The 72,089-nt window shown below is 39.3% G+C and overlaps 1 pseudogene; it reads right to left on the bottom strand.

Annotated features, from left to right (window-relative positions):
* Positions 1-62,792: 62,792 nt before the first annotated feature.
* LOC129073976 (cysteine protease ATG4C-like) lies at positions 62,793-68,883 on the bottom strand (annotated as a pseudogene).
* Between the last annotated feature and the right edge of the window lie 3,206 nt (positions 68,884-72,089).

The raw sequence follows: 72,089 nt of genomic DNA, 5'->3' as shown, positions 1-72,089 counted from the left end.
CGAAGCATTATTATATATTATATATATTCTATAGAACATTCAAATAAACTATTGGAAATATTTTTGCTTCCCATCTTGTGATCTTGAGCTTGGTGTGTTTGTAAGTCCTGTAGTCCAATAGGAAGATGTTTTCATTAGAGAGTGTGTAATGGCTCTGGGAGAGCTGGAAGCAGAAACTTCCCCTTGAATACTTTGAATTGCTCCAAACTCTAAACTACCAGGCAGAGAAAGAAGATTAGTTTTCTGGGAAGAGAGATTGATAGCAACTACATGGGGAAAACGGAGTAACTGGTACATAACAGAGATAAACAAGATTTTCTGGAACCCAGGGAATTTTCTGAGGCATCTCTTAATATTTTCATGTGACTTAGGCTTAATGACTGCCCACACGGGCAGGAAAATGCAGTGATGTTTTACATAACCCTTTTTTTCCTCTCCTCTCTCTATTACATTATCCTGAGAAATCAACAGTGGATAATCTAAGTTTCAATGGCAGTGTGACTGCATTAATATTATCCCACCATGACACAATAGCTCTTAAAAATTTATTTGTCCTCCTGTGTTGGAAATTCTGCTTACCACCTACATAATAAGAAGAAAAAAAAAGTGAATGCCTAAGGGATGAACTACACCAGAATCCTCAACTTTTCCATCTCCGCCCATCTCGGCCCCAAGGAGATGATCTCTATCAAGACTCCCATGCTTGTACCCTCCAGTTGGCTTCTACCAATGGAAATCCCTGGGGGAAGAGTACATGGAGGCAAAAGAGTGAATCTTGTGTATTTATTCCTCTAAGTCTGTCTTTGCAAGGTAACCTCAAGCTGGCTATACCCCATTCATGGTGACACTATACACAACTTTTCCTTCCAAGTTCTAGGAACCATTCATTTTCCTTGTTGCTCTAGACCTAGGGGTAGGTGACATCTCGGTTGCTACTAAGCTCCAAGTCAATGCACCATCCCTTATGGGTCCCCTTTCTTCGCCTTTGTAAATAGTCACTTTAAAATCAAACCCTCCCTGAATTTCTAATTTTGAACGTACTGTTCTTATTGAGACTGGGCTGATAACAAGAATCATATTTTATTTCTACAATATTCCTAAATTAAAATAAATGAAGCAAAAGGCTAGATGAATGTAAATATTATGCACAATTACTAGAAGAAGCTAAAAGGAATTTCAGCTCTAAGCAATTCATCAAAAGAGCTTTCTAAGTAAACACAGATTCCTCTCTGAGATGAATTACAGTAAGATCTATTAATATAATTCTTTCACCTTCACCAAACATCTTTTTGCTACTGTTGATCTCTTTTAAAGATTTTTACCACTTTATTAAATTAATATATATATACTGTTGATTCTTTATCTATAAGCTTATTTTCTAGGAATAACTATTCTACCCTATATCATTTTTGCTAGATTTTTACTTTTGTATTTTTTAATGGTATGTTTTTCACCCTATTTACTCGTTTGTAAATTTTAGATATAATCTAATTTATTATATTAAATAAAGAATGAGCTGGCTTACAACCAGTTGTTATACTTCTATTTTGAGTACCTTATGTAGTTATTTTGTATATTTAGGGAAATAATAACATCTCTTTTCCTTATTTCAACAGCTGTGGGCAGTATATTTTATAGCAGTAAACCAAATGCATACTTTGGCCAAATACCAAGGCAAACCCAAACATGCTGCATCCATAATTTTTCTTCCCACTTTTTAACATGATATTAATGACCACAGTTTTCATTTCAGCATAACGCTGTTCTTTCCTCCACAACTTCTACCATCTGCATAATAGCTTTGGCAAGGTTAAAGTTAATAGTATTTTGTGCATGATTAATTCTTCGATGCTTTATCTGTAGCCTAATGGAAAAGATGAAAGTCAATAGGAATGTAAATATGATTTCTTGCAGATCCAGGCAGTGTAGATTGAATATTGTGATATGTTTTTAACAGCTTTTGTCTTCAGTTTTCTAATTGTAGGGATTTCTTGCCTTTATCTCAGTACCAACAGACACAGAATAATAATAACTATTCCACTGAATCACCGTTTCTCCTGCTGCCTCAGTTTAGACTGGCTGAATGCCAGGCCTGCGGCATAGCTGTAATTCTGGGGTTTCCCTTTGCTGTTCTTCTAGAGACAAATTGGCTCCACAGTTTCAAGGATGCCAAGATTTTTTTTCCTGTCTTAATTTTCTTCCTGGTTTGGATGTAGTCCAACCTCAAATAACCTCCCTTTCAAAGGTGCAGGAAATGTTGTATGAGTCTTGTGACATTATTCATTAGAACTTTAAATCTATTTCTTCACTGTCTTCTAACATTCACCGTTGTTGATGGAACATGTGATACAAGACTTGTCATTCTCTTGTAAGTTACATTTTTATTTCTCAAGAAAAATTTTAGAATCTTCTCTTTATCCTTAGTAATTTGAATTTTCACAATGATGTGTCTTGGGATGTGTCTTTGGATATGTCTTCATTCATTGTTCCAGGAACTCAATGCTGTCTTTAATTGCAAGTTTCAGCACTGGGAAATCACTTTGTATTTTTTCTTTGACAGTATTCTCCATTCCATTTTCTTTACTCTTTCTGGAATTCTGGGTTTCTTTTGTCTTTAGCATATAGATTTCTTTTAGCTTTGTCTTACTTTCTGGCCAATTTCTCATCTTTATCTTCCAAAGTTTGTGTTAAATGTCTTCCTAGCAATATGTTGGTACTCTCAGGGTCAGTGCCTGGGACAGTTTCCTTGACTGATGTTTTGGAGTGTACCGGGGGCATGGGTATGGTGAGGGCAACAGACATCGACCTAGAGGAATGATGAGGGGGAGCTGGAGTGAAAAAAATGAAGGAACTGTTTGTGATTCCACAGGCTCCCAGCGTAACCATACAAGGTAGGTGGATAAGGAAGAAAATTAAATTAAATGGGCATCTATTAAATTATCTGCCCAGCACTGTTATCTTGGATTTCTTCACTGACACTCCTGCTCCCCTACACACACACACACACACACACACACACACACACACATACAGCAACATGACTATGGCTAGAATAAGTCACTGTGTCTGGAACTATAATAACATTTAACATTACAATAAGTTGCTCTGTCTGGACATCAGTTGATCGGCTCAAGCTGGATATTTGAGTCAAGATAAGTTCATCAGTCCCTTCTCCAAGGATTTTTTAAACAAACTTTCTATTTTAGAATAGATTTAGATTTATGGAAGAGTTGTGAAGATTGGATACCCCAAACCCACTGTTTCCCCTGTTATTAACTTCTTCCATCGGTATGGTACATTTGTTGCAGTTAATGAACCAATACCAATACATTACATTGAGGTTTTCTTTGTTTATTTTTTTTATCTTGATAGTTTTGAGGAGTACTGGTCACGTATTTTGTAAAACATTCTTCAAGTAAAATTCAACTTATGTTTTTCTTATGATTACACTGGAATTATGGGTTATGATGACAAAGAACACAGAGAAATTGTCATTCTCGTCACATCATATGAAGGGTTCTTGCTATCAATATGGCTTACCATTGTGGGTATTAATCTTGATCACCTAGTGAAGTAGGGTTTTGTCAGTTTTCTCCCCTGAAAAGTCACTCTTTCCCCATCATTCCATACTGGTAATTGGAAGAAACTCACTATGTAAAACTGGTACATAAGGACTGGTAAATTATGTTCCACCTCCTTAAAGACATAGTTATCTATGTAAATCATTTGGAATTTTTCTGCATGGTAGATTTGTCTCTTCTTTCTTATTTATTTGTTTATTCAATCATTTATTTATATTAGCATGAATTTGTGGATATCTATTTTAGACTTAGAGTTATATTTCAACACTTTTTCTTTTTTTGGTTGCTCATGTTGTTCTGGCTTTGGTTACCAGCAGCCCTTTCCCCAGAGACTTTTGACCTGACTGAACAGTCTCTCTCTGGGTGGCTAAGCCTATTTCAGATAAAACTCAAAAGTCAAAAGTTGTTGGAAGCCAAATTCTTCTGTCAGAAGAGAAGTGATAGAATCAAATGTGCAGAGAAAAGGGAAAAAAATAAGCAAATGTAGAATAAAAAACAGAAAAGAGCCAGAAACAGATACCTACATGCTTTTACCTCTTTATTAAACCTACTTTCTAAGACCCTGTTGTCCCAGTCTGAGGTTTTGTGTACCATTCCAGTTTCTGCAAACAAAATCTCTCTTTTTGTTTAAATTAGATCAATTTCTCCAACACAAACCGTTAAAACAGCCACAGGAGAGTACTGCATGATTCAGGTAAGGGCACAAGTGACGAAAATTCAGCTAATGGCTCTTACTCTGATCCCACTGATACCTAGAGGCCCAGGTCCCGCTGTGTTTCCCTCTACTCCTGCCACCCTTTCCATCCTCAGCCCTGCCTCAGAGACCTGAGGAGGGCCGCCGCAAACAGGCTTGGCTCTGCCTGCCCTCGGGGCCAATCAGATCCACACCAGGCGGTACCTCAGGGGTCCTTTGCCTTTGAATTGAATTTAGAGTCTCTGGAGTCTAAATCAGCCCTTGCCTGAAGCGTCCCACACTGACATGAAAACCAGAACTGCCCAAAAGACCCTCACAGCACGAATCCCTCTCTTCAGGATTTCTCAGGAACATTGGTGTTAGTCTGATGGAGTTTGAGAAAGGTTTCCCATTTTGGTCTCCACCTCCTGTTCTGCTGCTGCTCTGGTCAGTTTTACTGGAAACATTCCTACTACCTCCACCCTGCCTCCCCCACTCGACCCAACCATTTATTATTCTGTAATATATTTGGTCCCACTGGCTTCAAACTCTGATGAAAAATTCCAAAATATCACATTAGTACTCAGTGTTTAAGTATTATACTAAATATTAGAATGGCAATATAAGATTTGAAGAGAAATTTCATTCTATTTGAAAAACAAACTTTTAAAGTAGATATTATTCCTATATCACAAATTAGGAAACTGTCACACAGAGAGGTTCATTTACTTGTCAGACAAAATACGTGGTGAAGCTGGCATTCAACCACAGTCTTCTGATTTTAAGAACTATCTCATTCTACAGTACCATACTGCAAGCATTGAAAGATTACTGCGTTAAGCTGAATCCTTAGTCTTTGGTTGAAGGGAATATGTAATGACATTATGTGTCGGCCTTCTTAGTGTAGCCAGTAAAATCACCACATCTGCATGTATAACCAACACAGTATCCATCTAGACTGTCACTTTACAGAAGTAGTGAGAGCAAATTCCTCCCTTCACAGATAAATACACTGTAGTAGGTATGAAAAAATTAAAGGAGAAATTTATTATTGTTAATGGTTTATAATAACAGCTGAAAACATGATTCCAACTTTATCTTCTTTAGTAAAGTGTAATTCAAAACAATGAGAGGTATTGTAGGAATTGGATTAGATTCTGTTTTAAATTGGAAGCTAAAAGCCAGCTACATCTAAAAGGTATAATAATAACCTCTTTAGCACAAACTTGTCTAGACTGAGAGATATACTGAAGGCCATTTATTGAATAGTTATGCATATTTTTAAATAAAGTTGCCATACTAGTTTTCCATTGCTGTTCTAACATTTTATACATTTAGTGGCTTAAAACAACAAAAATTGTATTATCTTATACAATTCTGGAGGTCATAATTCTGACCTGGGTCTTAACGGCTAAAACCAAATACTACCTGTTCCTCGTCAGAGTCTCTAAGGGAGGTTCTGTTTCCTTGTTCATTCAGGTTGTCAGCAAAATACAGCTCCCTCTAGCTGTGGGACTGAGGTCCCCATTTTTCTTGTGGGGTGTTAGCTGAGGACACAGCGTTTCTTGGCTCTTGGCCCCCATCCTCCATCTTCAAAACCAGCCATGGTAGGTCCTTACCAAGCTTTGAATCTCTCTTCCTTCTTTGATCTCACCTCTGTGACCCAGCCCAGAAAGGCTCTTCACTTTTATAGACTCACGTGATTAGACTGAGTCCAAACAGGTGATCCAGGATAATCTTCTCATGTTAAGATCTGTTCTTTAGCCACATCTGCAAAGTCCGTTTTGCCGTGGAAGCTAACATATTCACAGGTTCCAGGCATCAGGGCATGGGCATATTTGAGGGGCCATTGTCCTACCTACTTTGGCTACCAGATCACTGTAACTTCCAACCAGACTTTCACAGTAATCTAACTCCTTACATTCATTTGCTACAATAGAATAAACAAAAATATTTTATGTGGGATCTAATGAACAAAATAAACCAATGAACAAAATAGAAACAGAGGCGTGGATACATGGAACAGACTGACAGCTGTCAGAAGGGAGAGGGGAGGGAAGACTGGATGAAAGAAGGTGAAGGGATGAGCCAAAGAACACATATGCACGACCCACAGACACAGACAGCAGTGTGGTGACGGCCAGAGGGAAGGCGGCGGGGGGCAGTGCAGGTGGGCAAAGGGGTGATGGGGGGTAAGGACATCTCTAGTAATGTCAACAATAAACAATGAAGTTAGAAAAGGTCAATATGAAAAAGTAATAAATTTAAATTTTTTTCTTTATTATGAAAGTTTTCTTAATTTTTCTTCCAAAGAAAAATTTATGCTGTGTCCACAAAATTTAGCAAATGATTTTATACAAGAATTTCACTCATATTAAATTTTCCAAACTGTTGCATAAACAACATATCTGACAAATTCTGCTTGCTTCCTTTTCATTTCCTCATACAACTATTCACTGACTTCATTTGATTTCAGAGGGATTTAGGGCTGCTTTCTCTCTTCTTGAATGTTAAAATTAGGCTTTCACAGCAAATAGATTTCCTAAGGAATAAGAATCACTTGTGCTCTTTTCTACATGAAGGAATTAAGGTTTTCGATTTTAGCAGTGGTTACTTTACCTTTGAACAATGACTAGCTAGCTTTCAATAATGAAATCTGACTCCTACATAGTCCTACATAAGGGCATAAATGCTCAATGCCCTTAGCTTTACAAAAACATGGAATAACACCTTTGTTCTTGATAATGTTCGATGCATTCTTTGTATACCACAAGATCTCTAGGTCTCCTATCCGTTGTGAGGGTACACTGCCTCACTGGAGTGCAGCACACATAGCTGCTCTGCCTGTGAGCTGCCTAGAGACACAGACCCATACAGCCAACTTCATGGATTCTACTTCCCTGGTGCTGGCATCAAATCCAGGCTGCAGAAAGGAGATACAGTCAAGTAGCATGCAGAGATCTTGAAGTTCAGAAAACCTGGGAACTCAGCTATGCTAGCATTATTTCACAGTGCCTTCTTAATCATCCTGGAATTTCTAATTTCATTAAATCTGCCTGTATTTGTTATTTATTGCTGTGTAAAATATTGCCTGAAATTTTAATGTCTTAAAACAACAAGAATTTATTATTTTAGTGTCTATGGGTCAGAGGATTCTGGTACAAGGTTTCTCACAAGCTTACAGTCAAGATGTCAGCCAGAGCTGCAGTCATTTGACAGCTTGACTGCAGCTAGTAGATTCGCTTTCAAGCTAACTCATCACTCATACAGCTGTTGGCCAGAAGCCTCAGTTCCTTGACATATGATTCTCTCCATAGAGCAACATGGCAGCTAGTCCAGAGTAAGTGATCCGGGAGAGAGAGGCAGACAGCAACTACCAAAAAAAAAAAAAAAAAAAAAAGTAAGGATCTGTCATGTGGCTAGCCTTCTCTGGGAGGGCTAAGGGATCCATCCTGAGGATTCTGCAGATGAAAGTAGCAGCAAATCAGGAGGACTTCCCCCAATGGAGAAATCTCAGATGAACTGTATACAGACACTGAAGTTCAAACCACTGATACTGAACTTTAAAAAACAGAATATGCATCACTGATTCCCATAAAAACCGTATTTCCCTCACCAAAAAAGAAAAAATCAATCCTATATGGCACACTGTCCTCAATATTCACTCTTCTGTATCAAAATCTTAAATACTTCACTGGTAAGTAGAGACAGTGTTTATGCCCTAAGTGCAAAGAGGAAAAAAAAAAAAAAAGCCTAGGGAAACTAAGACACCCAGCAGATCTGCTGTCCCAGCTAGAGAGACCTCTCTTGCTCTGGAACCCACTCCAAGCTGGCAGGCAGCCTTGCAGGCCACAGGTAACGGGTTGAAGTAGATACATATGCCCCTTGAAAAATACAAAGAAGACCACCAAGCTTTGTGCTGCTTATTTAGTAGCAAAGGAAGCAAATCTTACAAGTATTGAAAAAACAAAACCAAAATTAGATGTTTTGTTGTTATCTGTAATCTGTCCAGGAAATATATCCATTTCACAGAGCTGAGGGAAAAGATCAAATATTAAAAAGAGTACATACACTCTCTGAAACTTTTGCCTGGTGTTAAACTCTGGAAGGCAGAAATAAGTAAAGAAATATCTTAATGCAAAAAAAGTGCAGCCTAATAATACCTACCCTGGGAGTTATTTTATCTTATTTATTAATTATTTAAGCTTATTAATCTTTAATCTCCTGCACTTTTGAAAAACACAGAGATTAATAAGGCACCTGCACAAAGATGACTCAAACTCATTAAAGCATTTCGTACTTTTCCAGTACCTACCACAGTGTCTCGCTCTTTTTATAACCTCAATAAATGTTTTTTGAATAGTTGATGGGATCCTTACCAAAAATAGTGTGAACTTTGGAGGCTAAAAACATCAAGATTCAAACCTCGTCTTTAACCCTTCCCAGCTCTGTGACCTGAGAGAAATTTAGCTGAATAAAGCCCCCTCCAAAGGGATCTGTGACTATGTCAGTCTACATGGCAAAAGGAACTTTGACAGTGTAATCACATCAAGGATCTTATGATGGAGAGATTACCTTGGATTATTCAGGTGGTCCCAATGTAGCAAAAGGGTCCTTATAAGAGGAAAGCAAGAAGGTCAGAGTCAGAAATGGCACTGTAATGGTGAAGGCAGAGATCAAAGGAAAATAGCCCAACTGTAACCTTGATTCTAGGACTTCTGACCTCCAGAACTGTTGGAAAATCAATTGGTGTTGTTTTAAACCATTAAAATTGTGGTAATTTGCAAACTGAAAACTAATCACACCCTGAGCCTTAGTTTCCTTCTGACAAACCCTGAAGTAATATATTGGTACTGTTAGGATTAAAAATAATTTCAAAGTACTCAACATGTAGTAAGTACTCAATAAATGGCAGCTATTATGATACTACATTGTTAAAAGTACAGCTTAACACACTGATTAAAAGCCCGGACTCTGGAGTCGGACTGAAAGCTATTCCTTTCCCAGCTTTGCCATCGACTAATTCTAGGTTCCCTCATTTGTAACAGCTGAGTTAAGCACACGATCCTATCTGTTGTGGGGATTAATTAAAATATTTCATACAAAATACTGAGCCCCATGCCTGGCACAAAGTTAGCACATGATAAATGCTGGCTACAGCTACAACTGCTCCTCCCACTCCTGCTGTCTGTTTTGCAATTTCACTACAGAAGCATTCAAAATCTATCTCTGTAATTGAAAGAGATGTCCTGGAATTTTCTGGCACCAGAAGACTATATCTTGCCAGGGTCACTCACTATGAACTTCAAAAACTAAAGCTAGCCTGGGGCTTAAATGGTAGCTTTATCCTGAGCTCACCCAGATTTAATCTTAACCAATAATGCTCCCATTCCATTCCAAAGGGAAAAAAAGATCTCTTTAATAAAATAACTAAACTGGGCTCAGTAAACATTAACAAAGACTAAAACCAATCATTTTTTAGCTTTAGTAAACCAAACACTTTAGATACAATTACATTTCTCTTTCTTGTCCTAAGCATGTCATTACTAGCTTATTCTCCGCTGGTCTTAATGCACAAATATTTCTTCCTGACCTTTACAGAATTTAGCATATATATTCTCTTGCTCACATTTTCATAAATTGTGAAGAGTGTCTTCAACAGGCCGTGTTTCAGCCCCTCTTCCACTGTTATAAGTTAAAGATAAAGTATACTATAGTAGGAAATATAAATCATAATATTCAACATGCATAGATATGACTTATTACTAGTTTTAAAGCACATAAAAAGTGAGAAACTGAACAAATTTCTCATTTTCAAGAAGTGTTCTTCTGATTATATGTTCATGAACATCACCATCATTGTCCAGAAAACCAGAAAAAGGAAAAGAACACTCAGCTTACATGGAAACAATTGGTTTTCTATTTTACTGGAAGGCTAATGTGTGTGCATTCACAATATTTGTATCAAATGACTTAGGAAACATAGGACATGTATTTTCAATGAACTGAGTTTGAATTAAAGTTGATATGTAATTTGTCAACCAAACCAGGACACTTTTGAGAGTAAAAGGGGACACTGTTAGTAATTATGTCAGGAAATAGATATAAATGAAGACTGGGATTGACAACGTGGACATATGGTCAATATGGGCATTCTTATGTGACTGGATGTGGCATCACCCTGGATCAAAGGGAAGTGGGGGAAGGGAAACAGTACAAGCGCTATATCATCTTAAAGCCAACTCCATGTCTGTATGTATCGTTCTCCTTAGCTGGTGCCAAAGTGTCCTTTAAAAGGTTGTATGGCTCCAGGTTTCAAGCTAACCTAGAGCAGGAATCCAAAGAAGAAGGAACCCAAAGCTTTTGAATACTCGTTGTCATTCTTCCCATTCCCATGATTATCCTTTGTCATACTCTGTTTCTGACCTAATTTCAAGCACATCTATTATTTAACAAATTTTACTTTATCATCTTTTATGTGCTAGGTACCTTTAGAGATGAATAAGAATTCTTATGGAGAAGAAAACCATGTAGAAGAGACAGATTGAAACATGAGCATTCACAATACTCTCAAGCCAATGTGAGTCCTGTTATCTAAGCAGGGGGTGGAAAATGTGTAGAAGCTGGGGTGGCAGGGAGTGCCTTAAAAAATCTACTGGAAAAAGGAAAGCATTTATAGAGGATGGAACTCTTAACATCAGAAATAGTCTTCGAGGCCCCCCAGGTCAAGAAAACAATATAAAAAGAGCCAGAGACTTACAAACTTGGTGCTGAGGGAAGATTTGATCATTTTGATGTCAGAATATGCAGTGCAACTGATGGGCTAGTGAGTGTGAAGATGGCTTTAGTGGAATCATGAAGGATTTTATTCACTAACCCAAGAAGTTTACATTTTAACCTATAAGGAAAGAAAGCCATGAAGGAGTTTAAGCAGAGTAGGGCATAATTCGATTTCTCTGCCAGAGGACCACTCTGGGTCAGTACTGGGATCCGTTAGAGGAGGGTGAGCAGACCCAGGGAGACCTGCCAGGCTGTCCTTGCATTGCCTGGAAAGTGAGTGTCAGAACAACCTGGAAACCTTTTAAAAATAGTGATTGGGCCTCATCCCCAGAGGTTCTGGTTCTGTTGGCCTGGGATGGGCCTGGAAATAAATAAATATGTGTAGAGTCAGAGAGATTCAAGTGCACTTCTAAGGTTGTAAACCACTGAGATAAGAAAGTTCTTAAGCTAAAATCAGGAGAAGGGGGTAGGTGTGAAAGATTGGGGATAAAAACCAGTGAAATGCGGTGATAAAAGGGATGGTGAAGGGGTAAGGGACAGGGATGCATGTAGAATATAGATGCATCCTAGTTTTCTTGCTTGGTCTACTGGATTGATTTTGATAACATTAAACTGTATCAGATAACGTTTCCAAAGACTTCACCCAAAGAACAAGATATTTCTCGGAAAAAAGTTAAATAAGTACTACGTCAGCAAGAGATCCAATGAATCTGGATTTTATTCAGTGGTAGAACAAGACTTTTGAAGAAGTGGATATTTCAGTTTTTGATGCTAAAGATTCAGTACCTTTATAGTCTTTTGGGAGAGTCCAGGGGGACAGAGTATCAAAAGAATATCCTTTTGGAGATACATACACAAAGCAATTCCAAACACCCCTCTGAGGAAGACGCTACTGACTATGCTAAGCACTGGCTTGGCAGTGCTTTTAACAGAGTGCTTTAGTTTTCCTTTAATAATAACTTGTAAGAGGAGGGTGCAGGATACCTTATGGTACCTTTCTTATTTTCAAGATTTGACAACTAAAAACCACAGCTGAACACAAAAGCTCTGTCACTGGAAGGACACCATGCCTGTTCTTTTCCACTTATTTCCAAACGTCTAATACACTCTTTGACAAGCAGAACAATATTCTGCTTTTTCCGACACATCATTCTTTACTGTGAAGAGAGGGGCAGGAGAGAAAAAGTAGAGCTGAAGAAAGGCAGAGTAATTATTAGAAACATTTAGAGGTACTTACTATGTGCCATGCACTGTTCTCATCACCCGTAATTTTATTCTCCCAAAAGCCCCTTGAAGAAGCCCCTTGAGGATCACTGTTGTGATCCTCATGTTTCATACGTAAGCAGAGGCCTAGAGAGAGTGAGTAACTTGCTCAAGGCCACACAGCTAGTAAATAGCAGAGCTGGGACAGATGAATGCAGCTGGCTTCCTGACACCACCCTTAACCAATGCGGAGAAAGCTCCACCTGAACCTTTTAGCCCAGAAGGATTTGTTTCCACTGAAGAAGCGGACACTGTAGGAGGTGCTGAGGAGTTAAACCGGTTTGCCCAGCAAGCGAGCTGCTCATAAAGCATATGTTTATATGTTGAGGAGAATGAACCCATGAAGAAAGACTGAAGACCTAGGAGAGGGAAAAAATTGATGGAACGGGGTTTTGGGGAACATAAAACAAAATGAGGCTTCCATAGCCCAAATGAAAGGATTACCTTTTACCAGGGAAAAAGACAAGAGGTCAGGATGCAGGTAATTTTTAGACACACTCTGGGAACCGATTAGAAAAGAAGAAGAAGCAAAACATGAGAGAGAAAAGTCAAGATTGGTTTGAGTGTTAGCTTGGAATTTCCACTTAGAAGTTGCTAAGCATGTTTAGCAGCATCCGAGGCAGGAGTGGCCACATAGCTTATGGAAAGGTTAGGGCCAAGTGCAAAATGAAAAGCAGGGTTTCTTGTCTAAAAATTATTTAGAGTTCAAGACAACAAAAGCACAGTATTGAGACAAGCAGAAGCACAGGTCCTGCCAAGTGAGGGGCCCCTTGAGGTGACACAGGTCACACACGGATGGGGCCAGCCCTGGGCAGAAGTCCTGGGTGAAATGATTCTATGCTGACGTCGCCCGGAACTTACAGACCAGATTTCTGATCCACTACACGACTTGAAGCCAAAACTGTCTGTATGAGGAAGGAAAAGAAAGACAGGGGGTGATTAAACTTATTCTGACCGTGGACAGTGTTCCATCCTTTGGTTTTGTAGCTGAGTGAAACAATTACTCCCCTTTTTCCATAATGAAGCGTGTTGATTTTTATTCATGAGCAAGTCTTGCTTAATGTTCCAAAGTCTTTTGCTAGATTGTTCTGTAGTAAGAACATTAGAAAAATGATCAGCTTAAAAAGTTACTGTTTCACTCCTTAAAAATAAGATCAATTTCTTAACATTATTAAATGTCTAATAAGTGTTCAAATTTCAAAAGGGTGCTTTTCTTCAGAGATCACGTTTCTTAACAAAACAAAATTATTTCATTTCGAAAGATTAGGGAATATCATCACACGGCAACAGAATAAAAAATATTTTTATGAGGAAACTTTGAAACTAGCCAATTTTCTATGTCAATGTGGAGAATAAATACATTATAGTCATATTGTATAAACATTACATAGCAGGTTTCAAATTATATTTAATGTCATAAAATTGATATTTCATCAGGGTGCTTCCTTCCAACAAAAATCTCACTTTCTTCCAAAAAAATTAGCGTTTTTCCAAACAGAAATTTTTTTACTCATTAGTTGGAAATATTTGTTTTAGAGCTAATGAGATAATCAAATATTTGTTTTAATACTTGAGCAACCTGACTTGTGTTTATAACTCTTATAATTATTTTTATTGCTATGAACTCTTAAGATACAGAGTATACCTGCTGGTTATGTTTTCAAAGACATTTGTGTTATCAGACTATGTTTGCAGAGGTTTAGTGGCAGCCAGATTGCACATGAAGAAACATTTTCAAAATAAATAAAACTGTAGGGATAAAAAGAAGCAGGTAGTATCTTCTAGTCCTCCCTCCTGTCTTAGGAAAATCTGTTAATATAAACATACCATTTTTAAAAATCTTTAGGAATGTAAACTACAACAGTTTGGTTATGTATGGACCTCAATTTTTCATTTTACCACCACTCTAGGAAATTCCATGCAGCCTGAGATCAAACTTTGAGCCCACCAATTATTATGTCTGTATTTTGAGCAGGCTGTCAAAATCTTGGAATATCCTCATCTGTGCAACAGGAGTTCTCATTCCTAAGATGACTATATAAACACCTTAGAAACTGTGAAGCATATAAGAAGAGGAGCTACTCCTATCACCCTTCATCTTAACCCTAACTTCATTATAATGGAGGGTGTGGACTTAGACATGTGATGGCCCTGGGCTGTAGACCTTCAGCAATAAATGTATAATGATAATAATCATAATAATAATATTAATAACAATACCTCCAGGGCTTACAGGAGGATCGAATGAGATTAAATCATTAAAAACATGTTGTTCAACTACAGGTACATAGATAAACAGATGTTAGAAGGTGATATGATACTGTAGGAGCATGATTTATACTCTCAGAAATTCCTAATGTAATAAAAAAACACAGTATGGATACACAAATAACAGTAGCACGTGGAAAGAGTATAACTGCCCAAGAAAATAGTATATGGGAATACCTCTCCTTGTTCCTGATTTCTTCTTAGCCAGTCCAGGCACCCTGATCTGACTAACTTGTGCTTTAGAAAAAGATATATTATCAATCATCATTGTTAGATACAGCAACACCAGGTACACAATTTCTGTGGCCCAGTATAAAATAAGAATGCAGACCCCTTGTTAAAAACTCTTAGGAATTTCAAAACAGTGACAGCTAAGGAGTAAGCCCAGTGCAAGGGGCCATTCTAAGCGGAGTCCTGTGTGACTGCACAAATCACAAGCGATCCTGGGTGCGAGCATGGATTGACTCTGGCTAATTTCAGCAGCAACTATTATTTTCTAAGAAGGGTTCATACAAGGCTCAAAACTGCACAGACAAAGCCATCATGCAAAATTAAAGCCCTGTTAATCTACTGAAGATGTCATTACCACTGCTAAGAAGTACTTCAGGCTATAGCTTGCGTTGCTGCCACCATAGACCAGAAAATTTAATTTGATTGCAACTACTATCAATGCTATAGAGAAATTCTCTATAGTTCCTGTTTTATATGGGCCACTAGATACTAGTTTCTAGGATAGAAACATCCAATGGACAGGGTGCCCACTCTTCCAACTGCAGGGAATCCTGGGAAAGCAAATACGTGGCATTTTCTTCATATAGCAGAAGGTGGGCTATGCCTTCCAGCAGGGCACATAAAACAGGGAATTCTCCAAACATAATGAAGAGGGGCCATATGCTAAGCAGCCAAAAAAAATGACAGAAGTCTAGTAGAGAAATAATATTCTCAGACAAATTCATGAAGTTGATCCACTTGCTTATTTCACTCTGAAACTCGAATGTTTATCTTATAAAGGAGCTCTTGGTAGTAACAGGTATGTATAATATATAAATATCTACACAGGTACTCTCTCCTCTCCAGCATCTTTCCACTGGAAACAATCTTGGAAGTCCCAAATTTGTTTTCAGTATTTTCTCATAAATAAGACTGATCCTAAACATTCCCTTCTTCTGACCAAAATGATAACTTGTCAGTTGCAGCGAAAATGCATTGGTTTTCACTGTCTGTCCTTACACTTCTGGATTACATTCTCTCACCCAGTCATGTGATTCTAATAGGGCTGCCCATCACCTTCCCATTTCCTTATTTTCATTTTAATGCCAATAAGACCCAGGCCCAGTTAATTATAAAAACCCCTTACCCTAGCCACATCGGTTCCACCAGACACTCTCAAATTTTAATGTGCACAGCAGTCCATTAGGGATCTTTTGATGTGTGGATTCTGAGTCCGTAGGTGCGGGTGTGGCTGAGCATCTACATTTAACAAGCTCACAGATGATGCCTCTGTCGTTGATCTGTGGAAAAAGCTGAGAGTAACGAGAACCTAGATATTTCCAGGTGGCAGGGAGGTTTAGGGTTGTGCACTCTCACCAAACCAGGCCAATTAATTGACATGGAGAAAGCCATGGGGTGGATGAAGAGAGGAGGGAAGAAAAATTATTTTGTTTGTACTTAGGGCTAATTGTACGTGGTGCCACTTCCTCATTCCACTCACATGGGCCAATAAATCTACTTTTTGTTTAAATAAGGCAGATTTGGATTTCTTCACTTACAACCAAAAGAATGCATAGAATAGAAATCTTCTGTAGGCCTAATCTAACACTCTCCAAACTGTCCTGAACAAAGCTATTCCTCATCTGCTAAACTTGCAACCCAAAAGAATTATGAACTCTAACTCATGATTATAAGAAATAAGTACAAACACAAATCTATAATTGTCAAATTATTTGTTACATGTTTGAAATTCAAATTTTTTATTATATTAGTCATCATCTAAGTAAAGCTAATATAATTCTTTTAAGGCTTCTCTTTGATTAATTGAGTAAAAAAATTGTACTAATTACAAATGTTTATTTCTTCTTCGCTCGCTTACTGTAAGTGTTTCTCAAGTTACTTCTCTATAGGTGACTATACCTTTGGAAACAGGGATAGGGAAATAATACAGCTTCAGTCTGTTTGAGCTACAGATACTTGTAGACCAAAACTAGTATTCTAAAGGGCAAGCTGTTGGGTCCTAAAATTCCACCAAGTTCATTTGTGTCTACCAACTACACTTATCCGTAAAAGTGTAAACTGATTGCTTTTCACTTACACTAAAGATAAGTTGAGATCATTCTGCATTTTTAAAATTAAGCTCTCTGGCAACTGCATTATGGACTAAATCAGGCCTTCTCTATTCGCACGGCATAAATTATTAATCACCCTTGGAGAATAAAAGGGTGGCAACTCAGAAGACAAGGTTAAGTAAACACTTGGAAAAGTCATCTTAGTGAAAAATGACTCATTGTTCTGAGAGGTGCTAACATCACAGTTCTTAAAAAAAAAAAAAAGCATAGATATTCCCATTATAAGTACAAATAGTAATCAGCAAACTCACAGTGCATAGTTGCTTTCTTTTCTTTAGAGGAATTTATTTTTAATCAAGCAACAGTTTATTAAGACCTTCTCTTTGTGAGGCTAGAATAAATCAAGACCGCCAAAAACTGTTTGCAGTTCAGCTCTAGCTCGTGGCCTTCGCCTGTGTTTTCCTCCTGCAAGCCTGCCTCTTCCCTGCAACCCTGATGAGGTGTTTTGCGTGGCTTCCCATGGCCTCCCCTAATTCCCTCATCACATCACACTTGTTTCCTGGGTCTCTCCTTCCCTCTCCCCACACAGTTAAATGTTCACCACAAAGTTTGTGTTTTAAATATTTGTTTACTACATGGACAAGAAAATTGGAAGATGCTAGATTACAACCAATTTAACTCATAATGTGCAGAGTACCTTTATGCTTGTAAGTTGCCTGCATAGTGCTGATAAAATCCACTTGGAGAAAATGTCATACTTCATCCAGTTTGGGTTTTGTTTTTTTTTTTCATATATTAACACGAAATGCCTTGTTCTCCCTGCAAAAAATAAAGCTGCCCACTACTGCTGGTTTTGGTTTAAAAAGTCGTGGGTGTTGTGCTTGTATTCAAAAACTCCAAATACAGTGTCATAACCAAGGCTTGAATAGTATCAAGCATATCAAAAACAGGGTTGAGTATCTTTTAAACATGGTCCTAAGATAAGGAACTTGTTAGTTTCCTCTGCCATTGAATTATATTAACACGTACCACTAGGGGGTGCCTCATCTCTTCTTATTTCCACTAAACAGAAAGCTGAATTGAAAGCATATGTTGCTGCTATATATCCAAAGAGCAACATCTTCATTCTTCATTACATATGCAACTTACTTTATCCTCAAATTTGATATTAGCCCTTACATTGGCATCTATATGCCAATAATTTCATTCATGTTTATTGAATACTAATTAATTTACTCTCAAATGACCACTTTCCTTAATGATGTTAATTCTATTTTCTCTATTTTTCTATTTTCTATTTTTTCTATTTTTTTCAAATAGAAGAATTTTCTATTTTTTCTATTTTCATGACTCCACTAAGGTAAGAAAAAAGTGTTCCGTTGCAAAAGTAATAAACTATTCCATTCCAAAAATAGATAACAATTATATATACTTAAATAAAGGAAAAAAGATTTAGCAACTATTTTTAACTTAACAATGAATTTTCCAAGTTTTCTCAGTACATAGGACACATAAGTATCTCTGCAACCTTTCCACAATGTCCCAGGACAAAAAAAAAGTTGTTTATTAAATAATTAGGTTTAATAACTTAAGAGTATTTAGACTTAATACTCTTAAAAACAACTTAATAGTTGTTTTTAAACATATAACAGAAAGAAAAAATATATTTTTATTATTTTACACTTTTATTTGCTCCCTAACGAATTATCCCCAAAATCTGGTGACCTAAATGAGTATGTTTTATCGTATAATTTTTTGTGGGTCAGCAGCCTGGGAGGGGCTTAGCTGGGGCTGTGTCTCAGGATCACCCCGGAGGCTGCTGTCAGGGTGTCAGCTGGGGCTGCAGCCACCTAAGGGCTTGGCTGGGGCTGGAGGTTCACTTCCAACTGGCTCATTCGCAAGGCCATTGGCAGGAGGCCTCAGTCTCCTGCTGATTGTTGGAAAACAGGCCTGTGGGCACCTCCTCAGTGCTGCTTGAGTGTCATCACAACATGGCAGGTGGCTTCCCCAGAAGCGAGTGATCCAAGGGAGAAAACAAGGAGAAGGCTGCAATGCCTTTCTTGACATAGACTTGGAAGTCTCACACCATCACCTCTGCCATATTCCATTTTTTAACACCTAGTTACTAAGTCTAGCCCATATTAAAGGGGAAAGGGATTCTGCTCCATCTCTTACAAGATTATTGAATAGTTTTGGATACAGTTTCAAACCACTACACTTACTGGTTAGGTTCATGCACCTCTTAGAATAGAATAGCCTAAATAAGGAGAAAAAAGGCCAGAAGGACATATTTGCTCTCTGCCTGACCTGGGACATCTACCTTCTCCTGCCCTCTGGTTCTTGAGCCTTTAGGCTCTGACTGGGATTTGAACGATTGGCTGCCCTGGCTCTTGGGCCTTCAGGTTTGGACTAGAGCTTTACCACCAGCTTTCCTGGGCCTCCATCTTACAGATAAGCAGATCATGGGATTTCTCAGGCTCCATAATCACATGAGCCAAGCCCTCGTAATCAATTTCCTTCTGTGTATTTACATACACATGTCTCATTGTTTCTGTTTCTCTGGAAAACGCTGACTAAAACAGGCAATATACACTCACACTTTGGAATCAGATTAGAAACTGCCCTCATTTTCTGTTTCACATTCATTTTGATGTGCTATCTGCTTTTTACCACAGCAACCACTGAACACCCAGCTTCACAAAGGTATGTCTTCTATATTAGAATGTAGCTCATTCTAAGGTTGCGATTGTGAGCTACCTTAAGCTAGTAGTTCATGCAGTGGCCAACAGATGTTGCTGTTTTTCCCTAGAAGTAGATCGTTTGCCCCCTGTGACTTCAATGCATCCCCCTAGACTGGTTTAGGGCACATTTTGTGAACCATAGACTTAATAACCTTCTTCTCAGAGATGCAAATTAAGGTTGAGTGTATGTTTTAAAAATCTTTCTAGATATGCACAAAAAATAGTTTGTTTTCCCAGAAAATTATAAAAGAAAAATGAGGAAGCCATGTCTATTCATGGTATTGAAATAAAAGTTTTATTTTGTTATAAAAGCTCATAAGATGTAGAATATTCTAAGGAAATAATACTTTTTCCTCCACCTGTTTTATCCAAATATCACCTGAATATGAAGAAAATGTAATCCAAGAACAAAAAATACAATTTAAATTTTTTTTGGAAAAAAAAGTAGTATCCAAAAAATAATCCTCTCCTTTTTATAAATTTTTTTCAAATTTTCCTTTCCTAATATAATGGTATCTTAGCGTTGGCCTTGAGTCTGTGCCAAAGGATTGCATAGTACTCTATTTCCTCACTCATAGGGTGTTAGGCTTCAATAAAAAGAAAGCTCAGATACTGAAAGATCTTCTTGTGAATTGCAGCAGGTAGAAAAACAAAACCAAAAAAAAAAAAAAAAGGCCCAACATATTTTTCTTGGCTCCTTCCTGACACCCCACTAAAATAACAAACATTCATTTTTAAGGGCATGATCCCACAAAAACAGAGAGAGAAGAGGGAATGATAGCAATGATTGTTATCCACAAAATACTGAAAGATGGAACGCTGTTAACCTAACAGAAAGTGACAGGTTTCAGCATTCTCTGCGTCGCTAAGCACCCAGAGAAGAAAAAAGCCGACTGGAAGTAGGCTGAGTCATGCCTCAGAATCCCAGAACACCTCCATCAATAGAGGAACCCAGCGGCTTCTGAAAGCGTGGGGTTTCCCACTAGGACTGAAAACAGGAGACTTGGTTAAAAGCATGAGTAAAGAGTTAACAAGATGTTCGATGCGTCTGCTTTCAGGAGTGAGGTCTCTAGTTCCCTTCCACACCAGGCCCTGAGAAAGCTTACTGACAGGCTCGCACGTCATCCCTCAAGACAGCGGAGGAATCCTCTGGGGGAAGTGTCTTGCCCTGTAAGTATGGACAGCAGAAGTCCCACAAGACAGCTAGGTCCTGCCTGATCGTGTCCCAATGAAGCCTGACACTTGATTAGCTTGACACAAAATGAAGCCTGTGATCAGCATTTTAGTGCCCTACTCTTTAGTTGATTTTGAAATAACTTACATTTAATTCCCAGATCAGAACAAAGAATTCCTGTATCCTTTTTATTCAGATTTCCCAGATGTTAACATTTTACTGAATGCACACGAATGTCAACTCTCTCTTCTCTTCTTCTCTCTCTCTTCCCCAGCCTCTGTGTGTGTGTGTGTGTGTGTGTGTGTGTGTGTGTGTGTTTAGGACATAATATGCCCATTATCATTTGTTGTCCTGTGAATATTTCATCCTCACCCAGGGACCTTTTTTTCCATTGTTTTAGAGAGAGAGGAAGGGAGAGACAGAAAGAAAAAAAAAATCGATAGGCCACTACCAGGGATCGAACCCACAACCTAGGCATGTGCACAGACCAGAGATCAAACTAGCAGCCTTTCAATTTACAGGATGATGGTCCAAACAACTGAGCCACACCAGCCAGGGTTACTCTGAATATTTTTAAAGAAAACTTCAAATATGAGGACTCATCACTCAAATAGTCCAATGCATATTTCCGCCAAAGATACTCTCTCGTTCAAGTTTTGCCAACTGTTCAAAACTGCCTTTTTCTTTTCTGGTCCAGGATTTTACCAAGAAATATGTGTTGCATTTAGTTCTTATGTGTCTTCAGACTCTTTCAACCTAAAACAGTAGTTTTCAGTCTTTGATGTTCTTAGTTTTACAGAGCATAGGCTTCATCCCACAGACTGAGCCTTGCAGTGTTCCTCAGAACTATTTTAGATTCAGGTTATGTGCCCTAGTATGGGTACTACAGTGCGCTTTTCTCAGTGCATCTCATCAGAGCTTTCACACTTAGCAAAGAAGAAACAAAACCAAAGGCAAGTATTAAGTCGGAGAGTTTTATTTTAGTAGAGAAAAGTCAATAAACTGGGAAGAGTCAGAGACCTGACCCTACCTGCAAGACAGATTCACCGGCCGCAGTTTCTTGTGGCAACAGATGCAAGACCTCTGGACAAGAGGCAAAGGACTTTTTTAAGAATCCAGAGCAGCAAGTAGCAGAAGTTTCATGGCTACTCTGGTCCTCTTGCTTCAAGGGACTCATCAGGGAGACAATGAGTGGCTCAGGCGGATGCTGTTTATACCATGGGTTGCATCACAGCTGACGAACCCTGAGTTGGGGAACCCCATTCTTTTATAAAGGGCTGAAAGCAAACCAGCATGACTTTTTCTCCAAAAAGAAACATTATCTTTATCATCTGGGACAGTAAAAAAACCTGTCCTTTGCCCTGGATGGGACCACTAGTGCCATCTTCTAAGGCTGCTCACTACACATAATCCTTGAAATGATAGCAACACAGGCCGTCAGTGCCTCCGCGCATAAGATGTACAGAAATGCACTGTCTTATTAAAATGTCTTATTAAAAAGAGAGAGAAAAGGAACTACAATGTTAAATGTGGCACTTCCTCCAAGATACATTTTTCATGGAATGAGGGAGTTAGAACAAGGAACTGGTTTGTTTGTTATTTTTCAATATAACTATTCAACATTTTAAACTACGCACATGATTATTTTCATACAAGTTAACATATAATTTTAAAAGAGTGAAAATATCCTTGGGCGTAATAGTTTTATTATAATCATTACATTATAGCTAGAGGAAATTTAATCTGCCCCAAATGTCTCCAAGGACCTAATGGGAATCTCCTTTTTTGAAAAAGGAGCTTTTTTACTTTATTCTTTCATTTATTGAATGTATTGGGGTTACATAGGTTAATAAAATTGTATAGGTTTAAGGTATACAATTCTATTATACATCATCTGTATATTGTATTGTGTGTTCACCACTCCTAATCATGTCTTTTGAAAAAATGGCTTTTAAGGACATAAAGCCAGCTGCCTTATCTTAAGGACCAGCTATTCACCAAAGGTTTATAGGACGGCCCCCACAGCCCTGGTAGGAATGATTGGATTTCCAGTCTAGCATTCATCTACTGTAGCTCAGTGATTACACGCCCTTCTCAAAGAATTTTGGGAGAGAGAAAGCACCTTTGTTGTCTGTATGGTGTCTGGAATAATTTCTCCCAGGTGTTCTGGGCTGCTTTCGCATCAAAGGAAGCTTGACTAGGCTGTTAACTCCCAGGAACTCATTCATCTGTGACAGACAATATGTATGGGAGGCATGGTGAGGCGGAGGTGGGAAAAAGCTAATAAAAAAAGAAGGTAATACGTTAGAATTCTATAACAATTCAAGGTTTATCTCATTTAATCTTTTCTTCCACAAATAAGTTTATTGTACTGAAAAAATATATATATATGCAATTGCAGAAAGTAGACACTCCCATGTCAATTAAGAGAAGGGAATGAATCAAGAAAGAGGTTTTGTTACTGTGGGGCTGTGGTCGGAGCACCGGGGAATCTCCCGTATCAGCCAGGATGGCGATGGGGCAGGTTCTTACACCGAATGGGCTAAAGCCCTTCCCCTTGCCCCTCCAGCATCAGATTGGGGTGAGACCAGGAGAAGGCGGCACATGCACCATAGAAATCAAAATGGCACAGGAGGCGGTGCTGGGCCAGAGAGGCCTGTCAGTCTAGCCTGGGGAAAGAAGGGATTGGTTGGGAGGTAAACCCAGCCAGGGCGCAAAAAAGTTTGGGAAGTTGATTGCTCATTCTCAGAAGGCACATGGTCTGTCCCACACCCAAGATAATACAGTCCAACGGGAACAAAGAAACCTCTTCCTTGCTCTTGACCGAAACTGAGATGGTGGACTCACTTTTTGTGTCCACGGGCTATGTGGCCTGAGCAGGAGGGAGCCTCTCTCGCCCTCTTGCCTGCCTGGTGATGCATTTGCAGCTGCATTTGCATGCTCTCCAGCCCAGGTTATGTGACTCTGTGGCCCTAGCGTCCACATGGCACTTGGCCACGCGGGCTGCACATGCAGTCTCCAGGACGGAGCCTGAAACGGATAGCAGGTAGGAACAAGCTAAGCTACCTGGATGGAGACTAAGACTGCCGAACAGCCACCTATGGGCCACAATGGGCAGTACTTAAAAATGAAGCAGGAACTCTAGGCGCTGGCTTTTGTTTTGGTCTTAATGAGGATGATTGGACTTTTCCCGTGGTCTTCCTGAGATGAGCTTTGAAATGGGGAATCTGCCATCCTCCCAGATTGTCCAGCACCTGGATAAAACTTCTTGCCTTTTCACTAGCAACTGCCTCATGAGTTTAGCTTTTTGTGGTGACAGGCAGCCAAACCCCCCTTTTTTTTTGTTTGGAAACAGTTTTACTTCTTTTATTCCCAATTAGGCTGGTTTCTGTTTCTTTTCTTGCCTTATTACACTGAGTAGGCACTCTAGCACAAAGCTGAATAGCATATTAATCATTATTTGGTGGATATTATTTACACATATTTCTAGTATAGTCAGAGAAAAAAATTAGCTAAACAGAATTTTTAAATAATAAGATATTATTACAAACACTATTTAAAAATAATGTGTATTGAATGTAGGCATATGTAATTTTAATTGAAGAAAAAATAATGAGTAAAACCGAAACTCATTAATAAATGTTAGGCAAATATTTCTCTGCTCTGAAAACAAAACCACATTCCTAAATAACCTAAAATAAATATAGAAAATAAAACTTATGTTGTCAAGATTACTAACACATTCTATTCTGTAACAATAACTCCATAGTTGAAAAATTAGAATTGAAGGCCTTGCTCACAATAAGAGATTATCAGTGATAATATTCTCTACCCACCTATGTGGGAGAGCAAACTTTTATTTATTAAACCTCTGCTCTTCTTAATGTCCTGTAATGACCCTTTGAAATCCCAATGGGCATTACCTGGCCCCAGCTCAGGATGTCTTAAACACCCCAGTTCCCCTTTTTATCTCTGAAGCTCTCATGTATGTGGGGTTGCCATGCATATGATATTAAACTTGATTTTTCTTTCTTGTCAATTGGCCTTGACCAGCCAAGAAGACCAGAGGAGGAGGGAGAGGGAAATTTTTCTCCTTGCCCACAAACCAATAGGGCAATGATGAGTACATGGGAAAGGTACAAAGGTATGGTGAGGATAGAGGAGGAAAGAGAACTAAATCCTCATCATCTACAGTGAGAAACTGATAGGTAATGCATTAAGACTGCAAGACAGTGAAATAAACATGTTATTTAGAGACAAAAAGGTAAATAGAAAATTCAGCAACTAAAACGGGGGAATGTAGTTTCTTCTGGGGAGTAGATGGCCAAAGAATCAGAGGTTGCTGTTTTTCATAATTATTTAACTCTAAAGCTTTACATGTTTGTATCTTTGATATAAATAAAAAGTAAAAAAAGAAGAAGGGAAGATGAAAGAGAGGAAAGAAAATAGGGAAAGAAGGAGAAAGCAGCATGTCTACCCTGCACCTGGTAGAACAACAAATAGTAAAAATGTCAAGTCAAATCTATATTTGACTGGATCCTACAAGGTATATTTATTGTGTTTTGGTGGATTGAAGGCAAAAGGGTGGGCAAAGTCTAAAACAGAAATAATACTCCTTAATATTTGGCCAAATATTTGGCCAAACAGTTCATTTGGTTTTTTTAATAAGATGGCTCTAGTAGCACTTTAGTTGTCTTTAACTTCATTTGAAACAATTTTGTTAGATTGTATTGTGATAGCTGTCATATCAGCATGCGTTAAAAAAAACTTATCAAAATCAGTAAATTTTTGTGTAGCCATTTTAATATTTAAGATGGAAGAAAAGACACAACATATTCAGCATATCATGCTTTATTATTTCAGGAAAGGTAAAAGCACAACTGAAAGGCAAAGAAAAGACTTGTGCAGTGTATGGAGAAGGTGTTGTGACTCTTCAAATGTGTCAAAAGAGGTTTGCAAAGTTTCGTACTGGAGATTTCTCACTGGATGTTGCTCCATGGTCGGGTAGACCAGTTGAAGTTGATTGTGATCAAATTGAGACATTAATTGAGAACAATCAACATTATACCACGTGGGAAACAGCTGACATACTCAAAATATCCAAATCAATAAACTTACTGGTGAAAAAGAAAAATGTGTCTTTTATTTTATGGAAAAAACTAAACAAACATTTTGGCCAACCCAGTATTTACAGAAATAGGAAAATGAAGGCAAACTGAGATGGTGCTGTAGCATGCCTCAGAAATGCTTCCTCAGAAATGAGTTATTCAGAAGTATTTTCTTTCAGAACCATGAACAATAGGTTTTTAATTAGCTGAGTTTTCGGTTACCAACAGACATTACTGAGCAATCTGGTAAAGGAAATTGTGAAAATAAAGGAGGGAAAAATTATACCTGTCCACACCTTTTCTTCTTTGTTATATTCTTATGGTTGTCTGCTTCACCCTAACATGCACTGGCTTTTATGAAGATACCAACTGCCCGACTGCAGTTTGATTTTCAGAAACTTTAACCAACATGTTCTGATTAGAACCAAAGAAAATGTGGTGTAGATGACACTTTCTCATCCACTTACCCTCCTCAGGAGTTCAGCAAAAGGTCATTTTTAAATCTCCACCAATGATACATTTTGTGCCAAGCCCTGGATGGAGGCTATTGTCAGGGGCTGCTTCCTGGTAGGTCTGCATCCCTGGGGTCCCCAAGCCCTCTGTTATGGAGACATATTTTCTCACCTTTGCTGAGTGCATTTACTTACAAAGCCCTGAAACAATGATTGGTAAAAAGAAGCTCAATTTGCACCAAATCTTTTTTTTTTTAAGATTTTATTTATTTTTAGAGAGAGGGGAAAGGAGGGAGAAAAAGAAGGAGAGAAACATCGATGTGTGGTTGCCTCTCACATGCTGCCCCCTGGGGACTTGGTCCACAACCCAGGCATGTGCCCTGACTGGGAATCAAACCAGTGACCCCTTGCTTCACAGTCCAGTGCTCAATCCACTGAGCCACACCAGCCAGGGTTGAATTGGCACCAAATCTTTAAAAAAGTGTCCATAGTACTATTTTTATAGGATTTCATTATAAAACATTTATTAATTCAACTTAAATCATTGAACTCAAAAACAGAGAAATAACCTAACTTCATGTCAACGGTTGCTATGGCAGTGGACTCCTTAGATAGCCACCCTCTGCTTCTACTACCACAGAGGAACCAAGTACGATAGGACCAGAAAAGGAGACACAGCTAGGACTGAATTCTTACACCAAGAGTGTTTAACTGTGTAATTTTTGAGAGATTTAACCATTCTGAACCTCAGGCTCTTTATCTGTAAAATAAAGAAGCTAAGGTTATCTTAACCATGATCCACCATAGTAAATACCCTACTTAAGGAGGACACTGAACAAACATTAGAGCTCTTTTCCTCCTATTTCTTGGGGTATAAGGGAAGAGTGCAGTAGGCGTCATGCCTACCTTTCCTTTTAAAGGACCAGGTTCCAAACTATTTTTCCCGTGTCTGGAATGCAAGAAGAAGATATTAGCCTATGAAAGACTGCCTTGTGAGTTGCACTCAATTGACATTAAAGGATTGGGAAAATCAGATCAACCCCTGGTGCGGCTCTTTCACTCTTGAGTCTGGACTTCATTAAATCATTGACAGAGAGTATTTTTCTACTGGCATTGTTAAATCAAAGGCTAGCTGGGGCCAGCTGGATTACCCTCTTGGGACATGGTCTCTTAAGAAAGGTTGCATAAGATAACCCACTGGTGTCCCTTTTCGGGAAAGTTAGAAGGAAAGACAGTAAAGAAAAACTACAAACCATGTAAGAGAAATGGGGGGAAAGGGAGATAAAAATTATTGCATAAATTAGTAAAAGATTATAATCAGGAAGTCCTCATTTGTTTTTCTCCTTGGGTATCATCTATAAAGTAATTTTGGCCTTGCGTAGAACAGAATACATGAAAATCATAGGACCTGGAAAACTTCTAGAGATACTTAAAAGAGATAACCCCAATTTACAGATGTAGAAACTATTCGTAGATGTCAAAAGTCCTCTCCAACACAGTACAGATAATTAGTGGTGGATCCCATTTCTATCCATACACAGTCCTCTTTAGTTTAGGTATTCAAGTGTGTATGAAAATTATATTTAGTTTATGTATTCAAGTGCATGTGAAAACTATTTTTGTGTGCTGTGTTGTTCTGCTATTTAAGAATTAGCTAACTGGCCTTACATTCATTTTAAGGAACTCTCAGCAATAGCCATGCTTCCTATTTCGGTGAGACATTCTCAGAGGTGAGTGGAAAAACAGAGGCTGGATGTGTTAAGAGTTCAAATAGAAGATAAGAAAATAGTCTGACACTTTGTTGCTAACTCTAGAAATAAAAATCAGACTGCTGTTCCCCTCCTGTGTACCGTTCTTAGGTTTTTCTCCAAACACAGAAACTTCAAACTTGCTTTGCCAAAACCCAGAAAATTGCTCTGCAACCTACACACGAAATTATTTCTCCCCAGCTTCAAATTTGAGGATCTATCATTCTGTTATTTAACAAACAAACATGCTGTGTCAGAAGGAAGGAAAATATAACAGCAGCCAAGAGTCAGTTCTCAATCAAGTTCTCCAGCTTGCCATGGCTCCTTAAACACTGATGAAATCTCACAAATGAAATTGATTTACCATAAAATGTGCCTATTTTCTATTAAATCTCGCTCATTGCTTCATGAGGCACTGGAGTTAGCACGCTTTCAGTGGTTGACCCTTTGGGGCCACCTGTGGGTCTTGTTAGCCCAGAAAATGAACCATGCATAAGAGAGGCCTTGGAGGAAGAGGTTTCAGTCTCATCAGTTGTTTTACACGCTGCTTCAACTAGATACATTAGCAGTTCTTTGAAGAGAACAGCATTAGTCAGACCCTTGGGGAAAATAGTGAGAAATGGAACTTAACCCTGTCACCTGCTTGACAGGAACATGTCAGTTGAGAGAGGCATAGGGCAAAACATGAGAAATCTGCTTTCAGAGTCCTAGCAGAATGGGTGAAGGCATAGAGCATTTCATAACCCAATTAAAATTCCAGAGCTGCTACCTACCCATTACATGACCTTGATGAAGTCACTTATCCTTTAAAATTCACTTTCTTCATATATATACACACACACACACACACACATACACACACACACACACACACACACACACACACATATATATATATAATGGGCATGATATGACTAACTCAAGAAGTTATTATGGGTAACAAAAAAATAACATATGTAAGGTGCTCATTCCAGGTGTGGTCATCAGTGTGTTTATAGTAAGTACCAAAAATCTTAATGATCATGATGATGATGTTGTTATTCTAATCTAACACTGCCATTTGCCAGCTGTATGTCTTTGGGTGAGGAATTGTGAGTATCATTTTCTTCCACTGGAAAATAAGGAGAATAATATTGACTTTGCTGTGTTGTTCTAAGGACCAGAAATGGTATGTGGAAAGTATCTAGCTACAGTATCTAACTTGCACAGGTACAATCTTGATAATTTGTCATTCTTATTGTTTTCACTAGCACCTGTTCTTTATATAACAATCTGTTTAAGCTTGAGAGAATTGACATCCCATGTAAAGGTTGGCTTTTCTTGATATGATACATTTGTATACCAGTCCATCTGAAAATGTTTACTCCAGAGATAGACAAGATAGCTCTATCTCTTAAGTAGCTTTGAAGCTCTGTTAAGCATAATTCCCAAAAAAGCTGTGGTTGAAAACTATACCAGTGTCCACTGCCAAGAGCAGGGCTCATCAGAGCCACTATGAAAGGGACACACTAAAGCTTCCCCAGCTTGTAAAGATATGCACTTTAAGCAATCTCTGAAGGCAGAAAAAACTAGGATTAAAGCACCTAGGGAACATTTTATTCCCTTTGGCTTCCATTCCTGAATGTCTTCTTTTCACATATTGGTTTATCAGCCAAGGGAAAACGGACTTTATTCAAGGAGCATTCTGCAGGACCTGTCAGCTGGCCATCTGGTCTACACACCCTCGACACCAGAGTCTTGATTCAATTATCAGTTAAATCCACATGATCACATCACATTTTTAAAACAATGCCATTTTTTTTCCAGTTGAGAAAAAAAGAAGAAAGTTGAGAATACAGAGCTCAAAATGTGAAACATGCAATTTCTTTTCAAGTCCTCGGTTCTGCATATTTTGGCCCTGCTGTGCCAGTACACCTCCCCACCTCTTCCTACCAATTCAACACTCCTTGGCAATCGTGGCTTAAAGATTCCCACACCAAAATCCAAGGCCTCGGGATCTGGAAAACCCTACTCTTCATCTTGGCCAAACATGTCAACCAGACATATGCTTCTAAATAACGTTTACAAATTATTGATAAAGATGAACCTCCCCTTCAGGGAAGTTAGGCCCCTTTACCCACTGTTCTGTGATATGTCAGTTTAGATATCTTAGCCTAAGTTCTCCCCAAAAAATCAGAGTCTGTGACAAGGTGAAAGTAATTTGGGGGTAGTTAACCCTAAGGAACAAGAGTAAAGGGCTTAGAGTGAAACTGGGAAGAGAAAGATAAACCAAGGTCGTAGCGTAAATAGTCCCCATCTTAGCCGAGGGAGACGGTTTCCAAAAACCACAGTGGATGCCTGAAACTATGGAGAGTACCAACCCCTATATAAACTATGCTTTTCCTTTACGCATCTCTTCCTTCTCTTTGGTGTGTCTGAATTGACAGCATCACTATTCTGGTGCTTTGAGGTCATTAGTAAGTAAAATCAGGGTGCCTTGAACACAAGCACTGTGATACCGCAACAGTCCATCAGACAACCGAGACAGCTGCTAAGTGACTAACAAGCTGTTAGCATGTACGGCGAAGACATGCTGGACTACGATGTGATTCACGTCCTGGGTGAGACAAATCTAGACAGTGCGACACACACCTCAGAACACACAACTCAGACCAGCGGCCAATTGAAGCTTATTAACTGTTTGTTTATAGACTTTCCCCTTTAACATTTTCAGATGGCAGCTGACTCAGGTAACTAAAACCATGGAAAGCAAAACCATGGATAAGGGGAAACTGTCATATCAAACTGTTTTTTGCTGTGGGCAACTGGGCCTTGATTGTGCTGCAGACTCTTTGAGAAACTGTGCAGAATGCGATTCCGAGTTGTTCACCCAAGGGATGAAAATGGAGATGATTTCTCCAGTCTCCCACCCACCGCTGGTCAAGGGTTGCCCCATTGAAATGTTAACATTTCTCCCTTTTGGGTTCCTCCATGCAGCAGAATGGCTAAAAACATTTCCACAGGCATCGCCCCACGGCTATGACAGAGAAGCTAAGACACAAAGCAACAGCTTCACAGTGCAGCTCAGACATGGTACAGTCTGGTTTTACCTGCCTTGACTGACAGCCATAGCAATGACTGGATTTTTATTTTTTTAATCTACTTTAAAACAACGTAAAGCAGAGCATGGACATAACCTTGTTGCTCATGTGAGCTCAAATGGCATGATTCACATGAATAAGATATTCTTCAGTATTTTACCAACCCTCACAAACTAGAAGCAAAACCTCCTCACTTTCATTCCAAAGCCTGAACCTTGTTTTGGCGAGAGATACAGTTTTTCAACAGTTAATGCACATTTTTAAAACTTCCCATGGAGCCACTTCACAAAATATTTTTGTTTTATACATTTTAAAAGTGAATCTTTAAAACATTCATTGAATAGTTATTAGGGTAGATCTTTTTGATGAGACAGGATGCAAAAAGAACAAAATATTGTACCTTCCCCCAAGGAATTTATGAACTACTCAAGGGAGATAGGATAAGACAGATAATTTAAAAAGTTAAATGAAGCGGATAGAGGGAGTAGGAGCAATACTGAATGTACACTGAGTTTGTAGCAATTACTCAGCAGATAATAATCAATGCTACAGAATCCTACCCAGACATATAGAGACGTGATAGACTGATGTGGCATGGCTGGAAGCAAGCACAAGAACAAATACATAGAAATGATGGACAAAATGAAATTAATTTGTTTTAATAGCTCTGCTCCAAAGAAGAAAAGTGTTATTTCCAGAAGTAAAAATAAAAACTGCCCTTGGAATCTAGGGCTGAGGTTTTAACAACCACGAGAGAAAACAGGGTGTGGCTTCAAGAGTCTACGTTAGAAAAGATCAGCAGTAATAGTTAAGAGAAGAGCAGCAATAATAGAAACACAAAGAGCTTCCTAGTTTGTGAAAAAGCAAATCTAGAAAAATTATCCACCTAACCAAAGTAACAGGAAAAATGCTGCCTTGTAAGTACAAACTTAAATCACTTATTTAATGCAAAATTCACAAGCCATAAAATTAATATTATAATTCATGCAGACCATTGAATTTGCTAGGGTTCATTCAGAAGAAAACTCAAAACTGATATTTTACATTCATTACCTAAGAACCACAGAGCTCTTCAACAAAAGTCCTTACTGCAAATAGGTCTCCGTAAAAAATTACGGTTTGCAGAAAGAAATGAACCACCATGATGAGAATTAGCAGATGCAGAAAACAGAAAAAGTGGTCACTTTGATGTTGAACCCCTATATTATACACGTGAAACTAATATAATGTTGTACGTCAACTATAATTAAAAATAAACTTCGAAAGATAAGAAATAAAACAATCAAAAAGTTTTTAAAGATTGGAACTTTGGAAACTGTAAGCGGTAAAACAATTTGAAAGACATTCTAGAATAAGTAAACAGCAAGATGGGATTAAACATGCAAGAGATATATTTAAAACACCTGTTTGAGAAAAACATGGAAGGGGGCACAGGAGGCGAGGTAAGCATTCAGACCACGATGCAGGTCTGACTACGTAAATGTGAGAGGAAACAAAGACAGACTGGATGGGACTCTGACCCGCAGGACCATTCTAAGATGCTTCACCCAGGCCACTGGGGAGTCCTCAAACCAGAGCTGCTCTGTGGAGAAAACCTGCTTTTTGCAAGAATTGACTCCCCTTAGTGTGCCTGCCATGCTAAGTGGCTGAAAGCAGCTTGTAGGAAGCATGTCCCTGGGGAAAATGCAATGATAGATTGAAAGGCCAGAAGCTGGGGTGCTCTAGCAACAACACACAGCACAGCAGATCTGAGCAGCTGTTTCCAGGCTGAAGGCTCACGAAACAGGATGTAAACTGTGAAAACTCCAACACAGCACTGCAAACAAATGAGACCAAAACAATTTGAATTGCAAAATTATTAACTTATGGTGTTAATATAAATTATTGATACACTAATAAAGTTTTATAATCATTGTTCAGTTAGTCCTTGAATATTATGAAATGGTATGGAGCACTATTATTCTACATTAAAGATGAGGGAAAAAAGATTTCATAATGACTCAGGACTATCTAAGAATAACGGCTAATAAACAAAGCGATTTTTATTCCTAAAGCTCCAAGAAGCCTGTCTAGCACTTCTGTTAAAACCATTTGGCTTTGTCTTTCAACACTGATAACCAAGGTGATAGAGGAAATTCCAGCCTGTGGGTTGTGTAAATCTTTATTGGTGTCCTGGCCTAGAGTCTGAACAGTCCAAAGAAATGTGAGTCTAAATTATGAGCATTTAACTTCAGCTTGCCAGACTGTGACAGGAAGTAAACAAGCAACCACTCCAAAGCCCGTGATTTAACGATGATGACGGCGTGAAAAAAATCATTAGGTCTAAAAATGTTTCCAGGGCCTGCCAGCCCCTTTTCTAGAAGCAGAGGGGCAAAGGACAGGCATTTATGTTTACCATTTAAAAAGTTTCTCTGAAATATTTTAGCTGCTCTGGCTTTTCAAATCATAATTGCACTATGTAAGAATCATACTTCAGAGTAGATTACAAAATGTTAACACATAAAACAAGTCCATAGAAGAAAAAACAGGGAGAACAGGTGTGTTTTGGTGACCTGCTACTTCCCATTTATATTCATAGGAACTTATTAATCCTCAGGCTATACTGTGGTTTAATAAAAGGAAATATTCTTACTTCAACATTAAACTTTCAACTGTGCCTCTTTTTCTATAGACAAAAAGCCAGGTAAAATAAAAAGAGGAAAATTAGTTTGGAAATGAGGTCACAGGTGCATTACCATACTAAGAAATAAATATGCCGCTGCTTCTTTACTGTAATGATTCCAAACCCACAAATCTCGTTTGCAGAGGCAATGGAGGCCCTGCGATTTTAAATGTTGTTACATGTTTTAAATAAAGGCAGCATTTCCCTTTCCAGGTAAATGAAAGGAAACACTGAACCACGGAATTCGGAACTGAGTGAAGCAAATCAGGATTCTTTTTTCATCAGGAAGAGGATGAGTTCATGTAGCAGGCATTACATTAAGCGGAACAATCTTTCTCATAACTGTAAGTATGGTAAGGATGAGCACAGATGTTGGAAAGCCAAAGGGTAGTCGAGACGGGATGCAGCACCCTGCCTCCCACTGTAGACAGAAGGTGAAGGAATCCGAGCCTTGCTTCGGTGCCATCATGCCTACGCTGGCAGTCACGACACAAGCAAGTGACTCAGCTTCTCCCAACCTGATGCTCTTGCTCAGGGCATTGAATTCTGAATAAGTAACACAAAGAAACGAGGACAGTGAGTATCTGTCCACAGCTACGGCAGCAGTGACAGTGTCCATAGCAAAGCCACAGCCTTCTGGCCAGATGTCTGGTGTGCTGCCCTTCCTCCTGACCTTCTGGAGTTACCCTGCTTCTTGCCCTTTTGTCAGACTTGTCCTGCATTCTCTCACTGATACTTGGAGCCCTCATTGTCTTTCTAACAAGATTTCTGTCTGTTTAAGAGGACTACAAAGGCAGTTTTGCACTAAAAGGCAATCTACCAGATGATACCAGCTAAGCAGGCAAAGTTCTGCAGAAATTCTAATTCCCGTAGGGATCAGAGAGTTGAGTAGGAGCATGAAGTAAAAGTTTGGTCACGGCATCGGCAGAACTAGAGGATGTTATATGTTAAGTAAAATAAGTCCGTCAGAAAAACGCAAATACTGTTTGATTTCGCTTATATGTGGAACCTAATGAACAAACTAAACCAACACACAAAATAGAAACAGACTCTTAGATACAGAGAACTCACTGACAGCTCTCAGAGGGGAGGGGCTTGGGGGGCTGGGCGAAAAGGTGAAGGGACCAGTAGGATGAGCTGATAGTTGCAGAATAACCACGCGGATGTGGATCGCAGCCTGGGGAACGGAACCAGTACCGTCTAGATCACAGCGGATGGCCCAGCGCGGGCTTGGGCCGGCAGGGGAGCCTCCCTGTGGTGTGCATGGTTTTCTGGCCACTTTGCTGTCCATCTGAAACTAGAGAAGAATGATATTAAATGTCAACTGTGGTTTACAAAGATTTTTAAATGAAGTTTGGTCACAGATAGTTAAGGGAAAATAAAGATCACTTGGCAGACAGTTTGCTTGGGGCTCTCCCCAGGCAGCTGACTACTAACTTCAACAGCTCAGCTAATTCCCTTGCCATCAGCTGGTGAGGATGAGGTCTTCATAGACATCCTGCCCTGGGTAAAGTGCATCTCAGGAAATGGCTGCTGCTGAATTTTCCAGGACCAAGCCAGCACATGCCAGTCTCCATGATAACAGACCCAGAAAAAGAAGGAACGAAGAGGTTGGAAACATAGGGAACCCACGTGGACCTGGCTAATCATTGGGCAGGGGGGAAACCTCGAGAACTGACCAAACAACAGAGTCAAGAATAACCACAGAAAGGTCTTCGTCCACTAAGTACATTTTCCTTTGAAGCAGAAGCAGAAATCGGAAAGAAGGGGAAAGAGCAAGTGGTTGAAGATATAGGCATATGTGAGATGAGTTATATTGCTGGCTTCTATTCTCTAAGTGAAGCAGGAAGCCAGGACAGCTGCTCAAAATGAGGGAGTTGGGAAGTGGATAGGGGTTTGAAGAGTACATAAAAGTTTTGAATGGTTAATATGACAGAAATATCTGAATAAGAAGAATGCCGAATGATACTTATGTCCAGGTAAATTTTTTTACAAAAAACTTACATGGATTCAGTCTAATTATGTACTTTGACTCAGTAACACCTCACCCAGAAATACCAGCTGTAGAAATAATGGTCAGATCACTCAAAAGTCAAGGACTACTGAAAATGAACGGATGGCCAAAGGGCAGCGAGAAGTGGGGTGCTGATAACAGGGCAGTGGGGATGTGGAAACACAGATTCTGGGCTGATGCAGGGAGGGGAGGGAAGCTAGTAAGGAACTTGACAAATGGGAAGCCAGGAAGGAAGCCAGAGCTGGGAGGTGCGATAAGGTAGAAAACTAGGTTCAGCTGGAAAGAAGTAGGACCAGAAGGAGCGGTGACAGGGATAGAGCTTTGAGGTTAGAAAATGGAAGAACAAAATTTAAGATGTGAATTTGGACATGAGTGCTGGGAAGGAAGGAAGGTAAATGTCATCAGAGTAGGGTTCAGTGCCCATGTTTAAGGATGCAGCATTTCAAGGATATGGAAATTACTAAGGATGATGGCAATAGCTGAGCACAAAAGACAATAGCAGTCAGGTGTCAGTTTCCTAAATGACTATAGAACAATGACCTAAGAATCAAGGAGATGACTCTGGAAGAAAACAGCAGAGAAGGCTGCATGGTTCGAAAAGGAGGGGTGGAATAACACAATGAAGTAGAAAAAGGGTGCAAAAAATACGTACACTGTTTTAGTTTCAACAAATGTGTTAATTATCATAACTGAAAAGCCAGAGATAGGAGGGGTTTCAGGAAAGTTTCATTCAAAGTCCCAACCATGACATCAAGACCTTGGTTCTTTCTGTCTTTATTCTCAGCCCTGAGATTTAACGAAACTTAACCCTGAAGTCCTAAGGTGGCTTCCAGTACAATCCTAGCTATCGGCCCCATGCTCACATTCACCAAGAGGTAGAGAGAATGATTTCTCATCCAGCTTTCAAAAGGAGGACAGAACTTTGCAAAATGCCTCCAGGAAACCTCTTCTTGCATCTCACAGACTAGAATTGGATCCCATACCACCTCTAAATCAATCACCAGCATGAAAACAGCACTTCCTTTAGGCAAGACATGCCCATCTCTTGGGCTGAGGTCAACTTTCCATATGACATTGTTGCTCCTCAATAGAATGGGGGCAGCTTTTGGGAGTCTACCATTGCTCACGTGTACCTGCAAGACTTCCTCCGCTTCTTCCTTTAATGTGGTAGGCTTAGAATGGGTAAAAATTATGACCTCAATTCTCGAAATAAACAGAGTTTGGACTTTCTATTAAAGAATCAAGTTTGCATTGGTGTCATGTAACACGCTACTCAATTCATATCGTTTGCATGGAGACAGAATCCTCCTGGTTGCAAATGGAGATCAGTGCTGCAAGCACATTTCATTCTGTCTATTCAGCTGCAGCAACGTGTGGTCCCTTGCCGAGGCTCCAGGAGAGTCCTTACGCTTTCCCACTAAATCTGCAGAGATTCTCCTCCAGCTACACATCCTAAATGCCCCCATTGCTCCAGAGTTAGGCCTCTACATCCTACATGCTGAAACTGGAGACCATGGATGGCGTCCGGACCTGGAAGTCCTCACTGACTCCCGTGGTGCGCTCGGAGGCGATGTAGGCATAGACACAAGTGGCAGGTTGACCAAATCCTAATGCGACAACAAGACTTTCATTATCCTGCTTAAAAGACTTCAGTGGCTCCCACATACAGAACAGTGTCACAACTCCTTGGAACTACGTGCAGGACGATTTACATGCAGGCATGCCAATCATAGCATCTCCATGGTCCACCTTGAAATCGCAATACACTCTTGACATCCCTGAACACTCCTTGTTACCTCAATGCTTTTGAAGGTTCTTTTTCTTCAGCTGAGAATTCCTTCCCTCACTTTGATAGTTCATTGTCCATCATGCGTCATTGATATAACTCACTATATTAACGTCCTCGGCCAAATCCCGCAATAGCAGCCAAGCATTTGATGCTTTAAAAAAAAAAAAAAAAGAGTCCACCCCGGGCTGGTGTGGCTCAGTGGGTGGAGCGCCAGCCTGAGAACAAGAAGGTTGATGGTTTGATTCCCAGTCAGGGCACATGCCAAGGTTGCAGGCCAGGTCCCCAGTTGGGGGCTTATGAGAGGCAACTGATGGATGTTTCTCTCACATATTAATGTTTCTCTCACTTTCTTTCTCCCTCCCTTCCCCTCTCTCTAAAAAATAAATAATTTTTTTAAATGTCCAGCATTTTCTGACTTTCTCCTCTTGGTATTTTAAAAATTGTAAGTAGTTAAGTACATCTTTGTGAAGAAATTTTTGGAGTGTTCATTTTCAGGGCACAGTTCAGTGTGTGACCACAACTTCAGATACCTGTAAATGACTGGCATAGAGACATGGTGTTAAATGAGGTGAAGTGAAGTGGGTAGGAAGGAAGTGCCAAAACTGAATGTCTAGTGCATATCTTTCAAACGTGTAGGCAGTTTTTCTGGAGTCCAAACCCACTGGGTGGCTTGTTCTGAAAAAAACAACATAACCTTCTTAAGCAATTGTTTTATTGCATGTAACATTACTGCATTAGGAAAATTAGTCACTATGTTTACTTTATTCCTCTGCTAATAAACCATAAACGATTTTTTTTTCTTTATAAGATAAGAACACCTTAAATGCTGTTCCCAGACTGGGAGAACACTGGACCAGTTACTCCCACCACATTCTTCTTCTGAAGCATACAACTCCCATCTGATCTAGGGCTGTTCTTGTCTGACCTCGTTATTTCCAAATTATGTCATCCCTTTCACTATTAATGAATGACATGAACTTTAGCTTCAGGTCTTGAAGTAAGATTCATCACTGTATTTCCATATCCTGTGAAAAATAATATAAAATGTAATACTGGCTCCTCATTCCATTCCAAATCCCACTGTTAAATAACTGAGAGGCCAGGAAGAGAAAGAAGAGAAAACAATAGTTACTGGTCCATATTATGTCCCAGGCAAGCCTTCTAGATCATAACTTCCCCAGAGTTGAGACGGTGTCTCAGTCATATCTACAGCCCCAGTACCTAACACAGTTCCTGGCATGTAGACAGATGCTCACTAAACATATATTTACTGGGCCAGTCTAAATTCATTCCAGATCTTATCTCGTTTAGTCCTCACAATTACTTTTGGAATTTAGGAGTAATTTTTTCATTTAACAAAGAGATTACATAACTTGCCAAAGGATACACTGAAAGACCTGAATTACAGACTAAGGATGTGAGACTAAAAGGCAGCTTGGACATCATCTAGAAAACTGCAGCTTTTAATAGAGGAAACAGAATGCCCAGTGAATTTAAGTGACTGTCTCATACAACACATCACACTATAGAACTGAAAAATCAAGACAAACATATGCATTCAAGCTTCAAACATTTAAAGAGTGAGTTTGGCCATACATACAGCAATTTATAGGATGCCATTTGACATTTGAGAGCATTTTGAGTAAACCTGCAATGTGACAGGACCAAGGATGACTGAGCCCTGTGCAGACTCTGCCCATGTGGTAAAGGTGAAAGACAGAAATACTAGACTAACCACAGACTCTGTGCTTGTACAGACTTATGAATCAAGCACTGTAGGGGGCCCAACTATCAGAACAAATAACTCCATGCTAAAGAGGAAGAAGGCTAAAGATTTTGTTAAAGAAACAAGAGCAAGAACAAAGTTCAAAGTCCTAAAAAGTCCTGATGTGGAAAGAGAATGCTGGGGTACTCCATGGGGTGGTTGCTTAGAGTAGTGGGAGGGAATTGGGGGATGTAATATTAAAAATGCGGGTTGTTAGAGATGAAGTGTTCTGCCCACATCCATTTGCTAAGCATGGTGATTCTCTGAAATATTTTGTGCCAAGTCCTAGAGGAAGACGTGCATATTGGCTGACCCATGGCATCAGCGTACACTTTCTGTCAGATAACTTCCTTCAACTCCTAGGGGCTCCTTTCCAACCTGCTGGTTTTCTTCTCTGTTTCTGACCATTCTGGAAGGAACAAAGAATCCTAAAATTGAATCTTGTTCCACACTCACAACGTATTGCCTCACATGTCACAATTTCAAAAGTATAAAAGCATCACATTCCCTAGCAGTGCGATAAGAATGAAACTACTTTCTTCCCATAGTAGAGAGACTTGGTGTACAAGTACTTGTTTCAAATAAACACAGATGAGACAGTTTACACAGAGCATACAGATCAACAAGATGGGTAAACAGATTAGAACACTAAACCATAATTAAAACAACGTAGGCAATTGTTTTGAAACTGAGTTTTGAGAAACTATTTCACATTAAAGATAGTCTAATGCCTTTAACAGCACTGCTATGATCAGCAATTATTTTTGAATAAGTAATATTTATAATGTTGCCTAATATTTGAGAGGATCTTGTCCCAAATACACCCACCACATAGCTTTCCTAAGAGCATGGAAGTCCCATGAGCCTGAGTGTACCTGACAAAGACACCATGATTTCACTTATCAAGGGATAAAATGAGTCACATCTGAAATTGCTTCATCTCGTGGAAGCCAAACAACTGGTGGATTTCCAAAATATGGACTCAGTTTATTTTATAGAATTCATACATGCATGTTCTATTCTATTCTATTCTATTCTATTCTATTCTATTCTATTCTATTCCATTCTATTGAAGCAAGAAAAGATTCATGTCTTCTAGTGGGTGTACCTCCAAACCTGCTTCTCCATCTTGAGGAACTGGTGATACTTAAAAACAAGAGGAAAATTCTTCCTGCTGCAACTTCTTCGTCAGTCATGAAGCAGCTTCTAGGATTCCATTCCTGACATTGTTTCTTTCCTCTTTCACACAGGAGGTAAGCATTTCACCTGAGTTTCAAACATTTCGCTTGCTTCTTAAGTCGATGCAGATAGACTTTGTCCCCCTTTCCCTTGGCTTTCTAAGCCAGATATCTAGCTTTTTAACACACATCTCTTGATTTGGCCTTAGGAAGTGTCAGCTAGTAAAAAATACATAGTGTGGTGCAAAAGTAGGTTTAGAGTTGAGAATATGCAAAACACAGTTTATTCTTGTATTATTTATTAATTATTGTATTCTCTTCCATATGAACAGCTCTTAACCTACTTTTGCCTGCCCTCCCATTAAATGTAATGACTTCTGGGTTTACCAAAACCACCCATCATCCAAATATATCTTATCCATCCTTATTTCTCCTAAGTGAATAACTCTACCTAAAATTCATCTTCTCAATAACCTAACGTTTATCACAGACATGATTTCTATTTATTATTGTCCTGGTCAGCTCCCCTTTAATGAATCATCCAATATTTCCTGAGGGTCTGTGGATTTTCTCAGCATGATCTCTAACAACATGTACTTTACAAACTTCCTACTTACTACAAGTGTGTCATTTTGAAACTCACCTATACAGTCTGTGCTAAATTCCCAAGTCTTCCCATCTCGCAAAACCATCCATACTCTAAACCCTCCTATTAAATAGCTCTTTCAGCCTTCTAGGACTGGTTCTCCAATATTTTCTACATTCAGAGCTTTCAGAAAGCACATCTCAATGCTTTCTCAGGCCCTTGTTCTATCTGGAGAAGTCAGTGCAACATACCCTCGAAAATCTTGCCTCTCTTCTGGTTTTGGAAATCTTTGGTCATATTTCTTTTTATTTGTCTGAACATTCAGAGTAAATTGGGCTGATTTAAAAAGAGAAATTAGGTTTATTGGAAGGATATCTGGTTATCCACATCCTCAGGAAGACTAAAGATGCAGAATGGGCAGATAAAAGGGAGGCTACACCACCCAAACCACAACCAAAATTGTGCCACAGAACCAGTCCCGTGAGGACACAATCACATATTAAGGTCACTGCCAAGTCCATCCACATGGCCAGCCCTGACACTGGACCAGCCCTGACACTGGACCAGCTGCTGTCTTTGTTGCCAGTGTACACATTGACACCACACAGCCAGATAGATGTCCCCAATGTTTCTAACCCTTCGTATCAATCAATAATTTCTGGCTCAAAATCCGAGACATGCAAGTCTGATTGCTGAGCCTAGGAACCAAGGCCTTTGCTCCCAGGATCTTAAAAACCAGGCTTCATGTCTATTCAGAGTCTATAATGAAAGAGGAACACTGCCACCTAAGAACTATACACTACAGATTTTCCAAATATAGAAAAAGGATTTAGACACTAAACACACCAAAAGAGATATATACCCTGCCTTTAGGACACTTAAATGACTACACATTTATATGCTGTATCATAGTTGGACTGCTAATATGGACTCTGTTTTCTTCATTTTCCTTCATCCAGCACTTCAGTTCCCAAATTGCGGCCTGAGGCACTCCAGGTACCACAGGGAGCTCAGGAGGCCCAACAGGAAATTTTAGATTCTCAAGGACAGCGCAGCAACGTCTGTCTGATACCACTGCTACCTCGAGATGATTCCTTTTCATTAGGTCATGGTACATTCCTTTCAGTGACATGCTTTTCCTTTCAAAGTTGGGCTTTCCACATTTGTTGTAATAAAAAACAAGAACCTCATGAAAACCAATGTGGAACAGGAAATGAGAGTGATCGTGTCCAGGCATTCCAAGGTTGGCAAAGGCAGACAGTGCTCAAGAGGCACACACATCCATTAGTAATTGTCTGTATTCAAGAACAAAACTAAATATTACTTTTTCTTTGTGCCTATAGTTTTGTTTTCCAAATAACTACTTGGTTGTGAAAACATAAATACTTATATTAGGGTGTTTGAACCTAATGACTTAGTAAATGGAATCGTTGGTTCTTTTTTTCAGCTGAAGGGTGTTGCAAAAAAAATTAGTGAGACATTAATGACACCATGAACCAAAATACTTTAGGAATTTCTGAAATAGCATAATGTCTATTGATTTTTTTAAAATATTTTATTCTTCACAGTCCTACATTGTTCATGAGAAGCCTGTGTTGTCCTCTCTCAAAGATGGATAACTTATAAATAAAGCTATGGGTTATATATCAGCAAATGTTGAAAACCCCAGGGACAAGGACAGAAATCAGGGAACCTCCCAGTCTTCTGGAAAAGAGATTCACATGCCCATTACCTAGCAGGAATGTACAGTACTACCACTGGGAAAAAATTAAGGAGATATATATATATATTTATATATATAGTATAGGTATAAAGGCTGTATTTTGAGTACGGACTGAGCTCCCATCCCACCCTGTACTGCTTCACTATGGGCTCTTACAGGAGAGAAAAACAAATTTCTCTCTTCTTAATCCATGGTATTATTGTGATCTCTGTTCAAGTAGCTTAGACAGTATCCTTAGGGGGATAAGGCTGTAAGCACAGGTTTTGAATTAAGAGATTCTACAGCTCAAGCTTAGTAAAAAAACACTCACTTGTTATGGACATGTACCATCCCCTCTCTATGTTAGGAGAGTAAAAAGACTGAGAAATAATGCGTTATCTATAACACCTTCCAGAAGAAAAAAAATCCCTCCCTTTTTCCCATAAGAGAAGCAAAGATTGGTTCTGAGTCCCATCAAAATATAAATGAAAATGGAAGAAGTCATGATGCTATGGAGAAAACTTCAATCTATTGAGATTAGTTTTGTCTTTTTTATAAGACCCAAGGCACAATATTTAATCATTGTTATGGGTTGAATTGTGTCCCTTAAAATTCACATGTTGCAGCCTTAACACCCGCCCTCCCCCCCCACCAGTACCTCAGAATGTGACTATATTGGGAAATAATGCCTTTAAAGTGATGATTAATTTAAAATGTGACATTAGGGACTTAGGGCCAAGATGGGAATATAGGTAGATATGCTTTGCCTCCTCACACAACCAAAAGAAGGGAAACAACAAATTTAAAAACAAAAAATAATGAGAACTGCCAGAAAATCTAACTGTATGGAAGTCCGACAACCAAGGAGCTAAAGAAGAAACATTCATCCAGACCAGTAGGAAGGGCAGAGACCAGCAGCCAGGGTGGAGAGGACACACAGCAAAGCAGCATCTGGCGGACAAGGCAGTCACACGTCTGCGTGCGGATAAACCAGGAGGAATAGCTGGGGAGCAAGACAGGCCGTGCTATCCAGGGTTCCAGTGTGGGTAATAAAGCCCCAAAACCTCTGGAGGTAAAAACCTGTGGGGGTTGCAGTGGTGGGAGGAACTCCCACCCTCACAGGAGGGTTTGTTGGAGAGACCCACGGGATCCTAGAACATACGCAAACCTGCCCACCCAGGAATCAGCACCAGAAGGGCCCAATTAGCTTGTGGGTAGCAGGGGAAGTGACTGAAAGCTGGAGAAGAGCCAAACAAGTGACACTGTTCCCTCTTGGACCCCTCCCCAACACACAGTGTCACAACGCAGAGATCTGGGTTGCCCTGCCCTGGCGTATACTAAGGCTCTGCCCCTCCCAATGTAATAGGTGTGCCGAGACAAAGAAATATGGCCCAAATGAAAGAATAGATCAAAGCTCCAAAAATAGAACTAAGCGATGAAGAAATAGCCAGCCTATCAGATGCACAGTTCAAAACACTGGTAATCTGGACGCTCACTGAATTGGTTGACTGTGGCCAAAAAAATGGAGGAAAAAGTGAAGGCTATGCAAAGTGAAATAAAGAAAAATAAACAGGAAACCAATAGTGAAGGGAAGGAAACTGGGACCCAGATCAATGATCTGGAGCAGAAGGAAGAGATAAACATTCACCAGAACAGAATGAAGAAACAAGAATTCAAAAAAAAAATGAGGAGAGGCTTAGGAACCTCTGGGACAACTTAAATGTTCCAACATCTGAATCACAGGGGTAACCAGAAGGAGAAGAGGAAGAGCAAGAAATTGAAAACTTATTTGAAAAATAATGAAGGAGAACTTCCCCAATCTGGCGAAGGAAATAGACTTCCAGGAAGTCCAGGAAGCTCAGAGAGTCCCAAAGAAGGTAAACGCAAGGAAGCACGCACCAAGGCACATCATAATTACATTACCCAAGATTAAAGATAAGGAGAGAATCTTAAAAGCAGAAAGAGAAAAGGGGACAGTTAACTACAAAGGAGTTCCCATAAGACTATCAGCTGATTTCTCCAAAGAAACCTTGCCGGCAAGAAGAGGCGGGAAAGAAGTATTCAAAGTCCTGAAAGGCAAGGACCTACATCCAAGATTACTCTCTCCAGCAAAGCTATCATTTAGGATGGAAGGGCAGATAAAGGGCTTCCCAGATAAGGTACAGTTAAAGGAGTTCATCATCACCAAGCCCTAATTATATGAAATGTTAAAGGGACTTATCCAAGAAAAAGGAGAAAATCAAAAACTATGAACAGTAAAATGACAACAAACTCACAACTATCAACAACTGAACCTAAAGAAAACAAAAACAAACTAAGAAAACAAGTAGAACAAGAACAGAATCACAGAAATAGAGATCAGAGGGGAGGGAGAGTAAGGAGAATGGGAGAAAATGTACAGGGAAGAAGAAACATAATTGGTAGGTATACAAAATAGGGCGGCAGGGGCGGGAGGTGTTAAGAATAGTGTAGAACTCTCAGACAAGACAGCCTCCCTCCCCTTCTAGGACCAAGTGTTTAGCTCTTCACTTCTTCTCTTTTATTCTGTTTATGGATAGACTTTAAGCTCCCCCTTCGCCTGGAGATGATTTTTGAGGTCAAAAGGTGAAAACTGGCTCTCTATCTCTCTTTGCATTCCTCCTATAAGAATCCAAATCTGGATCCACATATCATTCTCTGGACAGGTCTTACTCAACTGCTGAGCAGGAGCAGTGACTCGGTGAGGTCCAAATGGGGATGGGACTTAGCCCACAGTGACACAAGTGGTCTTTGGCAACATGGCGTGGAAGCAGTTTTGAGAGGAGGAAGTGATTGTATTTCAACGAGCAGGGAAGTGACTTTGTGTTGGGAAATCAGCCCATTTGGCAAAATCTCACATCTTGGTATTGTCATCATACCACTACCCTGGTCTTCAAGAAGGTTCCATCAATAGTCTAAATAAATCTTTGGCAAAGCATTGCTTTCTTGGCAGCCTCTGTGGAAAAGCAGAGAAGACCCAGGTCAGAAACTCCAGCTGTTAGTTCCTCCTTTTCACTTATGTTGTCCCCTCTGCTGTGCGGACCTTCATTTCCTCCCCTGTGGGTCCGAGGGGCGATCTATTCACAGGGCTGGAGGGGACTCCGGTAAGATAATACACAGAAGAATCCCCCACATACATCTGTAAAGAGCTCTATACAAATGCAACTTATTAATCACATTAAATAAAAAGACACATCCTACATTCAAGAAATACCACGAGGCTGTGGCAGAGGCACCAAATTCCACGTGTCCTCCTGTGGGTCCCAGCTTGCAGCTGTTGGGTGGGGCCATGTGACTAGCTCTAGTCGATGGCGTATATTGAAGTGACCTACATCACTTCCTGGCCAAAGCATTTAAGAGCCAGTACTTAACCAGCATCTTGCTTTCCTTGCCCTGATGACGGTGAAGGCCACGCACTGGGTTGCTGGCGTGTCCATCCAGGTGTGTCCCTGAGTCACTCAGCAGAACCCCCACTGACCTTTGTTTGACAGGTAACGTGAATGAGAGAGAAGAAGCCTTGGTTGTGTTAAGCCACAGAGATTTCAGGATTAAACTGTTACTCTGGCAGGGCCTGACTTCACTCCACAAACTCAAGTGTGAAGGAAATATCACATTAATATTTTTTTTCCTAAAATTAAACTAAATGGCACTCAAGCCCCTTTTCTGTGAGGCAGGATGGAAATTCAATCTCAGCCATCACCAGGGCTCCCTCCCCCAAGACCCTCAGTGCTGGGGGGAGTTTCCTTAAGGTGTGAGGAAGAAGAACACCTCAGAGGACCCTCTCTCCACGTTCCATCACCTAGTCTTATGCAGGGGGGTGGTGCTGTTGTTTCCATGCCGACCTTGGGCTCAGGATTAGGGTTATTTGCACAGCACACAGCTGTTACCCACCAGTCTGGCTCACCTCCAGGACCGACACACGACCCCGACCCCGAACCAACTTTCTTCTCCCAACCTTAAAGTATCTGCATGCTCCCCCCAAAGTCTGTGCTTCTATAGGCACGTCCTACTATCTGTCAAACCCCTATCTTGCATACTCCTGGGCTTTCCAGGAATAAAAAAAAATAAAAGCAAAAATTTAATTAATTAATTTTAAAAATGTGGCATTAGGGAGGGCCCTATTCCAATCTGACTGGTGTCCTTATAAGAAGAGGAAGCTTGGACACTTAATGAGACACCCAGGAGGAGCACTCACAGAGAAAAAATACATATAAAGGGGCAGTAAGACGACAGCTATCTGCAAGCCAAGGACAGAGGCCTCAGAATGAACCAAACCTTCACCTTGATCCAAGACATCTTGATCTTAAACTTCCAGCCTCCAGAACTGTGAGAAATAATTTCTGCTATTTAAGCCACCTAGTCTATGGTACTTTGTTATGGCAGCCTTAACAATTTAATACAATCACTTCCTTTCAAAATTGAGGAAGAACCCAGCATCTGCCAGACGAAGATCTAAGTAAACGAATAAGTGGATGGTGATGGTGCCATAGTGCTGGGAAACATTTTGCTGTGTCACAAGCCATTCATTAAACAGATACGTTGTCATTCAACTTGACTGAGGGAGGAGACTGGTGGCATGACCCAGCTTAAATATGTGCAGCAATCAGAGAGGGCACCAAAGTCCCTGTGAACTATTCCAACTTTGCTAAATATAATGTGACATCGGTCTGAATGCATCTGCAGAGAAGTCAAGAAATCTAAGATGATGAAGCAGCAGAATTATGAACCACAGGCCGAACAGCTGCATGAATTTCCAAATTCACTTGAAATATGAAGAGTTTCTTAAATAAACCATTAAAATTTTATCAAAAGCAGGACACAGGAGGTCAGCAAAAAACAAGGTTATACAACTCTAAAATATATATATTTCATAGTTGATTTTTAATAAACAAATTCTTTCCATAATTACAGAAAGCTTACTATATTCTGATACAAAACACCTTACCCACAAAATGTCACAAGCTGAATTCATTTTTTTTCCTGGGACTCACCCCCTGGTATATTTGTTTTTAGTTGTTGGTACCACCATCCTCACAGTCACCCAAACTAGACTTTCATTTTGATGTAGCCCTAAGAACCTAATCTTCTCTTCTATCTCTTTTTATAGTATCCTGAGATGCCCAGGCAACATTTTAAAAGTCACCATTCGCAACTACTTATTTCTGTGAATCAAAATTATCTTGCCACTGTATAGCAAACAAAGCTCAGACATGAAAGAACTGCCAAGCTGAAGCTAATGGAAGACATAACTGTCTCTGACATCAATGTTGTATTCAAACCAATGGCAGTATATTCATTGTTTTCATTTATAAAATACATGCATATTAGTTAAATATCTTCTTAATCTAATTTTTATTTGGTGTACCTTACAAAATCTAATTTGTATTAAAAAAATCTGCTGCTTTAATTACTTGGGAAAAAACCATTGTTTCATAGAATAAAAAGCAAGGTTCTCACATGGGACACAATGGCATGACTCCATTCACTTCTTCAGCCCTACCTCTCGCTACTCGGTCACCATAGGTTCCTGGAAAACCATCTTGTTTCTTGTTCTATCATCCTCGGTATACAACGTCCTTGCTCTTCCACTTCACATAGGGCTCATTCTTTAAGATTCACTTCACATCTCTCCAAAAAGTCCTTCCTGGCCCACCAAAGCCCAGTGAGAAGAACCTCTTTCACATATCCCTTATAATAACATATGATTTTCATTTTTGTATTTATCTACCTTGTTTCTTAAACTCTGAGCTTCTGGAGAAGGGGTCATGCTACAAACTGCCTAGCACATGGTAGACATTTAGAAATATTTGGTAAAGAAAGAAGGGAGGTTCAAGATACACAGTTACTATACAAAAGTTGGTGTCTTTTCTATGAACAATGAACAAGTATATTTGAAATTAAAAACATAACACCGCTTACATTAGCAACCCCCCAAAATCAAATACTTAAGTATACAAGCTCTGTCCAGAAGGTGTCCAGTCATGTAATATGAAAGTTAGAGACATTTATTGAAGAAGATACAAGATATAAGAAACATTGTACATAGGACAATGACATCTCAGTCCCTTTCAAAGTAGGCACCTTGGGTCCTCACTCAGTTTCCCCGATTGCCATCAGCTGCCCCGTTTCACTTTCCTGAATCTCATCAACGGTCTGAAATCTCTTCCCTTTCCAAGGTGATTTTAATTTTCAGAAAAGCCAGCATTAACTAATTTAAATGTACCATTCTGGAGAGTGATGTTGATAATGGGAGAGGCTATGCACGTGTGGAGTTGAGGAGTATATGGGAAATCTCAGTACCTTCCTCCCAATTTTGTTGTAAACCTTAAACTGCCCACCCCAAATAGTCTTTAATAAAAAGGAAGAAGGAAGGATAGAAGGAAGAAAGGGAGGGAAGGAAGGTTGATGATGGGGAGGGAGGAGGGAGGAACAGAAGGAGGGCAGGAGGAGGGGAGAAAGGAAGGGCATACTAAGGGGCTCATCTATGAGTCAAATGCTGCTGTTATTGTATGATTTGAAGGAAATATTGGAAAAGCAGGTTTCACAAAATTATTACTAGTGCTGGCTTTCAGCTACCTTGAAATTCTCACTATTAAATATTCTCTTTTTTTGTTGTGTAAGCATTGAGAGATAGTAACTGTTTAACCTGAAATTGTCCTCTGCACCTAAAATGTGACAGCACGTCCCCACGGCTTCAGACTAGGGTAACTGAGAGGAGAGAAGGGCCTGGGAAGACAGGACAGAAAAACACAGAATAAGACCCATTCTGTGCCAGTTTCCCAGGATGGGTGGGTGGGAGAGACAATGGAATGGTACAAGTTCATCCACAGCAATTCAGTGCCCTGTTATGGCATGTTTAAACACTGCCCTTGTAGAGGTTTTTATTTCCTCGGCAACTCTGTGAGATGGGAGGGCGGCGCACATTTCTTCCTTTGGAGAAACCAAGCTCCTTCAAGATTAGATAGAGGCAAAGCTGGCAACAGCAAGCAAACTTCTCAATAGTCTCTCTCCCAGACGAATGCCCTGTGCAGAGAGAGAAGCTAGGTTGCTACCCTAATGATAATGTGCTCATTCTGTCTGTTCCACTAGGGCTACACCAGATTTGCAGGCCATAATTACAGCTAAAATCCATGTCTCTGACACAGTTGAGAGAATGTTACTGAACTGAACTGAACTGAACTGAACTGCCAAGGAAAGGTTTCGCAGGAGGTTAAGCCAGGCAGCCTCCGCGCTCTCGGAAAGTGATACGCTGTTTCTGTGTCGCGCTGGATACTGTGTCTGAGCAGCGGGATTTCCTACAGCTTGGGTTTCAGACGGTTTACTTTGATTTCTTGGGGCGATAAAGAAGTTCGCTCATCTTTAAATGGTATTTTTAGTGGCCACACCATTGTAAAACCTTCAGCACTTTCTTTGGTGTCTGGGCGGGACAAGATCTGCCTTTTTATAGTGACATGACTTTCCTCAGACTTCTTTGAAGGAGTTCCTCCCCACCCCCGCCCAATTCTCTCTCTGTCTTTCATGCTTTGCAGAAAATAAGCAAGTCTGTAGTTAACGGTCCTTCCTTCACCTGGTCGACTTGGAATTTTATGTTTAACTCCATGAGACAGAAATGGAAATCAGTTCATTTTCACCATCACTGGTGGTTGTCTAGAGCGGATCCAGGAATGTCCTCGCCATTTGCCAGAATCCTTTATACAGTTTTTGCCCCTTCTCTGTCTGTTCCTTTCTATATACGCTCTTGTCTGCTTTTTAAATCATAAAGCAAATTGTAAACCGAATTTGACTAAAATTTCAAGGCATAAATCAAGGTGAGATAAGTAAGTTGAAAGCAGAGTTGGGAATAAGGAGAAAAGCATTTGAACCACACTGTTTCATTTTTCCCTCAAACCATCCCAGACTTTCCTTAAATAGAACCCACGGTGTGTAGGCTCTCTAATGAATAGTGGCCAAGTGGCCGCTTCACGTCTGAGACATGTTATTACCATTTTTTTTCTGTTCCCTCTCCTTAATTAGGGGCTTTCAAGAGAGGTTGCCCACAGTTTCTGACAAGCAGCATTAGCTTCATCAGAATGAAATGCCTGATCCTGGACCCCTTTCCTAAAGAACTGACTGTTTTTGTGGAGGGGATGCATGGGCAGAATGTGGGAGGGACGCCTCCGTGAGGATTAGTCAGAGAGGTTATGAAACCTCTATTCCCCAAAGGCCTCATTTCCTAGGGCCCACTTTAGTGTACCTCAGAGATAAGGCAGGGGGATAGACTAGGTCAGTTTTTCCTGAGTTTCACAGTTCAGCTGAGGTCCATAATAAAAATACATTTTATTTGTACCAAACACACATACACATGCACACAAACAAAATTTTCATAAAACAATATTTATCCCCAGCACTTACTAATCCCTTCAACTGTCCATTCTATTTTATTTCATTTTTGAATACAAATCTCCACCCACTGAATTAATTTCATACCCTGAAGAGAGATGAGCCCACGGTTTGAAAAACACTCAACAGGACACCCTTTTATTTTTTTCCAACCCTGTAATTCAATACACAGTGGTTTTGAATTGAGGACAAGCCTGATGAGTTTGAGGTATGGAATAAAGGAATCCGATCAGCGCTGGGTCTGTTGTGTTTTTAAATCTTTCTGCGTGTTCTTTCTCTTCACCCCAGAGGACTCCATTATCTCTGCTCAAAGAGCAGCACTGCTCTGGCTGTTTCCCCTGCTTCTCTTTGATCCCTGCAGCCAGGCTCAGCCCTTCCCCCAGGCCCTCCCTCCCACCCCGGTGGAGGCTGTTTCGACCCCGGGGTTTTTCTGGGCCCCAAGCCCGTGAGTGTTCACTGTGCCCGGAGCTGTTCCACATCCAACCTGCTCCACTCTCCCTCCCCTCTGAGATTTCAGTCCCCATCCGCCAGGTTAATGGGGCTGTTGTTCTTCTCTTATTGTTCTTCTCTTATTGTTCTCTTATTTCACACAGGATTTATCAGTTTGTTCCCGGGACAATTTTTAGTTTGTTGCTGAAATGACAAAAGTGAGTGAGGATTGTATTTTGGGTATCAGTGAGTCAGGGGTTTAATCTGAGAAGGTGTTGTTCACTTTTTAAGTTCTTTTGGAGGTACTTTGAAAAAAGTTTTTTTTAACAGATAAAAGACAATGTAATGTATCTTAAACCACAAGCCATATTTTTAAAAATGCATATATCATCAACATCAAATCAGTTGTATAGCATTTTAAGTTCAAATTTTAATTTTGGTCAGAAAGATTAATTCATAGACATTTTATTTATTTTACCCATAGTATTCAACAACATTTACTGAGCATCTCTTAAGATACAAAGCAAGATGTGTAAAACACATTTCCTGACTTCAAGGCAGCTAAACCTTCAGAAGGGAGGTAAGAAATACACATACCTCTTATAAAATAGATTTTAATAAGTGACTTGGACACAGGCCATTACAAAGCCAATCATGGTATCTCTCCCTTTTCAGAACTAATAAGAGTGAAGAGAGAAAAATCATTGGTTCCTGTTCTGTCCTTTGGACATGTGAAATTGCAAATTCCTCCATTTCCCATTTCAATTGCATGCAAGATGGAAGGAAGCAACGGAAGGAGGAAGAGAGGGAGGAAGGAAGGGAAGGAGGGGTCTCGAGTGCCTAGTTTGTGCCCTGTGCGGCAAGGGTGACGGAATGGCCTTCCCATGATCTTTCTTTCGTTTTCTTCATGAACTCGAGCTGGCTGCCCAAGAACTGAACTGGAAGGGAAAAACATCCCTGTGCTCAGGTGGATAGACACTGGAATGCAAGAAGTATGTGCATAAGGCCGTGTCTTCCTTTCCCCTCTGACTGTCTAGAGCAGTGTGACCTGATAGGAATACAAAGTGAGCCATATATGTAATTATAATGTTTTAAATTATTTTTTTGTTCAAATAATAATTTTGTCTCCATTTTCTCGCCACCACTTTCCCCTGCCCCACTCACCCCCACCTCCCTCCCTCAACCCTTCCCCACTTTGGCTTTGTCCATGGGTCCTTTATACATGTTCCTTGATTTGACCCTTCCCCTTCTTTCCCCCATTACCCACATCCCTCCTTCCCTCTCGTTACTGTTGGTTTCTTTTTTCTTTCAGTGTTGTTGGCTATATTTTCCTTGCTTGTTTGTAATTATACATTTTATAGTAGCCACATTTTTAAAATTTTTTAAAAACAGATAAAATTTATTTGAACAATATATTTTAACACAGTATTATCACAACATCATGTAATCAATAAAAAGATACTAACAAGATATTTTCCTTTTTATCGTTTGGACTATTGTCCTCAAACGCTGGCATATACTTCCACACACAGCACATCTCAGGTATGACCAGTCATATTTGAAGAGTTCAAGAGCCACAAGTCACTAGTGGCTACGGTATTGGACAACACGCATCTAGAGAAAGAAGCCAAACTGGGCAAAAGCCTAGATCATTCATGTGTTTCTCTAACATTTAAGAAAATTATTTTTCTGTGCATGTTAATGAATAAATGGGAGTTTCCAATTCTCGGGGTTCACTTCTTTCTCTTCTCCCAGCTTCTCAGACCTGGGGAAATGAGAGAACTGGGGTGGAGTCTCCCCTATTTCGGTGCCCCAGAACCACCACCTGCGCCAAGGGAAACAAAGATGACCCCAACAGCCCTCACAGTAGTGTCACGCCTTGCAGTTGATAAATGCTTCCATGTACAGTATCTCATTTAACAATTTTAACCAGACTCTGCATAGTCTGTGGAAGTATTACCATCCTCCTTTTATAAGTGAATGCACTGGGGCTCAGGAAGAGGAAATGATCTGCCCAAAGTACCCCAGGGTTTAAAACTTCATGGAGCATGTGTCCCACTAAATCAGAGCTGCCTGGTGAAAGGAGGTAAAGAATACGTTTGCAGAAGTGTGGGTTTTTGTATTCTTTGGCAACACCCCAAGTCTCCCTTCCTCTCAAAAAAAAAAGGGCAAAACTGCATAAACTGGTGATCTCTTTTAAAAAGTAACATACAAACGAGCTCTTGGCTAAGTGAGCTTTAACTGGGTTTTGTGTTGTTGGTTTTTTGGTGGCTTTTTTTTTAAGTTGGGTACTCTCACTGCTAGTTTAGAATATCTCACTGCTGCAAGCAAGTTTTTGCCTCCGCCCTGAAATGTGTTGCAATCATTTTTGTCTGGGAAAACAAACAAAGGTGGATAAGCAATAAGATGCTGGCCGAGTCCCAGCTCCTAGGATGTTGGCTCACCTACCAACAATACCTCCCTTTCAAGCACAGGCCGGCTGTTTTATGAGATCAGTTCTCTGGAAGGGAGCTGCCTTAGTCAGCAGGGTATATCTTCACTCCTGCCCTGTGGGGAATGACAGCCCTGTCATCTTCGGATGCACCCTTCTCCCGACACCATGTGAAAAGGGCAGGGACAGGTTTTAAAGGCAAGGGGCTCACTCCCTGAGAATCGGAATTGCCTTTTGAAAACTATCCCCTAGAATGAAGACATTTAATATGTTTAGGACCCTCAACTTTGGAAACAATGAACTCAAGAGTCATATTCACAGTGTTCTATTTTGACTGCTCATGGGTTTTTTTGTTTGTTTTTGTTTTTTTTTTTTGTTTGTTTGTTTTTTGTTCTGCCCAACTGTGTTCCTATTTTTATCCCTTGCATTTTCTACTCTGGAGCCATTTTGTTTGCTGGTTAAGACACCAGTTGTAGCCATTCGGTATTTCTTTGTTGTTGTGTTTGTTCGTTTTTGTCTTTTTTCATTTTATACTTGTTTTCTTAGCTCTTGCCTACTTTTTCTATCAGTTAACCTTTGACAAATCATAAGGAAATAAGTTTAGCTAGTTGTAGAGAGCAAGAGTCACTATAGAAATTGGAACGGTCTGGGAGCATCTTTAAAAATCATTTAGGTAGCCTTCAAAATTTGGACACAATGGTAAGATCCAGCTTGGAGTCAGCATGTCTAGCTCATCTCATTCACGGTAAATCCTCTAGAGTTTTCTTTCAGCTGGCACAGTGATGTCAAGCATGGTGACTTGTTAACTAAAGTGCTGAGTAGTGAGATCTATGCCCTACTTATAGGCCACATATTGTGCTTTCCCTGGCAGTGGGCAAATGCTGACAACACAAGAGGAAGACACTATGGCCCACTGAACTGCTGCCATTGTCTAGTTTGTCACTGAGTTCTAACTCTTCCTCTACAGGAAATGGGGAGTTCAAAAATAATATAAAACTTGTAGAAAAATATTAACATATCTAGACACTTCTGTAGTAACCAGCATTTTTTAAGTGGAGGTAAAAGGCATAAAGAAAGGAATTTATTATCCTCCATTCCTGCCTCCCGAGTAACTCCCTCTCCAGACACCCTGCTCTGAACCTAGGAGCCAGTGAGAATGGCAAATTACTTGCTCTGCTGGGCTGAGTCAAGCAGTTTATTAGCTATCTCACTTTAGACATTTTTAAAGTAAATTTTTAACCTAGAAATTTACAAAAAAATCAGGAAAGCAGCTGTGGTTCGTTAGCATTTTAGGGCTAATGATACTAAACACAGTCTGACTCAAAGGAACACATATTGGAACAAGCACACACTTATTCTGTCATCATCTGCACAAGTTTGTACTCATAAGAGAACAGATATCTAGGGCAGGTTACATTCGTTTATCGAGTACATTCTACTCTACACTAAAAGTACCTCAAAGGACCCAGATGCTGCTAAGATATTTCACTGGTAAGGTTCTAGCCTCCTCTTTGTATCCTACATTTGAGATTTAAGTGACTTTTTTCTTTCTAGGCTACCCCATAACTTCTTTGTCAGTTGAAAGATATGTTAATGTTTAAAACATCCAATTTCATGGCTGGAGAATTCCAAGGCCTGCAGCCTCAGTGTCCTGCCTTTCTCAGTCCGCATGTATCCTGTATTTTCAACAGGCATGCTAAAAGGTATCTTGAAGGTCTCTTTCTTATCTTACTTGGACTGAAACAGAAAGTAGCAAGAAAAATAGCCCAACTGTCCATGTAGACTATGTGCTGGCTTGGTTTCAGGTCTTGTGTCTGAAAGTGTACACACATACATTCCCAGGAGCTCTCATCCAGCACTTACTGTTTTACTAGCTCACTTTTGGATATTAAACACACACATATACCGGGAAAGTTCTCGGTTCCGCGAAATTGGGTAATGTGACTATGTTGGGACAGTTGCCCAAACAGTAATATTATTACCTGTAAACACTCCTGGGGCTGGTGAGAAGACACCAACCCAGTCTCCTTCCAACTCTTTCATGCCAAAATATACAAGGAAAGATGCACCACCCTGAGGGAGACAGAGAGAAGTTGTTGCTTCATTTTAAATAAATAGGGTTTAAAGTTACACACTAGAGTCAGGTAAGAATGTGAATATTTTCCAAGGAATAGTAAAATACTAAAAGAGATGATGGAGCCATAAATCTCTCTTTATCATCATCATCATACATGTCAATCACACTTATTTTATACAAAAATAGATGTAGAGAAGCTCAATCACACTTATTTTATACAAAAATAAATGTAGAGAAGCACAGAAATCATTAGGATCCCCCACATTTGTACCTTCTAAACATGTAAACTATCTGTGTGTTTGTAGACACATATATATTTATATAAATTCTGATACAGACATATAGAGAAATCTTTCTTAGCCAAATAATATCATAAACTTACATTTTTGTATAAATTGCCTTTTTTATTTAACAACAAATCATGAAAATCTCACCATGTCAGTAAATAAATAAAACATCATTGTTAATATGTACACAGCATTCTTTACTGTGGTTATGCCATAAGTTATTTGACAAATACCCTAGGGTTGAATTTGTTTCCGACTTTTATAATTATAAACAATTCTATATTAAGCATTTTTGTACATGCATTTTTGTGTGTGTTTCTGATTAATTTTAGGGTGAATTCTCAGAACTGCAATGGATAGATGAAAGGTAATATTTTATTTATTTTAGTGTTTAAGTACATAAAATTCCAAATTAACATGCAGAAAAACACAGCCAATTCATATCTCACCAATGTGATTGATTTATTTGGATTATTAGTGAAGTTATATGCTTTTTTATGCTCATTGACCACTTGTGTCTTTTATTCTTTGAACTGCCTTTACCCTTTTGCTTTTTGATTTGTCTCTTCCTAATTAGATGATAAGACCACTCTTATTATAGAGATTATTAGAACTTCATCTAAATATTGCAACCATTTTCTCAAGATAACCCAGATTTCAGAGGTCCCCTAATTTGGGGGAAGGGCAGCATGCTGTCCACATAGCTTTCTCTGTGCTCGTCCCATGCCTCAGACTACCATGATACATTGACTCAGCGTGCTTTTAATGACCTTAAAAAAATCTTCTCATGCAAAAGCCTTAGTAAACATAACTGGAGTTTTCATAGAGTATATGAACAGGTTTTGCAGAACACATCTTCACAGGAAAATCCCTATTCGACATGTCTGTTCTTATTCATTTTCTATAACTGGGGCTGAAATAGGGAGTGGTTTGCAAATAGTCTAGTTCTTTTCTTCAACTTGCTTCTTCAAACCTGCCTGGATGTTCAGCCAAACAAAGCGCCCTCCAGTTACCAAAAATTCCCCTCCTTAGAAGACAGTGTAGAGATTACTTTAACTTGTTTTGAACCTGCCTTTTGGGATACCATGTCCAACTACAGCAGTTCACCAGAGTATTTCTTCTGATTTTTTTCTGTTAAATCTCTTGGGAGTATTAGTATTCTTCACCTAATTTCTGCTCATTTCTGGTCAATTTTATTTCTGAGTATCTTTTTCTTTCTTTTAGTTTCTGTTGCAGTTGGTAACTTTGCTCCACAATATTATATAACCAACTGTTCTTTATATATAGGGAAACTATGGATTTGGAGATTCTTTAAAAGGAAAAACATGATTAATACATTCTATACAACTGCAAGTGAATAAATACTTTTGTGGGTGGGTAGGTGAAATAAACCATCTTACAAATTTATCTCATTGTTTCTATTTTTTTTACTTCTTTATTTTTCTTAGTATATTATCAACACAAGCAAATAACAAACATTGTCTCCTTTCAAATACTTATTCCTCTTATTTCTTTCTGATTTCTAATTACATTGGTCAGAACTTCTAAACTTGGAGTACTAGTAGCAATGATGGAGTTCTTTGCCTTTTATCACATAAAGTTTTAAAGTTTCCATTAAAAATGATGCTGGCATTGGTATATTGTGTACACATAGAGTCATATATGTAATTTTGATGTCAAACAAGTTTACATCTTATACTGATTTGGGTTTCTTATTGGTATATGTGTGTGTATATGTTATATATTTATTTATATTTTATATAAATAAATATATTATATATACTTAAGATTTAATATTTTCTTCTCAGGAAAAATAGGAAGTTGAGGAGCACAGTACATTTTACAGCCCACATTAATTTGTGGTTGCTCCTAACCCTAACTGGCATAGCTGTCAACAGTACTAGCTGTATAACCAGAACCAAGGTGTTCCCCTCCAATAGAATGCTACATGGGCAACACTACAGGACTGAAGGTATTTTTCCTGAGAAGTGTAAGACAGAAGTTGCTGAGACAGCCATCTTTCCAAACAGCCCCTCCTTTTCCATTGGGAGGATTTGCCTGAAGTATGTAGCTACTCAGCACTTAGAAAAAGTGCTTCCTCCCCGTATAAAACCACCCACCCTTTCCCGAAACTTTTGGACTTCCTAAACCCTCACAGCCCCTGACCCAAAATATTAACTAAGCTCTTCATCATTTCAGCAGTCATACCTAGTAAATGGGGAAGCAGGCCTCCTAAATGCCACCAACTTACATATATGTGCTCATATCCACAACTGGACATAGGGAGACAGGACTTTTAGTCATCTTAACCAGATGTTAGGATTAATTAAAAACTACATAAAGTGCTTTTAGGTCCTAGGAGATAGACACATGATTTCCATAAATGGTTTAGGATCAAGGAGGATAAATACATAGGTAAAAGGAGATCTAGCTAGACAGCCTTATTGCTCAGAGACGGGCAGGCAGGGCATCTTCCTTATTACATTCTTAGTCATTTTATTTATGCCCTATTAATCTGGAGTCCACAGATTAAAGGTCACAGTCTGAGACTGAAGCTTCCAAATGACCCTAGTTCTAACATGTCTTTCTTCAGTTTACTAGTAGCTTTTACAGTACTCTGCACCTGGTTCTATAATTTTAAGCAATCATATTCACATTCAAAGGAATGTAGATATTCAAAGGCATGTAAGATATTCTCCCATCCTCTCAAAATTCTTTAGGGGACTTTTGAAACTTTGCCCCTAAGGTAGAAAAAGGTACCAGTCCAAGGAAAAGGGACTCCTCCCACCATAAGACTATGACTGTTACTGTCACAGAACCCGTTGTACTACTAATCCCTGGGGATAAAATTCATGAAGGATGAAGGTCTGTGGACTCCAATAGGAGATGCTACTTAGGTTCCTAGTGCCCACAAATGAATGGGCTAGAGTTCACGGATGGCAGAGTGAAGATGTAGGAATTGAACAAAGTATCTGTAGAGGGAGCAGAACAAGCAGCAAATATTTCAAAGGAAAAATAAGAAACAAACAGTAAGCTCAATAGAACAAGTCTGAAATCTGAAGAGGTGCCAATAAAACAATTTTTAACAAAGTCTGGGAATTATTAATAGAAGTAAAACAATTAAGTATTTGCTTTATTGACATACTAGGCTTAGACCTGTGTTTAACAAGCCAGTCTAAAATAGCACCATGGTTAGACTACAGTTTGCTTTTCCAAGCCATCATTTTATAACATATTAAGCAAACAAGGGATCAGATGTTTCTCATCCACCTGACATGATCTTGTTATACATTTACTGCTAATAAGTCACATTTGGAATACTTGGAAATCTTTTTAAAGGATTTGCAGATGAGCTCATGAACTCAAATTTCACCAGCTAAGTTACGTGAAACAAGGAACTCAAAACAAGTTGCACGATTAGAGCTCATTATTTGTAAATCATCAGCCTGTCCTCCCCCTCAAGAAACTTTAAAACAACTCCTTGACTCAATTATCAAAAATCTACAGACCATCTGGGCTGGTTAGTTGGTTGCAGCATTGTCCTGATGCACCGAGGTTGTGGGTTAGATCCCGGGTCAGGGCACATGCAAGGGTTAACTAATGATTGCATCGATAAGTAAACAACAAACTGATGCTCCTCTCCCCTTGCCCCTTCCTTTCTCTCTGTAAAATCAAGAAATACAATTTTTTAAGAAAGAAAGAACCATACATGCAATGAGTGAAAGGGTTAATTTACATCCCTCAATTTCTCAACTCTGGTTTAAAAAAAAAAAAGAGCCCTCTAAAGAATACTTACCAAATCTTCCCTGTCACCCCACCCTCCATTGGCTACCCCTTTTACATCTAGGTACTTGTACTCACAGTTCTGACACAGGATTGTAGGGAATCCTTCCCTGTACCTGCACCTGGGACAGGGACCTTTCTCTTGGCTCCTATTTTATCTCACACATACCTCTCTGACTCTCTGGTTTTCTCAGCTGTCTCCCTCAGTTGAGATACCATGAAAGGCATCTTAATTGTACATTTACTATGTAGACTATAAGAGTCATTTTTTAAAATTATGGACATAAAAATCAATCCTTTCTGAGATTTGGGACATAAATTCTTCTCTCTTCTTGTATTTACCATTCTCAACCCCAAGTAGTTACAACATGACATAATGATCACATAGCTCATATCCATAACTATTAATGAATCAAATCAAGAAAGCCCTCCTCCTTCACTGTCTATAAACATTAGGTAAGAGAAGGAGTCCAAGTCAATAAGTATAAGAATAAGGGAATGATAAATTTGGATAGGCCCATGAAAATCATTCATCCAGTGGCTTCTGACCCTGGTTCCACTTTTAATAAAATGCCAATGCCCAAGTGTTACCTCAAGGGAATATGATGTAGCTTGTCTGGCATGGCCAAGGGGTAGTGTTTTTTTTTAAGTTCCTCAGATGGTTTTACTATGCACTCCAAACTGAAAACAACTGATATAATCCTGCTCCTTCATTTTTCTGATGAGAAGTGAAGTCATTTGGGTGAATAGGTAGGGGACACACTCAGAATAACCAAGATTCTCCAGCACACAATGTAGTTCTCTTTCTGTTAAATCATACTTAATTAAAAACAAATTATTCCTGTAAAGTTGAGGAGACAATTCTGTCAAGTCCAATGAAACTGTGTGATTGATTACAGAAGGAATGGTCAGAAAACCAACAGATCTAGAAGAACCTTCTCATTTACCTGACCACTAAGGGTGACCTGAACTGAAGTAAAGCAACCACAAACTATCTATGGCAGCACTTCAAAGCAGGTGTAGTGAGAAGTGATGTAAAGGGGAAAAAAAAAATCCAATTGCCAGGCAAAGGCGGGATCTGTGCAGGAAGTAACTTCGCTGAATAAACAGAACTAAGAACTAGCTTAGACAAGGTTGGACAAATATGAGATTTATTTCTAAATCAGAGAAAGCTGGACTATATAACAACTCTATTTGTAATTTTTTATGTGTATATAAATCTTATGCTGGTAACAAGCATGTATTTATCGCTTTCTATAAGCTTTATCCCTGAGAAAGTGAAATTCCAGGTTCCTATTTTCCAATTCCAGGTTCACAGGAGTTGGAACTAGAAATTACATTGGTGCTAAAGGTCAAATTTTTCGCAGATTTAATCTTGCAAATTTAGAAACTTTAAAAAGTTAAGCTGGGAATGACAATGAGAAAGGTCGATGGAAAAGGTCAATTAATACTTACTAGCACAGAAGCACGGGACAAAGAAAGAATTTGTTGTTTTGTTCTCCCACAACAGCTCCAAGCTCTTCATTGTCCCTCCACAACAACTCTATTTACAGGTGGTCTTCTTTTTTTTTGTTCTCACATCTTTATTAAAGTATTTATTTTATAATCCTGGCTCAATAATAACTCTCGTACTCTTACATCGCAAATTTGCCTTTATGTAACACATAACACACTTAAGGCAGATTTGTCGTATAGATGGCTTCAGCTTTTAAACACCACTGCACCGATTTATACAAATAACAAAAATCACATAGAGGAGCATTTGTTGGTATCTTTCTTGGTACTTATCTTTAGATTTTGAAACTGCATAGCAGTTCCAAATAGAGTTGCCCCAAAATTTAATTTTTAAGATGAGAAACAGATGCCATTCCTATCTTAAAATTGCCTTTATCTGATCTGATTGGATGCCATTATTATTAGAAGATAAACTTGAAATTTGTGGGGAAAACCAATACTCTATATTCACTCTTCGGAGAAAGCTCAACAGCAAGAAAAATGAGAAGCCATTATAAAATCATATTGCTAAATATTACATAAATTCACAAGTCTGCTTATATAAGTGTATACCTATAACAGTCAACAATTACTATTTAACATATCAAGATACATCCAAAAGTATCCGTTGGTTACATGAATATCAGGCAGCACAGAGGAGCCATTCTCTGGTCTTCTGGTCATTAGTATAAACTGAAGTTTTGAAATTATTTGATAATCCCAATTTGGGGGCCTGTATCACAAAACCTTCAGGAGACTAGTGGCCTCAAGTGGAAGAATTCAAAGACTGGAAGGCCTGCCGTTAAGGCAGTGCCATTAGATCTTAGTGAAATAGGAATGCAGCCTGAATCACTTGTTATTTATTAGAAATAAAGATTCATTAAATCATTTCTCTTTCAGAAAAATATCTTAAAACTTGTGTATTTTCAAATGTTCTAAAGAACATATAAAATTAAGGCATGCGTGAAAATAAACCAGTTTAATGTATATGTTTCCCTTCATTTTCCCCCTTCAAGTTCTTCCCATCAAGCACAAATGTGCTTATCTGTTAAAGCAAAACAAACTCTTCTGTGCTGAATCTTTTTAATCTTTTCTTTTCATCCTCTGAGAAAACGTCTTTATTGGTTATAGTAGATGTAAAATCATAGAGTTTGGAATGACCATTTACCAAAGTAAATAAGGCGTTATTTCTCTTTAGAAGAAATTTTCAGCATCTTAGTGATTTCTCCGGAAGCTCTTTTGAAGCCCTGAATGTTTTGACAGTAAAATCCTATGGTACAGCTAGGACCCATCTTCCTAAATGACATCTTTTTGGGAGAAGGGCAGTGGAATGTCTCAAGAGGGAAGTCCTTTATGCTGACATCTGCAAAAGATTGGCAGTAATGAGGGTCCATGTAAATCAAACTGTCATCTTGAAATCCAGCAAAGCAATATGACTATTTCAGTTTGCCACCAATAATTCCCATACAATGTTCAAGGTTTAAAATACCCCTTATAAACTCTAAGTAGTGGGTATTGTCTCTTTCTCCACCAAGTCTAACAGGTACTAGAATAATAACAGCTTTGTCATCTGTATTATCAGAGGCCATGGAAGCATGCTGTTTATCAATTACATCTGAACTGTAAACTGTACAATCTTGCACAACATAAAGTTATTTCTTGGAAATCAGGATAACTGTTTCTTCAATTGCTTTTCTTAAAATGCGAGCAACCACAGCTTGTCCATACCAATCTCCAGCTTTTTTTCCCCGACTTCTTTCCCTATTCTATTAGTCGATGTAAGCCAAAAAGAGCCAAGGAGGAACCGCCAAACCCAGAGATGATTTTCCTGTGATAAATTTCATTTCACATTTCATGATTATCAGAGTACCTCCCAATTGTTTCTTTCAGAGGAACTGTTGAGGTTTTGAGTTCTCTCTCCCCTGATAGTGATGCTTCAAATGATGCAGCAAATTTTTTTTACAGTGTGGGAAGTCCATGATTCAGAGTCTGAATTTTCAATGTTCAAAGCATCAGGCCAGGTCCAAGCTCTACCCATAAAGTGTAGTATGAGTCCTTGAGCCAATAGCATCTGGCTAGTTCTTAATACACAGCCCCAACCAGTCTGTTGTCAAATTTGGGCTTTCTATTTGAGGAAATTCTTCCCTGTAGATCAGCCAAATTCTTGAAATAAAATCTTTACAAAATTCTTCTCTATTTCCCACAATTACATGATCTTCTATTGTATATCCTGATCTTGGAAGTAACAGTTTATTTTCATCCTGGGTTCTGGCAAAGGCAAGAGCAGAGTAGGCCAGACACACCTAAGGAGAGACAGGACTGCGGCTTTGGGGAGAGAACTGAGGGAAGAGCCAGAGGGATCCCGGTGCTGACTCATCCCCCATGTGGCAGCAGGCATCATTTCCAGGTGGCCTTTAAGATTCAAGATTCAAAGAAATATTCCTAGCCAGGATAAAAACTGCCTTATTATTTGACTTTTATTTTCATATAGTAATCATTTCACACTGTTTCTCACTTTTTTTAAATATATAAATTTTTCAATATATAGTCATCCTATCCCAGTTTGTAAGCTTGATCATATAACACGTAATACAATTTTGTGACTCATAGAAATTTTTTGAAATTTTGTCTTAACTTCCAGCTTTTATACACACACATATACATAAAATTCCATTTTCCATTTCAAGTTGAATTTTGTGTCTAAGGATACATGATAAAAGGACCAAAGTAATGTTGCTGTCAGGAAACTCTTTAAAAACATGGCTATAGTCCAGAGAGGATAACAAGAGCAGAAATGTCATGGAGTTCTAATCATGTGTTCTAAACTGGTACTAACCTTTATTTGGGTATCACAAATATAGAAAAATAAAATATTAAATACTATAAAGTAAGGACTGTTAGCAAACAGATTACACTCACCACAGATAAGTTGTCACCTTTATTTTCACCATATTAAAGTAATTCTTCATCCTTTCAAAGGCTGATGGGTCAGTTTAGGTTGTGAAGACCCCTTCCACATCTGTGTCCTTCCAGCTGATCTTGCAGGAGACAAACATGAATGGTCTGGAAAGGAAGAGGAAGTAAGTCATCAACCCATCACAAATGTTTCTTTTTAGTAGCTTTGGTAGATATTGTGGCTATTGTGGCATAATTGATGAAGAACAACTAATGACTTGAGACTTGGAAATTATTGTAGACATTATTCATCTAAGTTTTAATCATGGAAAATTATGAGTTGGCCGAAATATTCAAATCACTGCATTTTATGTTATTGAACCATGTGTTTCACAAACTCAGATCTCAAAGCTACTGTTCCATCTTGGATCCAATTTAAATGTCAGCCACATAGAAACACCCCACCCAAATGTGGCTTCACATAATCTTAATGGTAAAGCAATGAGAAGACTAATAAAAGACTTTCTAACTTACTACCATCCACTCTGTCATCTGTCGGTTTGTTTTTAAAAATTAAAATGGTTCCAACTTTAATGTAAATCCAATTCAGTGTTAGAGAAACTCAATCCCAACATCCACTCTACTTTTGCACCATAGTCCAAAATTCTTCCATATTTTCCTAACAATACCCATGAATAGACCTTGGATGTTTTTACACATATTCCCCACAAATCTCCTTCTTTCATCCTTCCCACAAAGTACAATTATATTTAATAATGAGGCAAATTTTCTTTGGTTTCCCCTTTTAGGCACTTTGGTACTCATGGGACCCTTAGTAATTACAAAACTTCTCTCAGCCAATGTTAAATCTTTAAAATAAGTGTATCTAACTCTGCCTTGTCTAATTATTGTCTAAATTGGTGATAAAGTAGATAAAGAGTCCTGACATATTTGACACATCCAACATCAAGTGTTAGTTATTATTTTTACCATTTTCCTCTGTGTTCACTGCATTCAGTCTCTTACAGGAGATATAGTTCAAAGAGGAGATATAATGAAGAATTAAGTAATAAATAGAAGGCTGACAAGAGCAGTCTAAAAATAGATGGGGAAAAAGTTCAAAGTGGGGGCATAATGAAGAATTAAGTAATAAATAGAAGGTTGATAAGAGTAGTCCAGAAATAGGTGTTTATTCCAGAACTTGTTTCCTAATAAAACAAGGTCCTCAAGCCATCTTCCCTGAACCTTGATTGAACTTCACTTTTAATTTGCAAAGAGGTAGACTAAACGACTCCATTTAAGCTATTAAACATGCCATTTGAGAAAATTCATAACCCTAGAGAGAGCTCTTACTAAAGATGAACATTGCAAACTTTAGAGGTAGTAAGAATGAGTCTTCCTATGTGGGAAAGGAAGCGATCTCTCCTAACTGTGGTGGAAACACCATGCAGAAGAAAAATTAGAACCTTTTGTGATAATGGTCAATTTGTAAGAAAGTCTCAAAGTTCATTACTCCAAATCTTTATTTAATTTCAAAAATATCTGGGAGCTCCAAAAGGCTTTTGAGAAGAGCAATAGTAACGTAATCAAAAGGCTACTAGAAAATGAGCCTTATTTCTTGGAAGAGAACAGATGATGAAGATGATAGACAATAAAATTTGGTCACTTGATGCTAAAGGTGTTCATTAGTAGCTTAATATATTTCAAATTGTTATAGAAAGAATATCTTCTAGCAGGAGAAGAAATCCAAAGCTTTCATAGATAAGTCAGCTAAAGAAATAAAGAAGAATTTTAAGAGACATAATACCAATTGAGTGCATGCAATCATTTGTTCACACAAACACACAAACACCTCCTAAATGCATATTTTAGAGGCAAAATATTTACAGTTCATTTTATTTTAAGCATTCCACACCCTAATCTGGTACTTGGGACTGTGTCACTGATTTTTCAAGTGATCTTTGGCAAACAACATATCTTTTTTATTCTAAACCTTCTGGGGGTATGTCAAAACCAAGTTTTGAAATCACCAGCACACACAATCTATCTTTAACCCTTAGGATTCTTGCTGTGCTCCAGAATGGTCTCTCTTGATTCCTTCTGATTCATGGTACAATTCAATGTTGTCTCTCTAGACCCTTGGGGGAATTGGGGATTTTTGGAGAATTTAGTGTTTCAGAAAGTTGTGTGAATACCTCTTTAAGAAAAACTAATTTTGTCCTAGCTGCTGTGGTGCAGTGGATTGAGTGCTGGACTGCAAAGGGTGTCAGGTTCAATTCCCAGTCAGGGCACGTGCCTGGGTTGCGGCCCAGGTCTGCAGTAGGGGTTGTGTGAGATGCAACCACACACTGACGTTTCTCTCCCTCTCTTTTTCCCTCACTTTGCTCCTGTCTAAAAATAAATTAGTAAAAAAATCTTTAAAAAAAAGAAAAACCAATTTTAAAAAAATTTGTATCTATTTTATACAAACACATAAATTGCACTAAATTCTTCTCTGCCTTCTTAAGGCAGGTGTGTTGAATATGATTTAAGGTTTTTATTGATGACTTGGTATCATGATAAACATCTCTTGTCTACCATGGTGGGGTGAGCTGTAATTCAATGATGTGTGACACAAGTTCCAATGAAGTGAATGCAGTGAAAGCTTACAAGCATGCACAAAGTTCAGGAAAAAAATCAGGAGAAAGAGACTAATTGCTTTCTAAATAGTTATTTCACCCCTGGACTCTGATACAGCATACCGCATTCCCCACAGTAGAAAGGACATGAGCAGAGAAGAGCATTCAGACAAGGGAAGGCAACTAGGAGGGCAAAATGGTCTTAAAATAAGATCTAGTCTGGGAAGTGACTGAAAGAACTAGAGAGGCTCATGTACAAAAAGAAAACTTAAAGAAGATAAATATTTAAATGTTGGTAGTGTTGTCTTGTAAAGATGTCTTAGATACAAATCTGTAAATACCTAGAGCAGAGAAGCAGGACCGGTGGGTAAAGTTGTATAGGGAAGCAGATCTGGAGTCAATATAAAAAAAAAAACTCATCTTTGTAATTTACTTTGGTTCACAATTTATATACAAGATCCTCCTTAGTGTCACAGATAATAGAAAGATGAGCAAACCGAAGTACAGGAATCCCCAAAGAGACATCAACCTGGTGCAGCTGGAATCTGGAGTGCATAATGGGGAAGAAAAGAGAGCTAGGGTAGTACACAGAACTAGACATTGGAGGACCTGGAAAGCTAAGTTGAGGATACTGGGTGGGTTGTTTTAAACAGGCAATTGGGAATGAGAAAGCATTTTTTTTCATTTAAATATTTTATTTATTTACTTATTTTTAGAGAGAGGGGAATGGAGGGAGAAGGAGAGGGAGAGAAACATCAATGTGTAAGAGAAACATGGGTCGGTTATCTCTCATGGGCCCCAGATGGGGACCTGGCCCGGAACCCAGGCATGTGCCCTGACCAGGAATCAAACCAGCGACCTTTTGTTTCACAAATTGATCCTTAATCCTCTGAGCCACACCAGCCCAGGCTAAATTTTTTTAACTTAAATTTTAATTAGAAAAATAATAATAAAAATAAAACAGGTTATACAATTTGAAAGATATCAAAATACATTAGATACAAAGTGAAAGTTCACCACCAACCCCAATTCCCCCAGGTATCCATGAGCAGTTTAGCTTTATCTTTACTTACCTTTTTGTGGCTTCGCTTCCTTATCTATAATAGATAATAACATGCAGTGCTTGTACAGGTGTTATGAGGATTAAATGAATGATTGCCAGCTACACAGAGGCAAGAATTTTGTCTAATTGAGAGTTTCTCAACTCTGCACCATTGACTTTTTAGGCCGAATAATCCTTTGCTGTGCGAGCTGCGCGAGACATTGCAGGAAGTGGAGCAGCATCCCTGGTCCCTGACCTCCAGACACCAGCAGCAGCCCCCTAAACACACATTCCAGTGACAGCAGAAATGTTTCCATGTGTGGCCAAATGTCCCCTGGGGAGCAAAAGGGAGGAGGCCGGCTGCAGTTCAAGTCTGAAAGCCACCTGCTGCACAATTCTCTCTTGTTTAGGGTAGGTCATGGATTTTCCACCTATGCAGGCCTTCAGCTGATTAGGCAAGACCTACCCATATTACAGAGCACAGTCTGCTTTGCTCAGAGTTCACTAATGTAAATGCTGATTCTTTCTAAAACGCCCTGACAGAAACGCCCAGATTAATGTATGACCGCATACCTGAGCGCCATGACCCTGCCAAGATGATTCATAAAATTAATCATGTACAGCAGACTCCTTGTCAACTGGGTAGAATCGCATCTCTGGCAACGCGTAAGCAGAGCCTGTCTGACCACCTTAGAGGGAACCTTTAGAGGTGCTGACTGGGAGACTGGATTGGATGACCTCTGTATTCGTTTGGGAATATGGATCTGAACTGTGGGGTTTCCTTTTTGGAAGAGTGATGCATGCTTTTCTCTCTCCCCATTATCAGAGCTGTAGATGAGTGTATCCTTGTGGTTTATGTAGCTACTATTTAGAAGTCGTCTGTCTTCCTGGGGCTGTCAGGCAGTCAACTGCCACCTGATGTTATTGCTGTGTCTGCCTCCAGCAGCTAATAATGGATGTGAAAACCCTTTTGTAATTGTAATGCTAAGGAAATGTATAGCTCTGGTCTCCTGTGGGCTAGATAAAACCAGATAACCCAGTTTATTATAATTGTGTCTAAAATTAAAGTAAATAAATAATGAGTGAGAGCCTGAGTAGTTTTTTCATGCCCAAAAAGTACTGAATGACTTAATTCATGATTTTTGTAACCATCTAATTATACGCCTAGGAACTTCGGGTTTATTCTGCTTTTCCATCTGAGCCCTAGTGATGGAAGATGGCTGGGCATGAGGGTGTGGCATCGGTGTGGTGCCGATCTGGGTTACCTGTCATTTCTGCCTAAATTATCTGTGGGACAAGGAGTCAAATATATAAATAAATACCATAAATAAGCACACAAATAATAATAATTCTCCAGTCTCAATTCTCTACTTGTAAATTAAAGGAGTAATAGAGTCTTTTTGCCTTGCTACTTAACAAGTAGTAAAGGTAACAGAAAGTAAAGATTCCTTTACTCTCAAAATCAGATTCGTGTTCATGAAATAAGGATACAAATGCAAGCAAGGGAAGAAATCTACTATTTAAAAATGTACCACTATTTCTTTTTAGTTACCATTTTTTAGAACGTAGGTATTAAAACACATAATGATTAGGAGTTAGGCATATTCCGTAATCCACCATCATTCTCTCCCTTCAAGAGGCCCATAATTAACCTTCCCATTAACTCCATATCTTTTAGATCTTCCTAAAGCAACACCTACTCTAAATTACTACTCAAATTAAAGCCTCATTTTGCATCTGCACTCTCTCTGTTCTAGTCTGAAAAGCCTAGGAGCATTTCTGTCCAGTCCCCACTTCTGCTTCCCTCGAGAATCTGGCTCAAAGCCTGGACCTCATTGAATCCAAGCAAACACTCTATCAAACAGCTCTCTCACATGTCTGTGTATTAAAAATAGCTAACAGGACTCCCACTGCTCTCCCTCACTCAGACTGCTACCAGCAGATCATGAGGCCTCCGTTCCGGTCCTGAAGGAAATATTTCAGTCAAGAGGCAAAGTGCAGCCAAGCAAGCAGGAGCTCCTGGCCTCAGCAAAGCACGCTCAGATGGGACGTTTATTAGAGCTGGGCCCCGTGAGACAGGGGAGCCTAGAACAAGCAACAGGAAAGGGACTGGGTAGGCAAATGAGCCGAGCCTAGGCTGCTTTGGCTCGCTAAGAAGTCAAAGAAAAGGGGTTCCTGGGGACAGGGTCAGGGGGTTAGCCAGTGATGAGCTGCCACTGCTCACTGCTCCCCTCCTTGTGAGTCTCATGGGGTCCCTCAGACTTTAAGAGAGGTGCACCTGAGGGGAACGAAAAAGGCATCGGAGTGCTGGGGTGAGGGGTGTGTTCTGGGTCCTTTGTCCTGATGGTTCTCTCTCTCTCTCTCTCTCTCTCTCTCTCTCTCTCTCTCTCTCTCTCTCTCTCTCGTAGGAGTGTTAGGGGAGATTGCAGGGGAGTGTACCAATAGACTATTCCTCAGCTTTTCAGATGTGCTCTTTCAGGGTCCTGGTCTCTGCTCACGGGTTGGCACCAGGGCAGGGTTAGTCAGGGCAGCTGGTCCTGGCATCACTGACCAGTCTTTGCTGCTTTTCTGGGCCTGAAGCTGAAGTACAACTAAAGCCTCTATTTTATCTCTAGGGAGCAAATGTTAGGGGGTTTCAACCTCCTGATCAGCTATCTGCTAGGAGAGAAAATGTTGCCCTGGGGCCAGGTCCTTGGTTTCCTTGTTTTGCCCATTGCTAGGCACCAGGGGCTTCCCTCCCCTGTGACCTTCTGTACCTCGTCTATAGTCCTTGCTCTGCTCATGTCTGTCTAAGGGCCTTTTACAAAACTGAAGGCCAGCTCTTGTGCCCAGGGATGGAAAAGTGGAGGAGGGCTCTACAGGAAGAAGGAGAGCATCGATATTCAGAAATAGGTCCCTACGGGGTACGGGGAGGGAGGTATAAGGGGGCTAAATCATAATGGAAAAAAAGACAATAAAAAAATGTTAAAGAAACAGGTCCCTAAATTTCATCTGGATGTTGTACTTGTGCCTGGTATTTCCATCAGGAAACATATGTGCAGGTGATTCTGTGTGGAATTATTCTTTTTTAACTGATCTTGCTGAGGAGCACATTTTTTTAAGTGTTTGGTATGGCTACTGTGGCACTGTTGCATTTATTTATGGGTTATCCTGTTTAGACTATTGTTATAATAATGACCCTAATTTCAAAAATGGCCTCAGTCAAACTGTAGTCTGCCTTAGCATTCCAAGTTGGACCTTGTAGCTCCTTCATCCTAGAATCGTTAAGGAACACCCTCTATGGGGGGCAGGGCTGCCGTGTTCCCCGACTCTGCTGTTTTCTCTGGACTGACCTGGAGAGGGAGGAAGGATATCCTAGAAGCTGTATATTTACCAAAGGAGATTAAAAAAAAAAAAAGTAGTCACCTAGAGCAGGTTATTAATGTAAGCACAAAAGAAGAGATTAGAAACCAACTATGAATGAGGTAAAAATGGAGGCTTTCATATACGGTTTCTGTATTGTAAAATATTAATAACTCTTATCAACTAATCGACCAAAGTCCAGCCATGCACCCAACACAGTTGACAAAATCACCTTCATAAACAACAAAAGGTCAAGTTTGATTATCATAACCATTCCATCTTTTTTTTTAATCAAGCAATAACAACAGAAAAAAAATGCTTATCTTTTATACAACCACGCTGGGAAGGTCATAAAGTCTAATTGTGAGAGATTTATTCATTATTGTTTGTAAAAATGTTCTTTCAGTCAGAACACTGGTTTCCTAATAATAACTGACCTTTGTCATAA

Source organism: Pteronotus mesoamericanus, unplaced genomic scaffold (assembly GCF_021234165.1).
Source record: "Pteronotus mesoamericanus isolate MK-2021 breed Mesoamerican mustached bat unplaced genomic scaffold, CSHL_Meso_final contig_116, whole genome shotgun sequence".
Lineage (NCBI taxonomy): Eukaryota > Metazoa > Chordata > Mammalia > Chiroptera > Mormoopidae > Pteronotus > Pteronotus mesoamericanus.
The sequence above is the reverse complement of the archived record's forward strand: the minus strand, read 5'-3'. Positions and strand labels throughout refer to the sequence as shown.